Raw genomic sequence first — 71,655 nt, forward strand, 5'->3', positions numbered from 1 at the left:
CCATAACTGCTTTCCATTGTTCCGAATGTTCCTTGATGGGCTATCTTTTGTCCTGGGATCACTCCTGCTCGAATTTTGATGTGTCGGCCGGAAACGTTGATGGCTTGCCTCAGGGCGTGAATGTAACTGCATTGTTCAAAAAGCCCTGTCAGAAACACGGAGCCTGCCAAGCTGTCAGAGAATCCAATTTCAAATCTGCAGGCCCTTGGCCATGTGTCTGGCCGCAGCCATTTTGAAAGACCCTGGATTTTTTAAAACACAGTCACACCAGAGTTTCTTCAACAACTCCAATAAATCTTTGGCGGGGGAGCGGGGGGACATATGAAATTTTGCAAATCCCTTCAGTCCACATCCCATGAACGAATAATAAAAAAAAAATACCCATTCTCTCCTCTTTGGAAGTTGCTGTGTAAAAGCCAGAAATACACAAGAGTAAAATGAAAAAAAGACGTTCCAGCAACCGAACCAATTCATGGGACAACATGCAGCCAAGGGTAAACAAAAATATTTCAAAAAAACAATTTTTAAACTTGCCTTGCCCCTCAGGAGGTCTGCTTGTGCAGGGGAGTTCCCGAATATACGAGTGCACCCAGTTTCTCTGGGCGGAGTTTTGTTCAGGCCTGGCCTTGGTCAACTTAAACAGGGATTTAAATCTTTTAATGAGGTGGTGCATGCCAGTAGCTTAACTGCTTTTTTTTAGAAGTGAAATCAAATTAAGATGAGGAAAGACATTCTGTCTGGTCTCTCTAACTGTTCTATCTTTTTCTGTCGCTGGTTCTGTTTCACAGGTGTCAGTAATTAGAATGTCTACATTTTCTAACTGTCAACAAAAGACCGGTGAGATAATAAGAGGCTGTCAGTTGTTTCAAAATTCAACTTGTGGATTTTTTTTTGAAAAATGAACTAAAATTAGGATGAGCAAAGACACTTGTGTGTGTCTCAGCTTAATATACTTTCTGAAGTTTACAGAACACAAAGAATAACCTACAACAGATGTACAAACAGTACAGCATCATTTATTTTTCACATTCCCTCAGACGCACACACCCTCTCTGTTTAAAAAAAACACTCATTATAAATGTTACCTGAATAAATCTTTTGAAATTTATCCTCCAGCTTTTCTTTAAATAATTTTGAAAAACAACTGAGCAGAAACTGCTAGAATCTAAAGAAAGATATTCCATCAGTATAGCTGATTGAACAGAACTGATGCACCCTGGGAAATTAGGGACACAATACATGTTCAGAATCTGCATTCAGTTCGCAAAATCACAGCTGCAGGTAAAGATATTAAATCCAAGCCCAGACTTTTGACCTATTTATTACTCACAAGAGTTATCCTTGTGGCCCATCTGAGTGAGATTGCTGGCTTTCTTCCATTTGCCTACCCAGTGCCTGGTACAGATGGACTTTGACAGAGATCAGGGAACACACAGGCCGGGTAACCTGTCGGGAAGCAGTTGTGGGCAGGCACAGAATAACAATACATAGAATGAATTGGGCTTTTGCCTTATTCCTGGATGGACAGAAATTCTTCTGCTCTTCACCAGTGGATTGGCGGTGAAATACTCTGCCTTGTGAGGTACTCAGCTCAAACAAGCTTACAAGATCCTGGGTTTGATCAATGGTCTGTGATTACTCAGCAAATCACGGCTGGGATGTTAATTGAAGTGCTACAACTGGCCTCAGCACCTCATGGCGAAGGATGAGGAAAAATGAACCCAAGTTTCAGCTCCTGATTGCTGCCCAGTGGTTCCTGCTGGGAAGTGTGCATATGTGTGTGGAGGGTAATTGTCCATTGCCACTCATTCACTGGAAGAATTGCTACTTGGGTGAAATACTCGTGGGCAACACTTGTGCAAGACGTCACTGCTTCAAGAAAGGAACGAAGGTAGTGGGGGAAGAGATTAAAAAACAGAAACTGGATGGCTGTTAGTGTCATTGCAGTAATGCAATCTTGGGATTTAGCAAACAAACACGAGCGACTTTCTTTCACTTGAAACCAATGATTGTATTACTACTTTCATATTTCACTGATAGTTGGTCATTTTTTAAAAACGAGATGAACCCTCACAAAGGAAATGTTGAATGAAGTGGTTGGTGGAGTGCACTCAGCGCATTGTCATTAAAAGACTCTGACCTCATCGGCTGTTGGGAGTGACTGTGAGATCACAAGTAGCAAAGAGACTGGCAGAATGTGTCTCAATTATGACCTCGCATGTTCTGTGAGTTGCCGAGCAATGAAATGTTTTAGTGATCAGTTTTATTTACTGGCTTAATGCAAATGCATTTGAAAAATGATACGCTGTTTTTTCTTTTTGCAAGTCACTTCATTCAACTGTGTCGAAATGGGGTCCCCGTCACTCCCGGCTTGGTCCAGAGTTGGAATGCAAATACTTCCAGAAGATCGAGCTGAGATAAACCTTTCCTCTACCCATTGGTGGTGTCTGCCATATCCACTCAGCACAGTGTGCTTTGAGAACATTGATCGGATACACATCGAGGAATGGATCACAAGCCAGAACTTTCTTTTCACAACCTTAGGGTCTGTGTTACTGGTACTGTGTTTAATGCTTCTCAAGAAAAGATGGACTTCCCACCGAAGCAAGGTAAGTGCTGTTCTGTGCCCAATATTTGGTCGAGAGCCCGTGTGTGGAAGCTATTGTTCAAATGTTTAATATTTCTGCTAATAACGGTTCATGGAATGAAATGTGTCACAGTTACAAGAGCGAATTCCAATCTATTTTACACCAATTGTTCTCCTCCTCTCCTGAAGGTGATAGTTCATGCTGGGGGTTCAATTCAAGGGACACTGATATCCCTCTGGTACCTCCTCCAACGAGACAGTTTTCATTGATGAGCACAGTGAGTGTTGGAAGTCTATTCCACCAAGGAGTGCAACATGCCTCACCTACTACTGTGCTCATCTGACTGCTACACGTGTGCACTTTCCATCAGGGGTGACTGGAGAGCAATTAGTAGAAGGAACCATAGCTTGATTTTAGCACCTCTAAGGGGTATGGACAATCATAGAACTTCTCCTCAACTCAACAATTCAATCAACAAAGGCTGAACCTGGGACCTTCTGGTACGTATGATTCAGTGCAACATACATTCAGTCCATTTATTCACTGAGCCATCTGATGATCATGCATATCCCTTTGAAGGCTCGGATTACAGGTGGCAAAGCACATTGATGTAACTGTAACATGTGCCCAGATGTAGCAGGACACAGGTTAATGCTCACAATTCCACAAAATGAGGAGTTCTCAATCCCAGTGAAGTGCTGAGTGATGGCATTAATTGAAGGCTGAACACTTAATCTGAGTGAGGAATGGAAAGTCAGAGCAACAAGCAGTCTACATAGCAGGTGGCCAATTACAGGGCCATACTGGGAGAGATCTGGGAACAGATCTCTGGGTCAACCTTGACTAGACTGGTCAGAACAGTGTCTGCCACAGGGGAAGTGGAGAATAAAGCAGGACAGGAAAAATAACCTTTACAACATGGAGCAGAGAGAAGACAAACAAGAAGCACTCTCCATCCATTTCTAATAATTTCCTCAGCAAATAAATTAATCCTGTTTTTTTTATATTTTTCAACAGGACAGTCAGCGTTCCCATCGCTCAGATTCAGGCTCAGAGAACTTCATTTCCCCGGATGGATTTCACAATATAATCACAATCCTTTCCAGGATTGAGAAGATTCTTCTGGCGGTGCAGGAAATGGAGGAGAAGTTCCAAACGAGAAGGAGCAGCTTTGTCCATAAGAAGAATCGATTCTGACGTCATAGGCCGGCCTCCTCTTCGAATGCAGATTAGGCAGAAATGGCTCTTCCATATTAACGAACATGAGCGAACGTTCTCCGACCTGAATAACCCCTTCCTGCATTAGAGTAATGAGATAACATTTATATAGCTGACACATAACAGATGCAGCCATAAACAACGTGTGTTATTTGAAAGATATTTTACAATGTCATAGCTACCATAATTGAAACAAGTACTTAACTATTTTGTGGATGATAAGATAAAGTAATTGATAGTTGTTCGACAGTGGCAATGCTTATGGAGTGCCTGCCATCCGGAAAAAGACCTGTTTATTCCTACTCTCTGTTTCCTGTCTGTCAACCAACTCTCAATCTATGCCAGTACATTCCCCCCAATCCCATGTGCTTTAATTTAGCACACTAACCTCTTGTGTGGGACCTTATCAAAAGCCTTCTGAAAATCCAAATACACCATATCCACTGGTTCTCCCCGATCTATTCTACCAGTTACATCCTCAAAAAACTCCAGTGGATTTATTAAGCATGATTTCCCTTTCATCAACCCATGCTGACTTTACCCAATCCCGTTAATGCCCTCCAAGTATTCTGTTATCACATCTTTTATAATAGACTCTCGCATTTTCCCCACTACTGATGTTAGGATAACTGGTCTGTAATTCCCTGATTTTTCTCTCCCTCCTTTTTTAAATAGTGGGGTTACATTTGCCACCCTCCAATCTGTAGGAACTGTTCCAGAGTCTATAGAATTTTGGAAGATGATCACCAATGCATCCACTATTTCCAGGGCCACTTCCTTTAGTACTCTGGGATGTAGATTATCAGGCCCTGGGGATTTGTCAGCCTTTAGCCCCATTAATTTCCCCAGCACTATTTTTTTACTAATACTGGTTTCCTTCAGTTCCTCCCTCTCATTAGACCCTTGGTTCCCTAACATTTCTGGGAGGTTATTTGTGTCCTCCTTTGTGAAGACAGAATCAAAGTATGTGTTTAATTGTTCTGCCATTTCTTTGTTCCCCATTATAATTTCCCCCATTTCTGACTGTAATGGACCTACATTTGTCTTCACTAATAATTTTCTCTTGACATATTTATAGAAGCTTTTACAGTCAGTTTTTATGCTCCCTGCTAGTTTACTCTCATACTCTATTTTCCCCTCTTAATCAATCTCTTTGTCCTCCTTTGCTGAATTCTGAACTGCTCCCAATCCTCAGGCTTGATGCTTTTTCTGGAAATTTTATATGTCTCCTCTTTGGATCTAATACTATCCCTAATTTCTTTTGTAAGCCACGGTTGAGCCACTTTTCCTGTTTTATTATTGCACCAGACAGGAATGAATAATTGTTGTAATCCCTGCACGTGTCCTTTAAATATTAGCCATTGCCTATCCACTGTCATCCCTTTTAGTAAAGTTCCCCAATCTATCATAGACAACTCGCACCTCATACTTTTGTAATTTCCTTTATTTAGATTCAGGACCCTAGTTTTAGATTCAAAGACTTCACTCTCCATCTTAATGAGGACTTCTATCATGTTATGGTCGCTCTTCCCTAAGGGACCCCGCACAACAAGATTGTTAATTAATCCTTTCTCATTGCACAATACCCAGTCTAGGATCACCTGTTCTCTAGTTGGTTCCTCAACGTATTGGTCTAGAAAACCATCAGGTACACACTCCAGGACTTCCTCCCCCACAGTATTATTGCTAATTTGGTTTGACCAATCTATATGAGATGAAAGTCACCCATGATTATAATTGTACTCTTCTTGCATGCGTCTCTAATTTCCTGTTTAATGCCCTCCCCTACATCTCCACTACTGTTTGGGGGCCTATAGACAACCCCCACCAATGTTTTCTGCCCCTTGGTGTTTCTTAGCTCCACCCATACAGATTCCACATCGTGATTTTCCGAGCCAATATCCTTCCTCACTATTGCATTGATTTCCTCCTTTACTAACAACGCGACCCCACCTCCTTTCCCTTTTTGCCTGTCCTTCCTAAATATTGAATACCCCTGGATGTTCAGTTCCCATCCTTGGTCACCCTGCAGCCATGTCTCCGTAATCGCAACTATATCATAACCGTTAATATCTATCTGCGCTGTTAATTCATCTACCTTATTGTGAATGCTCCGCGCATTAAGACACAATGCCTTTCGAGTTGTCTTTTTAAGATTGCTGGTCATCTTAGTTTTATTTTGCACTATGGCGCTGTTTGTTTTTTGCCCTTGTTTTCTCTGCCTTCCACTATTGCTTCTTCCCTTTCTGTCTTTTGTTTCTATCCTTGTTTCCCCCTCCTCTGACTCCCTGCTCAGGTTCCCATCCCCCTGCCATTCTAGTTTAAACCTTCTCCAACAGAACCAGTAAACACCCCCGCGAGGACACCAGTGCCGGTCGTGCTCGGGTGTAACCCGTCCCGCTTGTACAGGTCCCACCTTCCCCAGAACCGGTCCCAATGTCCCAGGAATCTAAATCCCTCCTTCCTACACCATCTCTGCAGCCACGCATTCATCTGATCTATTCTCCTGTTCCTATACTCACTAGCACTTGGCACTGGTAGTAATCCTGAGATCACTACCTTTGAGGTCCTGCTTTTTAATTTATCTCCTAACTCCTTAAATTCACCTTGCAGGACCACATCCCTTTTTAACCTATTCGTTGGTACCGATATGGACCATGACTACTGGCTGTTCACCCTCCCCCTCCAGAATGTCCTGCAGCCGCCCTGTGACATCCTTGACCCTAGCACCAGGGAAGCAACATACCATCCTGGAGGCATGTTTGTGGCCGCAGAAACGCCTATCTGTTCCCCTTACAATTGAATCCCCTATCACTATAGCCCTGCCACTCTTCTTCCTCCCCTCCTGTGCAGCAGAGCCACCCGTGGTGCCCTGAACTTGGCTCTTGCTGCTTTCCCCTAATAAGCCATCTCCCCCAGCAGTATCCAAAGCGGTATGTCTGTTTGAGATTGCGATGGCCCCAGGGGACTCCTGCTCTACCTGCCTAGTCCTTTTACTCTGCTTGGCAGTCACCCATTTTCATTACCTGCGGTGTGACCACCTCACTGAACATGCTATCCACGATAATCTCAGCATCGCGGATGCTCCACAGTGAATCCACCCGCAGCTCCAGCTCCGAAATACGGTTAGCCAGTAGCTGCAGCTGGACACACTTCCTGCACACATGGTCGCCAGGGACACCGGTAGTGTCCATGACTCTTCCCACATAGTGCAGGAGGAGCATATCACGGGTGCGAGCTCTGCTGCCATGAACTTGCCTTAGATTTACATTACGTTCACCTCTCGGACGCTCTTCCCGCTCTCGAGACTCTCCTTTTACACTGCGCTCACCTCTCGGACTCTCCTTTTACACTGCGCTCACCTCTCGGGCTCTCCTTTTACACTGCGCTCACCTCTCGGACTCTCCTTTTACACTGCGCTCACCTCTCGGACTCTCCTTTTACACTGTGCTCACCTCTCGGACTCTCCTTTTACACTGCGCTCACCTCTCGGGCTCTCCTTTTGCACTGCGCTCACCTCTCGAGCTCTCCTTTTACACTGCGCTCACCTCTCGGACTCTCCTTTTACACTGCGCTCACCTCTCGGACTCTCCTTTTACACTGCGCTCACCTCTCGGGCTCTGCTTTTGCACTGTGCTCACCTCTCGGACTCTCCTTTTACACTGCGCTCACCTCTCGGGCTCTCGTTTTGCACTGTGCTCACCTCTCGGTCTCTCCTTTTACACTGCACTAATCTCTCGGGCTCTCCTTTTACACTGCGCTCACCTCTCGGGCTCTCCTTTTGCACTGTGCTCACCTCTCGGACTCTCCTTTTACACTGCGCTCACCTCTCGGGCTCTCCTTTTGCACTGTGCTCACCTCTCGGACTCTCCTTTTGCACTGTGCTCACCTCTCGGACTCTCCTTTTGCACTGCGCTCACCTCTCGGACTCTCCTTTTACACTATGCTCACCTCTCGGACCCTCCTTTTGCACTGCGCTTATCTCTCGGGCTTTCCTTTTACACCGCGCTCACCTCTCGGACTCTCCTTTTGCACTGCGCTTATCTCTCGGGCTCTCCTTTTACACTGCGCTCACCTTTCGGACTCTCCTCTCGCTCTCGAATGCTCTACGGAGAGCATTCCTATGCCTTCTTCACAACCTTATCTACCTGTACTGCCACCTTCAGGGACCTGTGCACATGCAGTCCAAGGTCTCTCACTTCCTTTACCCCTCTCAATATATTCCCGTTTACTTCATATTCCCTTTTACTGTTTGCCCTCCCTGAATGCATTACCTCACACTTCTCCGGGTTGAACTCCATGTAGGGGGTGGTGGTGTGTGTCAGCTTCCCCTCTGACTTCTGAGCGGTTCGAATCGCTCCCACTCCCTGGGTTCTAGACCTTGGACTTATTTGGGGGTTGTGACAAAGTGCAGCAGACAACTGGTTTTGGTGAAAGAAACTTTGACCTTTATTCAAGAGAGGAAATACAACACAACAATCTTAACACTCTAATAAAATGGGGAACACTTCAGTACACACGAGGGAAATTACAATAGAAAGATACCTCACCCCTCCCAATCCCACTTTACTAGCTAAGTTGGGCTCTAAAGGACCAGAGATAATGCTCACCAAACGAATCCTTGATAGTTGAGCTGGTTCGCGATTTCGCTGTGTGTGTTGGTTGGTGTCTGCCGTACCCCGGACGTGGTAGAGGACTTCAACTGCGTAGCTGGTCAGTCTTCGCGAGTCCGCTGATACTGTGGGGTGCGTCTTGGATCTATCGGGTGAGTACGCACTTTTCTTTGTAAAATGATAGAGTCTTTTGAGTAGAAAACTCACCCAGGAGTAAGTCAGGAATAGATTGTAGAGTGGAAACTTTGCGGATCTTCGGTTTTCTCCTGAGTTTTACTTTGGTCGCGGTGGCCCAATATTACCCGTTTGGTTGGTGGTAATATTCAGTTGGTTGTTTCGTAAGGCCCTTGTTGCCGCGAGGTGTCTGATGGTCACTGGGGCTGTTGCTCTGGTTTCTTCTTGTATGTCGGCCTGCTTCTAGAGCTGCTGAACTTCTCTGTTGAACATCTTTCTGTTGCCCCCTCGTCTTGTTGAACTGTTGTCCCCCGAGCTGTCGAACTCCTGGCTGAACTGAACTTCTTGAGAAAATGGGCCTTCAATTATACAAATTGAAGCCTCCTTATCTGCGCGCCAAATCTGACCCGGTTTATTGTAAGATTTTGGCTGGCTCGTTAAAAGTAACTTGTTTCTGAAATGTGTGAAGTGGTTTCGGGATGGTTTCATGAGTTGTTGAGCTCTTGCTTGATTGTAGTCATTGTGCTCTGGTTTTGAGTTTCCTGACTGGGCCTGAGATTTCTATGGAGTGGGCTGATTGGATTTGTTTTATGCATGTTTTGGATGGGTCCTGTAATTTAAGAACATAAGAAATAGGAGCAGGAGTAGGCCAATCGGCCCCTCGAGCCTGCTCCGCCATTCAATAAGATCATGGCTGATCTGATCCGAACCTCAAATCTAAATTCATGTCCACTTTCCTGTCTGCACCCCGTAACCCCTAATTCCCTTTACTTCTAGGAAACTGTCTATTTCTGTTTTAAATTTATTTAATGATGTAGCTTCCTGGGGCAGCAAATTCCACAGACCTACTACCCTCTGAGTGAAGAAGTTTCTCCTCATCTCAGTTTTGAAAGAGCAGCCCCTTATTCTAAGATTATGCCCCCTAGTTCTAGTTTCACCCATCCTTGGGAACATCCTTACCGCATCCACCCGATCAAGCCCCTTCACAATCTTATATGTTTCAATAAGATCGCCTCTCATTCTTCTGAACTCCAATGAGTAGAGTCCCAATCTACTCAACCTCTCCTCATATGTCCACCCCCTCATCCCCGGGATTAACCGTGTGAACCTTCTTTGTACTGCCTCGAGAGCAAGTATGTCTTTTCTTAAATACGGACACCAAAACTGTATGCAGTATTCCAGGTGCGGTCTCACCAATACCTCATATAACTGCAGCAATACCTCCCTGTTTTTATATTCTATCCCCCTAACAATAAAAGCCAACATTCTGTTGGCCTTCTTGATCACCTGCTGCACCTGCATACTAACTTTTTGATTTTCTTGCACTAGGACCCCCAGATCCCTTTGTACTGCAGTACTTTCCAGTTTCTCGCCATTAAGATAATAACTTGCTCTCTGATTTTTCCTCCCAAAGTGCACAACCTCACATTTTCCAATATTGTATTGCATCTGCCAAATCTCCGCCCACTCACCCAGCCTGTCTATATCCCCTTGTAGGTTTTTTATGTCCTCCTCACTCTCTACTTTCCCTCCCACCTTTGTATCATCTGCAAACTTTGATACGTTACACTCGGTCCCCTCCTCCAAATCGTTAATATAGATTGTAAAGAGTTGGGGACCCAGCACCGACCCCTGCGGAACACCACTGGCTACTGGTTGCCAGTCCGAGAATGAACCATTTATCCCAACTCTCTGCTTCCTGTTAGATAACCAATCCTCCACCCATGCCAGAATATTACCCCCAATCCAGTGATTCTTTATTTGGGTGGGGACTGCTCTTCCGTGGGTCTATTGTCTGAATGTAAATGTGTGGTAGGGGCTGAGTGAGGTCACACAGTTCCCCAGACAGTTTGATTAACTCTAATACTCAAACCGTCTATTACAGAGGTTGATCCCAACTCCTGTTGCAGCCTTTTTTTTTCCTTTACAAGCCCAAACATGCCTTTTTTTAAAATACCAAATCTTGGTTTTTGACCTTGAATAACCCTCTGTTAGGCCCAATATTTTATCACCCTGAACTGGTTGGAAAAGAGTCCAAAGTCCTTTTCTTTCGGGTTTTTCTCCGAGTTTTGGGGGATCTGTGAATTTTGAGAATCTTACAAACATGTGGGGAGTGTGGGGGCACTACAGTCCTTATAAAGGGAACTTGACAAGTTCCTGAGAGGACATTGCCAGTAACAGGGAGTTAGTGGTTAGTTTAGATTGTGATGTGTCGGGAGCAACATTGCTCTCCTGGAGCCTCAGGGAGTGGGAGAGCAATTGCCCAGAGGTTTTGTCCTGGATTGTCCACATTTCTTTGTCTGTTCCAGGAGACAGTGTTACTAAGGGGTGGGACGACACCGTGCAAGATTACACTGTCTACTGGATGGGGCGAGCTTGATGGGCCTGATAGACTATCAGTAGATAAAAACTATTTGTATGTTTGTTTGTGCAGATTGAGGATTGTCTCTGGGCCCTGCCTGGTGTGTGGCTCAGAGAATTCACCCAGTCAGTAGCTGAGCCCAGGGACAATCCCCAGTCTGCAACTCATCTCTTCCCCTTTCTGTTCCTTGCTATGACCTGTGCACAAATCAGAAAACACATCGTACGTTGGTTAATTTTCCTTCCACGTTTATTTCCAGACGTTAAACTTCTCTTATTTAATTTGTTGAAATAACGTGGGTCTTAAAACATACAAGAAATGACAGACTGGTCCAAGACGATTGCTTTTCCACTTCTCCTCTGGGGACACCATCTGAACACAGTGGCCTCGGAGCCTGGTCTCCAACGATCTCCAGTCCAGCTCTAAACCAGCAGCCACTCCCTGAACATTCGACGATGATTTGAAACTTGTTGGTGGCTTGTCCAGAGTTCCCACTTCTGTCTCGTTACAGCTTGAAGGAAAACTGTCCCAATCTTTTCTTTAGGTGCTAACTGTAAACGGGTCGAATGGGGGGAATGTGGACCTCATTCTCGAGAAGCACTGGCACAATTTCCTGGGGAAAATCTCTTAAGACATGTCCTCCCTTTTAAGACATTTTTTGGACGTCCTAACTTTGGAGAACATGCCCACGTGTTTTTCCCCTCCCTCCCCGGCTCCCATGCAGTGTTCACTTTTAGCACACTCCAGAACTCAGTTTGTTGACACCCAAAGGCAACCCAGAATGAGGAAAAGACACAAAACCAAACACTCCCTACAAGACCCAAGAGACAACCAGGTGGGTGGAAAATGCCGTGTTAGTTGGAGAATGAAGAGGACCTTACAAGGAAGCAGCTTACAAAGGATCAGCTTACAAGGGAGCTGATGGTCATTCAGGCATTCTTCACACTCTGCTGGGGACTAACCAAGTAGTACTGAGGACAAGGAGGATGGAGGTACTTGTAGGGGAACGGAGACTTAAGTGACCAGGACAGACATGATAAAGTGAACATTACCCATGAATGTCCCACTGCTGGTGTACCCTAATCTGATAGGCATTCCATCTCAACAGCCAGGCCATCAATCAGCTTCTGGCAGGATCCAGATCCAGATCCTGACACTTCAGCTGGATCCAGCACCGAGAGAAACATAGAAAATAGGAGCAGAAGTAGGCCATTCGGCCCTTCGAGCCTGCTCCACCATTCAATATGATCCTCTATCTCAATACCATATTCCTGCTCTCTCCCCATACCCCTTAATGCCTTTTGTGTCTAGAAATCTATCTATCTCCTTCTTAAATATATTCAGTGACTTGGCCTCCACAGCCTCCTGTGGTAGAGAATTCCACAGGTTCACCACCCTCTGAGTGAAGAAATTTCTCCTCATCTCAGTCCTAAATGTCCTACCCCGTATCCTGAGACTGTGACCCCTGGGTCTAGATGCCCAGCCAGGGGAAACGTCCTCCCTGCATCCAAACTATCCAGCCCTGTCAGAACTTTAAACGTTTCAATGAGACCCCTCTCATTCTTCTAAACTCTAGTGAATACAGGCCGAGTCGACCCAATCTCTCCTCATACGACAGTCCTGCCATCCCAGGAATCAGTCTGGTGAACCTTCGCTGCACTCCCTCTATGGCAAGTATATCCTTTGAGATAAGGAAACCAAAACTGCACACAATACTCCAGGTGTGGTCTCACTAAGGCCCTGTATAACTGCAGTAAGACATCCGTGCTCCTGTATTCAAATCCTCTTGCAGTAAAGGCCAACATACCATTTGCCCTCCTAACTGCTTGCTGCACCTGCATGTTTGCTTTCAGTGACTGTTGTACAAGGACACCCAGGTCCCTTTCAAATAATACTCTGCCTTTCTGTTTTTCGTTCCAAAGTGGATAACTTCACATTTATCCATGTTATACTGCATCTGCCATGTATTTGCCCATTCAGTCAACTTGTCTAAATCGCCTTGAAGCCTCTTTGCATCCTCCTCACAACTCACAATCCCACCTAGTTTTGTGTCGTCAGCAAACTTGGAAATATTACATTTGGTTCCCTCATCCAAATCATTGATATATATTGTGAATAGCTGGGGCCCAAGCACTGATCCCTGCGGTACCCCACTCGTCACCACCTGGCATCCTGAAAAAGATCCATTTATTCCTACTCTCTGTTCTCTGTCTGTTCACCAATTTTCAATCCATGCCAGTATATTACCCCCAATCCCATGTGCTTCAATTTTGCACACTAACCTCTTATGTGGGACTTTATCAAAGGCCTTCCGAAAATCCAAATAAACAACATCCACTGGTTCTCCCTTATCTATTCGATCAGTTACATCCTCAAAAAACTCTAGTAGGTTTCTCAAACACGATTTCCCTTTCATAAATCCATGTTGACTTTGTCTAATCCCGTTGATATTTTCTAAGTGTCCTGTTATCACATCCTTTATAATAGACTCCAGCATTTTCCCTACTACTGACGTGAGGCTAACCAGTCTGTAGCTCCCTGTTTTTTATCTCCCTTTTTTAAATTGTGGGGTTACATTTGCCACCCTCCAATCTGTAGGAACTGTTCCATAACCTATCGAATTTTGAAAGATCACAACCATTGCATCCATTATTTCCATGAAAACCTCTTTTAGTGCTCTGGGATGCAGATTATCAGGCCCTGGGGATTTATCGGCTTCAAGTTCCATTGATTTCTCCAGCACTTTTTTTACGAATAATAATTTCCTTTAATTCCTCCTTCTCACTCGACCCTTGGTTCCCGAGCATTTCTGGGAATCACACTCACTTTGACCTATTTGTCCTGGGAGCCGGATTCTGTTCCCTTGCAGGGTCCACCCTTCTCACCCTGAGTACCAGTTGGACAGTGTCCAGCAGTGTTTGGAGGATGTCGGAATGAAGCAGAAAGATTCCCTAAAAAAGTAGGGACGTCTTTAATCTTCAAATGACTTGGCGTTCTCCCATGGGCTCCTGAAGCCAGACTGGCAGCATTCAACACCGGGGTATCTGAAAAGCATGGTTTATGAGGCCAGTAAAGGGTTAACCAGAACCACCTTCTGCTGCAATTTTCTGTAGCATCCTGGAGATCAGGCAACCCTGAGCAACAGAATCTAGAAACAAAAGAACGAAAGACTGTCCTAGCCTCCACCTTGACTGTCTGAGGTCCTCGAGCAGATTAGTGATTGTCTGGTGATACGAGCAAGTCGATCGATCTGGTCACCCCCCAAGTCCTGAAGATATTCTGGACTACCTCAGTGTGGATCATCCACTCATCAGGATGGACTACAGAGCAGCTGAGTGTGCCGACTGTAGTGTTGTCCACGCCGGCCAAATGTGGCACCAAGAGTGTCACCCCATCGTTCAAGCACCAATGGGAAGCAACGTGTCATCTTGTCAGAAGGACCCAGGAGGGAGTCCCACCCTGTAGACAGACCGGACTACTGTCATATTGCCTGCCTGGTGACACCCTGACTTACCCCGCACCGAGTCCGAAAATGGATAATGTCCTGTTGTATCGTTCACTCCTCGAGCCTGTTGAAATGCCAAGTGAACCCATCCATGTCCACTGGCCGAGAAGCCCATTCACCCTGAATGTGACCTCCACCCATATGTCAGAGCATTAGCTGAAGACCCTGATGGCTGTTGCACCAACCCCTGGAGAACACTGTGCTCCCAGGACCACCAGCTCTAGTTCAGATGCCGTGACAAAGGAGACCTGTGGAAACATTACTGGCGGAGCAAGACTCAACTGGAGAAATATCCCCAACAGTTGAGCCTTCTGGATGACAATCACTCACTCACTCTCAGTGTGGATGGTAGAAGACCATATGTCACCTGCCAGTATGCCCAGTAGTAGATGGTTCCTCTGATGGTCAAACCAAACCACGTTGTGAAAAACATGGAGGCTCAAGCTGCTAACGCAGAGGATACTCACTACTGGTCTCCTGGACCCAAGCATCCAGAGTGATCCACTTCCACATGGAAGGACTGGAAATGGCCAGTCATCCAGATCTGTGGTGGGCCATCAAGGCAGGATCACTGCTTGGGGAGGTGGAGCTGGACAGGGTCTCGAAGGTTGCTTATTGCGAGCTCCCTGCGTTCCAGGTCCTAATCTGGAATGACAGGCTGGCATGGTACAAAGGACATTTCGGTCCAGCTGAAGCCTTGAAAAGGCTGCTGTCCCTGAAGGGGCCTATAAATGGGGTGTTGCCTAAGTGTCCCCCCCACCTTTGGTGCCAGTGGGGGAATGCCTGAAGGTTCTGCTGGAGATGCTTGTAGCCCTGCAACAGCTCCTCCACTTGCTCGCCAAAGAAGACCTCAGCATCAAACGGCAGCTGCAGTAGTTGCTGTACAGTTCCTGAAGGAACCCCAAGGTGCGCAGCCAAGCTAATTGGCGATACAAGATCCACTGGATGATGGACGCTGCTCCTACATTGAGGGCACCCACACAGCCTGCTGCTGCAGTGGATGCTCTCTGAAGGTGGTCCTCACTGTGTAGCAGGAATTGCTCCCCCAACTCACCTGAGAAACATTTGCCTGCCAATAAGTAAAGCCGGCCCCAGTGGATTTGGTGGCAGGGAAAATGGGATATGCGCCAAACCCTGCAGGAAGGTCCACCAGACCCACATGTCCCACCATTTGGATTGTGGTGGGTGGAACAGGACTCGTTTCCTGGGCGGTGACCTTCCTTCTGATGCTTTCACGACTAAAGTTCACCAGCTGGATCAGTGAACTGCAAGGTGTGAAGCAGGGTGGCGGAGGCACTATGGATGCTGTCTACCTTGGCCATAACCAACAGAAGGACAGGGACTACCAGAACCGACAGTTTCAGACTCTGGGTCACCCTTGTGTTGAATACATGAATAAGCCTCAGTGACTGGAGGTCGTGGTCTGACTCAGGCTCCCAACTGGGCTTCCGAAGGTGGGACGCCTCCGGGCAGCTTCCTCGGGCTAAACCGACAGGGAAGGTTGATAGTTAGCCCCTGGGAACAGGGATGAGGGCGGCTGTACCAGCAACGGGCTCATGAATACAAGTGTCGATCGAGTTAAACCATCGAGACATGAGCCCCTGCCACTCGGGGGAGGTGCCACTGAGGCACACGTAACCTCCCTGGGAGTGAGAGCCCTTGGAACCTGGCTGCCCCTCAGGAATTGTAGGGAGCGGCTGAAGGTGGTGGGGGGTGGGGGAGACACAGATCTGTAAAAAGTGAACGGAGACCTGGGACTGCCCTCACCAAAGTGGAACTCACCCGCAGCATAGGTGACCCTGAGCGGGGTCGAGTCCTCCGAGAGAGGTGCCCCCAAATGAGCTGGCGCCAACTGGAGACCAATGTCCCGGGGCTGGGTTGGTGTCACCAGAGGGCACGACGGATGCCTCTGGTGAAGGACTCACCAACAGTAGCTGGCGGCACTTGGGGGAACCAGCCTGATTCTGGCACCAGAAGGCACGGACACCTCAGAGCCAGCTGGTGCCAGAGGAGGACTCTTCCTCTTTATCCCGGGAGGCCTCGGTACAAGTTGGTACCGGGGCTTCACCCGATGGTGTGGACTGGGATGGCAGGGATTGGTTGGCGAGTGGCCTTAACCAGCCTGTCCCACTCTACACCATCGGGGCAACAACCGGAGCGTCCTCCCTCGAGACTTTCCTGTTCAGTCCCAAGGTGGAGCTCCAGCCGACATCGGTCGGAGATGACTGTGTGGACTGGGCCCTCTCCAGTGCCAGTGCAGTTAACTCCGAGCAGTGCCGAACTGAGCCTGGAGTTGGAGCAGGGTTGGTGCTTGATGCCGATGCAGGGACAAGATGGCTGGACGTGGAGGTCCAGCCCAGGGGAGTGGGGAGGAGGGGAGCAAATTAACAATACAAATAGATGTCAGAATAAGTCAAGGCAGAGCTGGTAGGGATAACAGGCTCGGTGACCTTAGTGTCCAAAGACTTCTCACTCTAAGTGATCAGTGCAAATTGTTGGCCAACCCTTCAATAACTCCTCAGATGGGCCTGCAGATGAGGCACAATCAATCGAGGAAGGGACTAAGGTTCTCTCTGGGCACTTTCTTTGCTTCAATCATCAGAATCAATGAACCAGCTCCTAACTTTTAGTTTCAGTTCCATACTCTTGACATCTATTTGTCTTGTTCATCCGGGGAGGTGAACAAAATAGACCAGGTTGGTCGATCCTTACATTTTGCTAAAACTGGGAGTCTGGGATGGGAAAGAAATGTGACAGAAGGGAGAGAGTGGGTTTAACACCATCTTCAGTCATTGGCTGCACGTTTAGATGGGTCTTTGGGGGTTGGTTTTTGGCCGTCAATTAAAAAGCAAATGAAAAGATGTGGAGTTGGCACTGAGAAATGGATGGGACACAGAGGGATGGCGTGAGGGGAATTTCAGTTGCACTGCTCCCTCCTTTGTGGTATCTCTAATGGCATTGATTCGATTCCGGTCAGGATACACTCTCACTTGTATTAGATCCACTTGTTCTTTGTGGTTTTGTTACAACTTTAGTCTGTGGGGAGTTTGATAAAAACACCCATTTCCTCTCACTCATCCTGACACCAACCGTGTACCTGTGGCAGGAGAAGAAATTACACATAAAATCACTGGATTGCAACAAGGACAACGACAGGCATTTTATAGCTGCCCACGTATAGTAAACCATTTAACCTGGAAATGCTTAATGCAGATGTTGGGTGCAGAACCTATCGACTTGTTTCTTTTCTTGTAACGTTTCTGGCCACAGATTCTGATGCCACCTGAGTATTAAAGGCAGAAGATTCCACCGGTTCTGGAGTTGGACAATTGACACCTTCTTCAGAATCAGAGAGAAGGTCCAGAATGGCTGCCATGCCTTCAGGTGAACCAGGATCACTGGCACAAGAGGAGCTTGTCTGACACTATCGGAGTGCTTTAGATGGCAGGACCTGAACCAGCTGACCTGGGAGGTCCTTGGCAAGGACCCAGAGATTGACAAGTCCAGACGACACCAGTAACACCTGGGTCAAGAGTATCTCCCCGACTCCTTCAGTCTCATTGTCTGAGGCCAAGCCCAAGCTCCAGATCTTTTTATATTTTTAATTAACAGAGTGTCAATGCACTGGGTTCAATTAAATAATAAACTGTTCCACATCAAAAACATTTCAGGAGCAGTATTTCCATTTTCTGTTTAAAACAGCCACTATCTCCCCCCTCCACCCCCAGAATGCAGTATTTTTTGTTTCAGATATTGCCTGCAGCTCAAAAGAATGGAAGGAATTGGTACAGTACCTATTTGCTGCAAGAGTTGCCTCTGAGAGTCTCTTGTGAAAGTTTTCCCACCTCACTCTCTGAGCTCTCTTCATATTCTCTGTGTCTTTCTCTCTTTTCTCTTTCTCTGTATCCACTCCCTGTCTCCAACTCTTCCTCTGTCAATGTCTTCTCTCCCTCTCCAAGACTTCTATTCTCTCCCACTCTGCTGGTTCGGTCTATTCTAATCACAATGAGGAAAATTAATTTTGGGTTTTGTAGCTCAGGATCATCGGTTGAGACTGCCGTACCTAGAATCATAGAAAGGTACAGCACAGAATGAGACCATTCGGCCCCTCATGTCTGTGCTGGCTCTTTGAAAGAGCTCCCCAATTAGTCCCACTGCAATGCTCTTTCCTCATAGTCCTGCAAATCTCTCCTTTACAAGTTTATATCCAATCCCCTTCCCTTGGGCCGGTGTCAGGAGCGGTGGGGCAGCGATGGGATTGTTTGCCTTCTACCAATGATGTTAAGTAGTTGTAAACATTTACAGCAACTGGAGTGAGGTCCAGTAAACATTGGTAACTGGTTCCCACCTTCCAGACTACCTATGAGCAATGCCATGGGAGATCTACCAATGGTAAGTTGTTGTCTACATTTACAGAACAGGGAGTGAGCACCAAACTCAAGGACTGGGAGCAGCCGGTCAGTGAGGGACAACAGGGAGGGAGGGACCTGAGAGTGGGGCTCAGTCACCAGCAGTAACCAGGCTCCAGGCCCCAGACTACCGAATGAGCAACGCCATGGAAGATCCTTTAGTGACATTACATTGAACTATTCCACCCGACTGTGCATCAATATTACTGGGTCTGTTAAACTGTCCATATTACTCGTTGTGACTTTCACAAATAATGATACAAGATAAACACGTTGAGACAAACCTTTCAATGACCACAACCTTCTGTCTAATTGATGATGTTTCCATGTGTTCTCTTCACAAAGTAAACCTGTTCAGATCCTCTACCCGACCCCATTCACTCCGAGATAGATCAGCCAGTTAGTCACAGTCAGTGCCGCTCCCTTTCCTTCACTTAAACTGGTTGTCCAGCCTCCTGCCTCAAATTGACCCAGTTTACAAACCTCTTGTGATGTCTGATCTCACTGTGATGCTCAGTGTGCGGGTGAGGCTCGCTCTGTGACCTCACGGTGTGACCCGTCCAGTTAAAGGGGCCTCACCTTTGATGAAATGGTGTTTGGCAAAAACCCTTGGTCTTCATTTCAATTACAATGACTTGATTCACTAGAATGCAATAACAGTAATAATCCATGTGGTTACGACCCAGAGAACAGGGTGCACGGGCAATGGGGAATGATGGAAACATAGAAACATAAAACATAGAAAATAGGAGCAAGAGTCGGACATTCGGCCCTTCGGGCCTGCTCCGCCATTCAAAATGATCATGGCTGATTGTCTAACTCAGTACCCTGTTCCCGCTTTTTCCCCATATCCTTTGATTCCTTTAGCATTAAGAAATATATCTATCTCCTTCTTGAATATATTTAATGACTTGGCCTCCACTGCCTTCTGTGGCAGAGAATTCCACAGGTTCACCACCCTCTGAGTGAAGAAATTTCTCCTCATCTCGGTTCCTGAGACTGTGACCCCTGGTTCTGGACTCCCCAGCAATCGGGAACATCCTCCCTGCATCTAGTCTTGTCTGGTCCTGTTAGAATTTTATATGTTTCAATGGGATCACCTCTCATTCTTCTAAACTCTCGTGAATATCGGCCTGGTCGACCCAATCTCTCCTCATACATCAGTTCTGCCATCCCAGGAATCAGTCTGGTAAACCTTCGTTGTACTCCCTCCATGGCAAGGACATCCTTCCTCAGATAAGGAGACCAAAACAGCACACAATATTCCAGATGTGGTCTCTCCAAGGCCCTGTATAACTGCAGTAAGACATCCCTGCTCCTGTACTCAAATCCTCTTGCAATGAAGGCCAACATACCATTCGCCTTCCTAACTGCTTGCTGCACCTGAATGCTCGCTTTCAGCGACTGGTGTACAAGGACACCCAGGTCTCATTGCACCTCCCCTTTTCTCAATCTATCACCATTCAGATAATAATCTGCCTTTCTGTTTTTACAACCAAAGTGGATAACCTCACATTTATCCACATTATAATGCATCTGCCATGTTCTTGCCCACTCACCCAACTTGTCTAAATCACATTGGAGCCTCTTTGCATCCTCCTCACAGCTCACATTCCACCCCAGCTTTGTGTCGTCTGCAAACTTGCAAATGTTACATTTAGTTCCCTCATCCAAATCATTGATATATATTGTGAATAGCTGGGGCCCAAGCACTGATCCCTGCGGTACCCCACTAGTCACTGCCTGCCACCCGGAAAAAGACCCGTTTATTCCTACTCTCTGTTTCCTGTCTGTCAACCAATTCTCAATCCATGCCAGTATATTCCCCCCAATCCCATGTGCTCTAATTTTGCACACTAACCTCTTGTGTGGGACCTTATCAAAAGCCTCTGAAAATCCAAAAACACCACATCCACTGGTTCTCCCCTATTCTACTAGTTACATCTTCAAAAAACTCCAGTAGATTTGTTAAGCATGATTTCCCTTTCATAAACCAATGCTGACTTTGTCCAATCCCGTTAATGCCCTCCAAGTGTTCCATTATGACATCTTTTATAATAGACTCGAGCATTTTCCCCACTACTGATGTTAGGATAACTGGTCTGTAATTCCGTTTTTTCTCTCCCTTCTTTTTTAAATAGTGGGGTTACATTTGCCACCCTCCAATCTGTAGGAACTGTTCCAGAGTCTATGGAGTTTTGGACGATGATCACCAATGTATCCACTATTTCCAGGGACACGTCCTTTGGTACTCTGGGATGTAGATTATCAGGCCCTGGGGATTTGTCAGCCTTTAGCCCCATTAATTTCCCTAGCACTATTTCTTTTACTAATACTGGTTTCCTTCAGTTCCTCCCTCTCACTGGACCCTTGGTTCCCTAACATTTCTGGGAGGTTATTTGTGTCCTCCTTTGTGAAGACAGAACCAAAGTATGTGTTCAATTGTTCTGCCATTTCTTTGTTCCCCATTATAATTTCCCCCATTTCTGACTGTAAGGGACCTACATTTGTCTTCACTAATCAGTTTCTCTTGACATATTTATGGAAGCTTTTACAGTCAGTTTTTATGCTCCCTGCTAGTTTACTCTCATACTCTATTTTCCCACTCTTAATCAATCTCTTTGTCCTCCTTTGCTGAATTCTGAACTGCTCCCAATCCTCAGGTTTGCCGCTTTTTCTGGCAATTTTATATGTCTCCTCTTTGGATCGAATCCCATCCCTGATTTCTTTTGTAAGCCACGGTTGAGCCACCTTTCCTGTTTTATTATTGCACCAACATCTGTTCCAAATGTTGTAGACAGTGAGGGGTGAATCTTCGCTGCGCTATCAGTGTGAGACGCAGAGTGAAGGCTCGGGGCTTCAATGGGTGGAGTTACACTGCTCCACAATTGTGGTCATCCTGGAGACCAGTGTCCTAAAGATGAACCTAGAATCAGAATTAGCAGAGATAAATGCCCTGTCTCTTAGCTAGTGAAAAATAACAAAAAAAGTGGGCGAGGGAACTAATTAAAACAAAATGCATAATAGTTATTATTCATATGTATCTGGGATTTTTCAAAAGAAATCTTTTTAAGGCAGATTTTTGTTTCCAATCCCCCCAGTTGTCCTTTGGTGAGTAGTAATGCTTTGTGATAGTGACAAAAGGATGTTAATAAGATACACCAGGGAGCACGGCAGAACAATGCTGTTGGCTGTTGAACCACTTGCACATGGTACCATGGAGGAGTGGATGTATTTTGTGCTCATGATGTCTTGCAACCCGACCTCGGTGCTGTGCCTTGGGGCAAGTACCAAGGGGAGTAAGATGGGTAAGATGGGAGACCAGTGGAACCCCCAAGGAATTTCATCCCCTCTGTATATCGAACTAAAAATCTTTCGTCTGCAGACACTTCCCGTCCAGAAATCTTACTTCCTATTTTCACCTTATTTGGTCACAATTTTATGTCAACTTTTCCTTATAAAATCCGATGTTCACATTTCCCATTCACTTTTCCCAAGTCAACTGGCACCTGTCACTCTGTTATTACAAGCTTGGGCCATGAGATGGCAGTATATTATCTTTTCCTCACAAATCACTCGGAATGCTTTCTGATAACAAATTACATCCAACATTTTCTTTCTCAGTAGTTTTTTTTTTATTCGTTCATGGGTTGTGGGCAAGGCCAGTATTTATTGCCCATCCCTAATTGCCCTTGAGAAGGTGGTGGTGAGCCGCCTTCTTGAACCGCTGCAGTCCGTGTGGTGAAGGTTCTCCCACAGTGCTGTTAGGAAGGGAAGTTGAAATTTCTAATGTCCAAATAAGGTTTTAAACAAAATAATTTTTTTTGAAAGGCATATTTTAAAATAACATGATTCAATTTATCCATTGCAGTCTTTTGTGCCTTTTGGTACCTTCATTAAAGTTTTCACTTTGAGGCCAAAGCCTTTCCCAAAAGTTGCAACCATGTTCGCTGAATTTAGATTGTGCAGATTGGAATGTAGATTCCGACTGAAGACTTTGGGCAGACCAAGGCCTCCAGCGGATAAGTCTCTGGGAACGTCTGGAGGTGGAGGAGGCGACTGCAAGGCCACCTCCTTCCATTTGGATATTTACCGCTGTGTCTTAGGGCCTATTGGCACCTTCCACACGGTGGACCCTGGAACCAGTGGTAAGTGTGTCAGAAACAGGAAAATCCATCTGGATCCCAGGCCTCACCCCACTGCTCCATTTGCATGTGGCAGGTGGAAAAGGAGCAGGCAGCATCAGTCCCAGTGGGGGGAGGGAATTCCTGCTTGGGCAGTGAGGTGGTGGAAGGCCCCTCGACCCTAATTGTTCAGTATTGTCCGCTGTGATCCCACCTGATTTTGGGCAGGCTCCTGGAGGAGAATTTCACCCAGGGTGTCTTTCCTGATCCTAATTTGACTTCATTTAAAACAAAACAAGTTAAATTTTGAAGTAAACCTCTAATTATTTTACCTGTGCTTTGTTGACAGTTAGAAAATGTAAACATTCTAATTGCTGATATCTGTGATATATGTAGAGAGCAGAAGACCAAAAGAGAGTCTTTCCTCATCCTAGGTCGATTTTATAAAAAAGTTGAATTTTGAAAGCAAAAAAAAAGCCTCTGAGAGGGAAATGTGTAGGAGTGGGTGAAGGGAGGAGGGAAAAATTGAAGCCTCTTGCCACCTGCCCTAGGGAGAAATGAGTGGGAATGAAATGGGAGTAGATGGAGGGTTAAGAGTGAGGTGAGTGACTGTGGAACAAGTAGAATGAGAGAATACAGAGTTTGAATGGGTACTTCAGAGAGGACGAGGTTATGATTGTGATCGGGTTATGGGTTGGTAGGAAGGCAGAAGAGAACTGAGAGAGAAGCAAAAAGAGCTCGGAAGAGAAAGATAGAAGCAAAGAGAGAGAAAGAGCAACACAAAGTCAATAGTGACAAGAGAAAGACCATGGGCTCGATTTTCAAATGGTGGTGGGATGGCAGCGGGGGAGGGGGGTCAATGGGCACGCGGCAAACCCGGATAATAAAATCTTATCGTCCCCCACACGATCGCGAGTTCATTGGTGGCTCTTAACGTGGCTTCCGGGTTTGCCGTCTGAAAGCTGCGCAGTGGGCGGACTGCACACCCGAATGACAGGCTGTCAGCTGGAGCGTCTCTATTTAAAGGGACATTGCTCCAATGGCTTTTTCTGGAGCAAAGACTAAAACGACACAATGTAGCAGCACAGGGGCACGGCTGCTCCAAGATTTAATGATGCCTCACTTCAGGTGCTCCTGGCTGGGGTGAGGAGGAGGAGGGAACTGTTTTACCCGGCCGATAGGAGGAAGTGCCCCTGCTTCTGCCACCAAGAAGGCCTGGCCTGAGGGAGCAGAGGAGGTCACCAGAAGCAGAAACATCGGCAGCACTTGGGTCCAGTTCAGGAAACGTTTCAATGACCTAACCAGGTCAGCAAAAGTGAGTCCACTCACTGATTCTCCTGCATTCCGTGTTCCACATCACCACCCCCCCAACTCATTCTGCACTGTCAGGACTATTCCATCACATCACTCCTCACACCCATTAAGGCTCATCTTCAACTTACCTTCACTTCCTGAGCACTTCCTCACCTCCCCAATGTGAGCCCACCACTGCCACTCACCCCAATCCTCATCCAATGGGATGTCTCTGCCTCATACTCACCCTCTGATGCACCTCTTTCACGGTCAGCCTCACCCAAAGCAATGCACCATCACTCACTCACTCACAGGTCTGTGCTTTCTCCCCTTTTAGGAGAAGAGAGCACAAAATGCACACAAGAGGGCGAGGACTGGAGGGGGGGCCACAACAAATAGTGGTCCTCATAGACAGGAGGCCCTGGAGATCAGCCGCACCCTCGAGTGCCTGTCCGTCGGGGACGGCGAGACTGGGAGCTCACAAACATCTGGTGACACAACTTTAACATTCATCACACACAAGATGAATTGATGTTAACAACGATTGGCATGTTGAACACCTCAGTAAGCTCATCGCAACTTGACACATCTGTGATGATGCTTAATATTGCCTTCTGTTCTCTCACAGGCCCTTCAACCACTGCAGTGACGGCAGAGGGCGATTCCTCAGAGGAGCTCCCGGCCTCTGAGGGTGCACCGTCACATCTTAGTGAGCCATCCACCAGTGCAGATACTCACACCTTGGCGAGTCCTTGTAGTCAGTTAGTTGGGTTGGCACCTGGTGAGTCACCACACACAAGTGAGCACGAGAGACACTGGTGGCAGAGGCAGCTGTGGAGAGTGCACGTCAGTGGGCGCACTACTCTCCAGGCTCTGCTCAGCTGGATGCAGATGCTGAATTCCGGGGGCCATCCTTTAGAAGGAGAATGATCGAGGGACAGCAGCACATTCACGAGGTACTGGAACAGGTGCCACGCACACTCTCCACAATAGTGCAGAGAATGGAGGAGTCCAACTCCTGCATGAGTGGAATGGTGGCACAGGTACGGGAGGGAATCTCTGAGATACTGTCACAGGGACCTGCGCACCTGTCTGAGACAGGGTCACAGGTAAGTACAGGAATGTCTGCGATGGAGAGAAGGCCAGCCTCCATTGAGCTTCAAGCACGGCTCACAAATGAGTCCATTCAGGCCCTGACAACGGCTGTTCGGACTCACAGTGAACAACATTCTGCTGCCCTTAAACAGGCTGACAGATACTTTAGAAGTGGCCTTCCAAGGCAACATACATGGCCTCCAAAGTGTTTTCCAGCAGGGTGGTAGGAGTGATGTGGGCCTGGCCCAGGAGAGGGTTGATGGCGAAAGGGGACATGGAAGCGGGGACGCCACTCAAAGCACCCCCACGTCTCACCCCCTCCCTCTCAACCAGTACCTGCAATGCTGCCTCCTCTCCAGGTGGCCGATTCAGCCCCTGCGCAGGTGCAGGTGGAGCAGTCTTTGGAGGGGCCCTCACGGGCTCCAAAACCCAGAGGGCGTAGGCCGAGAGCATCTAAACAGTCTGGACATGAACATGAGCAACCTGCCACTACCTCTGCTGCAGCCACAGGGGATGCACCACGGAGAAGTAGTAGGAAGAGGAAGGCGAAGGTTTTGTGATCACAAAGGGTTTGCACAAGGGGGCCTGTCGGACTGTCGTGTTTTTCATTTATATTTGATTTTTATTGAAGTCACATTAAATTATATCACTCTCACCACTACTGCCACGCCTTGCCCATTCTTGACTGGCTTTTGTGATCGGGCCCTTTCATGTGCTTCACCATGAACGGCGACACTTGATGCCACCCAGTGGGTCGCTTTACAATGGGCATATGTGTAGTTGCAGGATTTTTTTGTGCAGGGGCTGGGGGAGAGGGGGTGCTGGTGTTGGCGCTGGTCTTTCCAGGTGGTGTGAGGACTGGACTCTTCTCACTTTCTACTCTTACGAGAACCATTCACAAATGAGTGACTCCCTGGCTTCACGAGCATCCAGGTGAGCCACTGCTCTGCCCATGGGTTCATCGTCCTCCTCCTCCTCCTGCTCCTCCTCAATGTGGATGGTGGATGAGGGGATGGGGCCTCCTCAACAGGTGCCCCTCTCTGTAGCACCATGTTGTGCAGGGCACAACACAATACTATAATGTGACCCACTTCACTGGTGCGTATTGAAGCGCTCCCCCAGAACGATCGAGGCACCAAAATCACATCTTGAGCAGCCCTATCGCACGTTCAATTATAGACCTGGTGGCAAAGTGGCTGTTTTTATATCGACGCTGTTGCTCGCTGATGGGGTTCCTCAGAGGTGTCATGAGCCACTTGTGCAGGGGGTATCCCTTGTCCCGAGGAGCCAGCCCTTACGGGTGTTTGCTGCGTGGACGAGGGGTGGGATGTTGGATTCCCGGAGGATGAAGGAATCGTGGCAGCTGCCAGGGAATCTGGTGCACATGTGAAGGAATCTCCTGCGGTGGTCACAAACGAGCTGAGTGTTGATGGAGTGATAACCCTTTCTATTGATGAACAGTTGGGGTTCGTGTGGAGGTGATCAGATTGCTGAATGGGTGAAATCAATTGCACCCTGTACCCATGGGAAGCCAGCCACAGAGTGGAATCCCACTGCCCTCTCCGTCTGGCTGAGGTCGTCCATGGGGAAGTTGACACATTGTGAGGCCCTGCTAAACAAGCCGTCGGTGACCTGCTTGTGTGTGGACGACTGAGAGACCCCGGCGATGTCACCAGTGGCACCCTGGAATGACCTGGAGGCGAAGAAGTTGAGGGCAGTGGTGACTTTAACAGCAACAGGTAATGTGATGCCGCTCGGCCCAGCCGGGAGCAGCTCTGCATGAAGAAGGCTGCAGATGTCTGCGACCACCTGGTGACTCACTCTTGTAGGGGGTGGTGGTGTGTGTCAGCTTCACCTCTGACTTCTGAGCGGTCCGAATTGCTCCCACTCCCTGGGTTCTGGACCTTGGACTTATTTGGGGGTTGTGACAAAGTGCAGCAGACAACTGGTTTTGGTGCAAGAAACTTTGACCTTTATTCAAGAGAGCAAATACAACACAACAATCTTAACACTCTAATAAAATGGGGAACACTTCAGTACGTGAGAGGGAAATTACAGTAGAAAGATACCTCACCCCTCCCAATCCCACTGTACTAGCTAGGTTGGACTCTGAAGGACCAGAGATAATGCTCACCAAACGAATCTTTGACAGTAATTCACCCAGAGGTAAGTCAGAAATAGATTGTAGAGTGGAAACTTTGCGGATCTTCGGTTTCCTCCCGAGTTGGTTTTCTTTGGTTGCGGTGGCCCAATATTACCCGGTTGGTTGGTGGTAATATTCGGTTGATTGTTTCGTAAGGCCCTTGTTGCCGCGAGGTGTCTGATGGTCACTGGGACTGTTGCACCGGTTTCTTCTTGTGTGTGTTGGCCTGCTTCTAGAGCTGCTGACCTTCCCTGTCGAGCCCCTTGCCTTGTTGTTTGCTGGAAACTGCTTTCCTTCCAGAGACAGGCAGAACCAAGACAAGCAGCCCACCAGAGTCAGCAAGACAGAGAGAGAGAGCGAGATAGAGCGAGAGGTTTTGAGTTTCCACTTGTGTATCCCTCTCTTACAAAGGTCTTCGACACCTTAAAAAAAACACTTCATGTCTGTTTAAACAGTTCTTACAAAGTCCTTAAGAATCTTTGATGGTCCCTCATCATGTTGCAATTGCTTCTCCCGATGGGTCATTGTTAATTCCGAATTTTAGAGCTTCCTTTTGTGTCCAACGTCCCAGGTGTTGATGGTTTTGCTTTAAAACAAAGACATGACCCCACCAAGTCTGGAGCAGTTGCCTCTTCCAATGGGAGTGATTGTCGACCACCTGCTGTCGGTTTTGCATTAAAACAGAGACATGTCTGAAGCATTAATTCTCCCACCTTCCACTGTGTGGGTTGTGGATTTGTCTGGTGACCTCTCACCTATCCTTCCATCTTAGGATTTTAGTCAGGGGCCAAAGTTTTTCCATGCTCAGGGTAAAGGTGAATTTCTTGAGGGTTTTTCTCTGAGTTTTGGGGGAATCTGTGAATTTTGAGAATCTTACACCACAGATAAGGTTAACAATTGTTGTTACAAGAAGTTTAATCACCGAGACATTGACTCAAAAGTTCTTTCAAATACAACAAATGAAAAAAAAGTGTTCCAATCATAACAAGCTGTATAATAACAAAAAGTATAGACATGATTTTCACCCAAGGCTGCTGTCCCACATTATAGACGACCTCCCACCATTCATGATTCCCAAGGGGAGAGGTCCCCTTTTCAATCTCAGCATTACGTTGTTTCATGTGCACTGTCAGTCTATCAATATTAGGGGTTTTAAACTACAGAAGTAATCAAAGAAAGTGGTTTCCCTTCTTACTTCTCAGTCTCAATCTTCAACAGCCCCTCCCTCCTCCTCCTTTGTGGGATCCTGGGGGCCTTATCCAAGGTCCTCATCTTGTTAGCATCACAGACCGATCTCCAGCCATTTGCTCTTCTAATCGAAGTTTCATTTGGTTAATATTACACATCACGATAGAGACAAAGAAAATCATAATACATTGTACAGAAAACTACAGAAACTCGGCTCCCCCAAATACTACCATATTATCAAGAAATCTTGGACTTCAAAGATCCTCCAGCTCCCCTCTTTCCCATTATCCATCTTGTGGATAATTCAGGCTAAGTATTATTTCTCCCCGGCCCTCAGTTGTCCCAATTTCATTGTGAACTCAAAGAAACCCAACCCTGAATTCTGGAAATCCAAATTCTCTGTCCCTCTTTACTTTAATGTCAATCCCTCTGACAGGTACCAGTGTGTTTAACTCGATCCTGATTGTTTCATTAACTGCTCGGTTTATGGAATTTGTGTCAGTGCCTTGATTAAAAAAAGTTCAGATCAGTAGTGACCCAGGAGATGTCCTCACTCTCCTGAGCACATTAACCATTTCATGCAGTGATGTTGTCAACGTGACTGAGCGTGTCTGAGACCCGTTCTTCAGTGCATCTTCATCATGCATTCCACATACGAGTTGCCTCACACGCAACATATCACATTTACACACAGCGGTTTCCCAAAATCATCCCAAACGTGACATCAAATACAAACCATTCCTGCACTTTCAGTCTGTCTTATCAACAGATCGGGGGGTGTCTGGAGGTCTTTGCTTATCTCCCCCTGCACGGTCCCGATGTCTCGGGTAGTGGCCAGGTTATAAAATATTCTTCTCACTGTTCAGTTCAAGCAAGGACACAACCATCTCCAAGAGAAAGCTGTCAATGAACTATTCTTAACTGCCCTTCCCTGACTTTCACTGGATTGTGCATTGATCCCTGATTGATGTCCTTTGGGGGTTGTTCCCAGGTGATCTTTGTTTCTCACCGGTCACTCACACATCTTTTTCCCGACCCGCTGGTTTTGGTCATCACAAAATGTCCCATTATCACCCATGGTCACCTGGGACACTGATTGTAGACCCCAATTGGTGGGGCAATTTTCCTGTTTACACCTCACACACTCAGTCACTTCCTCGTGTCTAATGAAGTTAAACATCCCATAATATTACCATTTCATGTTGGTCATGAGCCCTGGAGGAACCTTACTGTCCAATAAACTAAAAATCATTACCCCATAAACCATAGATTAAAAGTTCCCAGTCTGGTCCAATCTATCAATACATTGACTTAGTTTAGGACAGATGTGTTACCCCCCTGGGCAGTCCCAGAAGCTCTCAGCGATGCCCAGGAGACCCCGGAGGTGGAATTAGTCTCTGGTGTTCGTGCAACACGGGCGATAGTGAATGGACAGCCCATTTTACACCCCGCACGATTTTCCTTTCCACTGAAGTCAGTGTAACTCGGGCTGTCGATTCACCATCGCTGTTTTGAGCTACGGCCAAAGAACAATTTCAACCCCAGCCTCAGATTTTCAGAGCAGCTCTTTAAAGGGCCCGTGACCTGTCACTACTATCATTCACGACTGAGATTAATACAGTCACACCTGTCACAACTATCATTCACTACTGAGATTAATACAGTCACACCTGTCACTATTATCATTCACTACTGAGATTAATACAGTCACACCTGTCACTACTATCATTCAATACTGAGATTAATAATCACACCTGTCACCACTATCATTAACCATTGAGATTAATACAGTCACACCTGTCACCACTATCATTCACTACTGAGATTAATACAGTCACACCTGTCACTACTATCATTCAATACTGAGATTAATAATCACACCTGTCACCACTATCATTAACCATTGAGATTAATACAGTCACACCTGTCACCACTATCATTCACTGCTGAGATGAATCGTCACACCTGACACGACTATCATTAACCATTGAGATTAATACAGTCACACCTGTCACTATTATCATTAACCACTGAGATTAATACAGTCACACCTGTCACTACTATCATTCACCACTGAGATTAATAGTCAGACCTGCCACTACTCTCATTCACCACTGAAATTAATACAGTCACACCTGCCACGACTATCATTCACGACTGAGGTTAATACAGTCACACCGGCCGTTACTGCGATTCATTACTGAGATTAATACAGTCACACCTGCCGTTACTACGATTCATTACTGAGATTAATACAGTCACACCGGCCGTTACTACGATTCATTACTGAGATTAATACAGTCACACCTGCCGTTACTACGATCCATTACTGAGATTAATACAGTCACACCTGCCGTTACTACGATTCATTACTGAGATTAATACAGTCACACCGGCCGTTACTACGATTCATTACTGAGATTAATCCCATGCCAATTATGGAACTAAAGTAAAATTATACAACTGAAGAAAGCAATCAATTGTAACACGATCGTGTCACACCTGGAAATGACATCATCAGAAGGGCAGACCTGGAAGTGACATCATCAGAGGGGCAGACCTGGAAGTGATGACATGGGGGGTGGGGGGGGAATACACCTGGAAGTGATGTTATCAGAAAGGCAGATGTGGAAGTGAAGTCATCAGAGGGGCAGACCTGGAAGTGACATCATCAGAGGGGCAAACCTGGAAGTGGCATCATCAGAGGGGCAAACTTGGAAGTGATGTCACCTCAGGATCCAGAAACATGAAGTGATGTCATCCAATTCTGAGATTAATTTAATAGTTTTAGGGATTTATTCCCACAATAAAATGCGGGAAACACGGGTTCAGTGAATGTGGTTTGAAATGTGTGTAAATGTCTCAGTGAGTCAGTGACCCGGTGAAATGACAGAGTCCCGGCCTCATAGTCCAACTGAACTCGGATCCTGATGTTAGACGGGGTCAGTGGGAGGTCAGTGAACTGGGAATAGTGAGCGGCTGTGAGAGAACCATAATGAAAATCCAAACACCAGGATTTCCTGCTAAGCCTAAGATCAGACTTGTCCCCCTCCCTCTCGACACTCCCACACACAATCCCTATTCCCCAGCATTTCCCATCAGTCTCTGTATCCCAGGAATGGGATCCTGAGGAGAAACTCTGGGAGCAGAGGACTTGAGGACGGTCTTTAAACCTCTCTGGGTGAGGTGGGTAGGGCTGTTTCCATTCAGTCCGTGTTACTGATCTCAGATCATCAGACAGAACCAAGTTCCAGTTTACTGTCTTTGGATCCAGGCTCATCGGTGACCTTTGCCCTAGAGAGGAGAGAAGAGATTGGTCAGACAGGGTTATTCCACTCAGATCAATGATTGACAGCTGCAGGGTGGGAGTGTCAGTATTTCCCAGACACTGTCAGCCCCATATTACCTCTTAGACTGGATTCATCCCATGTTAAATCAATGGCCTTCAATCAGAATCCCTGTTAAATAGCAGTGTGTGGGTCCCAGTGCTGCACACTCAGTGCAAACACTGCAGTGGAGACACACAGTAGCAGTCAGTTTAATCACACAAGCCCCTGGCACTGTGCTCACGTTCTCCCAGCCCCAATGGAGGGGATTCACCGGCACACAACACATCCCACAGACTCACAGTTCCAGCCCCACAATCTCAGCACCGGCTGTACTGGGAACACACAGCTCACAGGAGTGTGCCCTGGGCTCTCTCCCTCCTGTTACTGTTCCATCCTGAATACAGGAGTGTGCCCTGGGCTCTCTCCCTCCTGTTACTGTCCCATCCTGAATACAGGAGTGTGCCCTGGGCTCTCTCCCTCCTGTTACTGTTCCATCCTGAATACAGGAGTGTGTCCTGGGCTCTCTCCCTCCTGTTACTGTTCCATCCTGAATACAGGAGTGTGCCCTGGGCTCTCTCCCTCCTGTTACTGTCCCATCCTGAATACAGGAGTGTGCCCTGGGCTCTCTCCCTCCTGTTACTGTTCCATCCTGAATACAGGAGTGTGCCCTGGGCTCTCTCCCTCCTGTTACTGTCCCATCCTGCCCACAGCTTGATTAAAGCCTCCATCAGTTTACAAACAGGACCGCGGATTGACCTGATAATTCGGATGAATCTTATGTCCCTTCGGTTAGTCCCTGTTTACTGTGAGTTCCCCAGGACCCCCCTCCAGCCCTGAGTCTGAGACTCGGACCAATTCCGAGTTGTGGAGAGGAAAGAGGTGCAGGAACTCGACCCTCGAATCCTCTGAGCTAAACCCTGACTGAAGAAACACCAGAGAAAAACAAAGAGTTAAACAGAAATGAATCACTGCCCCCGTGATCCTTGTGTAAGATTATAAACAGACCTTGGGATATTCCCGCTCTTCCCGTGATCCCAGTCGACAGCTGGAGGACATTCCCTGGGACAGGGGCTGCCCCAGAGGAGCTGTGTGGGGGAGGAGTTACGTTCGATGGGCCCCTGTATTCGGTGGAAGCTGGCACTGTAAACAAAGCACACGGTGATTGGGAATTGTGACCCAGTGAGGTATAAAGACTCTGAGAAAAGGGCAGCAAATACTCGAAAACACTTGTTCTGTTGGACCCAGGAAGCCAATCGATGTGTGGGAACAAATTAAGTCCTGTTTTGTCATCTCATCCACTGATTGGCTCTTGCTTCTGTATCGTTTTGCTTCATGATAAATTCCACATACTATTTTTCACCCGTACAGAGAACAAAACAGACCGACTGTGTATTGTGTGGTGAACCAGACAGCACGGGTGTGACAGACCCTAACACAGTGAAACTGACGGGGCAGGTATTACAGTCGGTGAAACCGACAGGAAAACGGGGTGTGAATTACAGAGTGAAACAGATCAGTCAAGTATTAGAGAGTGGAACAGATAGGGCGGGTATTAAAGGGAATGGAATAGAGAGTCACAGTAATACAGAGAGTGAAACAGACAGGGCAGGGATGGGAACAATTCAATAAATAAATCCTTTTGATGCCAACTGTGGGAACAGTCAATGTTCCTGAAATCAGTCAGTATCGGGACTTCCATTGATTTCAATCTCTCTCTCTCTGTTTATATTTGTGTATTTATTGATTGTCTCCATATCTGTCTGTGTGACTCTCTGTGACGGGGCGTGTGTGTCTGTGTGAGTCTCTGTGACAGGGCGTGTGTGTCTGTGTGAGTCTCTGTGACAGGGCGTGTGTGTCTGTGTGAGTCTCTGTGACAGGGCATGTGTATCTGTGTGAGTCTCTGTGACGGGGCGTGTGTGTCTGTGTGAGTCTCTGTGACAGGGCGTGTGTGTCTGTGTGAGTCTCTGTGATGGGGCGTGTGTGTCTGTGTGAGTGTCTGTGACGGGGCGTGTGTGTCCGTGTGAGTCTCTGTGACTGGGCGTGTGTGTCTGTGTGAGTCTCTGTGACTGGGCGTGTGTGTCTGTGTGAGTCTCTGTGACAGGGCGTGTGTGTCTGTGTGAGTCTCTGTGACAGGGCATGTGTATCTGTGTGAGTCTCTGTGACGGGGCGTGTGTGTCTGTGTGAGTCTCTGTGACAGGGCGTGTGTGTCTGTGTGAGTCTCTGTGATGGGGCGTGTGTGTCTGTGTGAGTGTCTGTGACGGGGCGTGTGTGTCCGTGTGAGTCTCTGTGTCGCGGCGTGTGTGTCTGTGTGAGTGTCTGTGACGGGGCGTGTGTGTCTGTGTGAGTCTCTGTGACGGGGCGTGTGTGTCCGTGTGAGTCTCTGTGACGCGGCGTGTGTGTCCGTGTGAGTCTCTGTGACGCGGCGTGTGTGTCCGTGTGAGTCTCTGTGACAGGGCGTGTGTGTCTGTGTGAGTCTCTGTGACAGGGCGTGTGTGTCTGTGTGAGTCTCTGTGACAGGGCGTGTGTGTCTGTGTGAGTCTCTGTGACAGGGCGTGTGTGTCTGTGTGAGTCTCTGTGACAGGGCGTGTGTGTCTGTGTGAGTCTCTGTGACGCGGCGTGTGTGTCTGTGTGAGTGTCTGTGACGGGGCTTGTGTGTCTGTGTGAGTCTCTGTGACAGGGCGTGTGTGTCTGTGTGAGTCTCTGTGACAGGGCGTGTGTGTCTGTGTGAGTCTCTGTGACAGGGCGTGTGTGTCTGTGTGAGTCTCTGTGACGGGGCGTGTGTGTCTGTGTGAGTCTCTGTGACAGGGCGTGTGTGTCCGTGTGAGTCTCTGTGACAGGGCGTGTGTGTCCGTGTGAGTCTCTGTGACGCGGCGTGTGTGTCCGTGTGAGTCTCTGTGACGGGGCGTGTGTGTCTGTGGGAGTCTCTGTGACAGGGCGTGTGTGTCTGTGCGAGTCTCTGTGACAGGGCGTGTGTGTCTGTGTGAGTCTCTGTGACAGGGCGTGTGTGTCTGTGTGAGTCTCTGTGACGGGGCGTGTGTGTCTGTGTGAGTCTCTGTGACGGGGCGTGTGTGTCTGTGTCTTTGTAAGTTACTGAATTATTTTGGATATTCCCAGCTGTCTGAACACAACTAACCCGACCTGCTCTCAGTCCCTTATATTGGAGAAAAGCTGCACGTTCTTACCAATGATTCCCAGTATGTCTGAGTGATACTTTCCCGATCCATTCAGCCTCTTCTGGATAAGTTGAGATATATTGGACAGGTTCAGGGTGAGCGCTGGAACATCTGGGTCTGTGACTCTCTGAGTCTCAGTCACTCTGGAATGAAAGAGGAGAGAATGTTTTTATCAGTGGGGACATTTCAGATCAGAAACCCAAAGGGGAACGAGTGATCAGTGCAACAACCTGCACCCCTTCGAATGCTCGTACTGAGACCCCGCAGCAACCCATCCTGAAAATGGCAGAATCCCGGGATTTGCAGTCTCCCTGCATTCACACTGATCTCCACACGTGCAGTGGGATCCTGGTTTGCTGCCACTTCAGCTCAGTTTGTGATTTTCAAAGCCGTCTGTGTTCAGTCCAGTTTCTCTGTCCTGGAGCCCTCATCTTTCCATTATTAATAATTATTATTATCCCGAGGGTCTCCAGTCTGTGCTCCCCCCTCTCTGCAGGATCACACTCTCCACAATCATGTGAAGTGAGGAGAGGAGAAGGAACAGCCTCCCAGGGACCTGGGATCGGTGGGATTCCCTCACAGAGGCCATGATTTTAATCTGCCTGTGGGATGGCAGCGGGGGGTCAAGGGGCCCGCGGGAAACCCGAAAAATTAATCCCCACCTTTCCCCACACGATCGCGACTTAATCGATGGCCCTTAACGTTGGTTGTGGGTTTGCCGTCTGAAAGCTGCGCACCCACATGACCTGCTGTCAGTTGGAGTGTCCGTATTTAAAGGGCCATTGATGCAATGACTTTTGCTGCACAAAGGGACAACCAGGCAGAATGGAGCAGCAGAGGGACAAGGCAGCTCCACGATTTAGTGACTCCTCACTTGAGGTGCTGCTGGCCGGGGAGAGGAGGAGGAGGGAAATATTTTACCCGGCTGACAGGAGGAAGTGGCCTGCCTCTGCCACCAAGATGGCCTGGCTCGAGGTGGCTGAGGAGGTGACCAGCAGGAGCAACATCTCCCGCACTTGGGTGCAGTTCAGGAAGCGTTTCAATGACCTAACCAGGTCAGCAAAAGTGAGTACACTCACTGATTCTCCTGCAATCCGTGGTGCACATCACTCCCCCACCCTCACCCCCTCTCACTCTGCACTGCCATCACATCACTCCTCACACCCACTTCAGGCTCATCCTCAACTTACCTTCACTTCCTCAGCACTTCCTCACCTCCCCATTAGTCCCCCCACCACTACCACTCACCCCAATCCTCATCCAATGTGATGTCTCTGTCTGATACTCACCCTCTGATGCACCTCTTTCACGGTCAGCCTCACCCAAAGCAATGCATTCATTGGCTGACCACTTCACCCTCACTCACTCACACGTCTGTACTTTCTCCCCTCGTGGGAGAAGAGAGCTCAAAATACATGGGAGAGGGTGAGGACTGGAGGGGGGGCCACAACTAATAGTGTTCCTCACAGAGGTGGAGGAGGAGGCCCTGCAGATCAGACGCACCCTCGAGTGCCTGTCCATCGGGGACGGCGAGACTGGCACCCCACAAACATCTGGTGACACAACTTTAACATTCATCACACACAACATGAATTGATGTTAACAACGATTGGCATGTTGAACACCTCAGTATGCTCATCGCAACATGACACATCTGTGATGATGCTTAATATTGCCTTCTGTTCTCTCACAGGCCCTTCAGCGACCGAAGTGATGGCAGAGGGCGATTCCTCAGAGGAGCTCCCGGCCTCTGAGGGTGCACCGTCACATCTTAGTGAGCCATCCACCAGCACAGATACTCACACCTCGATGGGTCCTCGTAGTGAGTTCGTTGGGTTGGCACCTGGTGAGTAACCACACACAAGTGAGCACGAGCAGGCACTGGTCGCAGAGGCAGCTGTGGAGAGTCCACGTCGGTGGGAGCACTCCTCTCCAGGCTCTGCTCAGCTGGACGCAGATGCTGAACCCTGGGGACCATCATTTAAAAAGAGAATGATCGAGGGACAGCAGCACATTTACGAGGTACTGGAACAGGTGCCACGCACACTCTCCACAATAGCGGAGAGGATGGAGGAGTCCAACTCCTGCATTAGTGGAATGGTGGCACAGATACAGGAGGGAATCTCTGAGATAGTGTCACAGGTACGTGCGGGAATATCTGAGATAGTGGCACAGGTACGTGTGGGAATATCTGAGATAGTGGCACAGGTACGTGCGGGAATATCTGAGACAGTGGCACAGGTAAGTGTGGGAACGTCTGCGATGGAGGGAAGGCGAGCCTCCATTGAGCTTCAAGCACGGCTCACAAATGAGTCCATTCAGGCCCTGACAATGGGCTTTCGGACTCTGGATGCCAACATGTCTGCCACCTTAAACAGGCAGACAGAAACTTTAGAAGTGGCCTTACCAGGCATCACACATGTCCTCCAAACTGTTGTCAGCAGGGTGGTAGGAGTGATGTGGCCCTGACCCAGGAGAGGGATGTTGGCAAAAGGGGACATGGAAGTGGGGACACCACTCAAAGCGTTCCCATGTCTCACCCTTTGCCCCCCTCTCAACCGGTACCCACAATGCTGCCTCCTCTCCAGGTGGCCGAATCTGCCCCTGCACCGGTGCAGGTGGAGCAGTCTTTGGAGGGGCCCTCATGGGCTCCAAAACCCAGAGAGCGTCGGCCGAGAGCATCTTAACAGTCAGGGTATGAATCTGAGCAACCTGCCACTACCTCTGTTACAGCCACAGGGGATGCACCAGGTAGAAGTGGGAGGAAGAGGAAGGCGAAGGTTTTGTGATCACCGGGGGTTTGCACAAGAGTGTCTGACAGACTGTCAGGTTTATCATTTATATTTGGTTTTTGTTAAATTCACATTAAATGTTATCATTCTCACCACTACTGCCACATCTTGCCCATTCTTGAGTCCCTTTTGTGATCGGGCCTTTTCATGTGCTTCATCATGAACGGTGAGACTTGATGCCACCCAGTGGGTGTGTTTACAGTGGGTGTATGTGTGGTTGTTGGACTGTTTTGTGTGGGCCGGGGGTGCTGGTGTTGGTGGTGCTCGTTCCAGGTGGTCTGAGGACTGGACTATCCTCACTTTGCAGATGTCCTTATGAGAATCGGTCAAATATCAGTGACTCCTTGGCCTCACGAGCAGCCAGGTGAGTCGCTGCTCTGACGATGGGCTGCCCACCCTCCTCATCCTCGTCCTCCTGCTCCTCCTCCTCAATGTTGATGGCTGGGGCCTCATCCACTGGTAATCCTCTCTGTTGCGCGATGTTGTGCAGGACACAACAGACGACTATAATTCTCCCCACTCTCGCTGGTGCGGATTGAAGCTCTCCCTCAGATCGACCCAGGCACCTGAAGCCCATCACATCGCATGTTCAATGACAGACCTGGTGGTGATGTGACTGTCGTTGCACTGACTCTGTGCCTCGCTGATGGGGTTTCTCACAGGTATCATGAGCCACGACTGCAGGAGGTTTCCCTTGTCTCCGAGGAGCCAGCCCTTAAGTCTGTTTGGTGCGTGGAAGAGGGCCGGGATGTTGGATTCCCGCAGAATGAAGGAATCGTGGCAGCTGCCAGGGAATCTGGTGCACACGTGAAGAAATCTTTTCTGGTGATCACAAACGGGCTGCGTGTTGAGGGAGTGATATCCCTTTCTGTTGGTGAACAGTCCTGGCTCGTGTGGAGGTGCTCGGATTTCTACGTGTGTGCAATCAATTGCACCCTGTACCCGTGGGAAGCCAGCACAGTGAGTGGAAACCCACTGCCCTCTCCGTCTGGCTGAGATCGTCCATGGGGAAGTTGACATAGTGAGACACCCTGCAAAACAAACCATCGATGACCTGTCTTATACACTTGGGGGCAGACGAATGAGAGACCCCGATGATGTCACCGGTGGCACCCTGGAAGGATCTGGAGGTGAAGGAGTTAAGGGCAGTGGTGACTTTAACTGCGACGGGCAATGCGATGCCACCAGGCCCAGCCGGGAGCAGCTCTGCATGAAGGAGGCTGCAGATGTCTGCGACCACCTGGTGACTCACTCTCAGCCTCCGTATGCACTGCTCCTCAGAGAGGTCCAGGAAGCTCAGCCTCGGTCTGTAGACCCTCTCACGAGGGTAGTGCCTCCTGCGATGTCAGGCCCTCTGTTGTTCCTCTCTCTGCTCTTGTGCGGGTCCCTGTGACGTACCTCTGTCTTGTGGAGCTGCAAGTGGTGGATCTGCAGGCCGTGCCTGGCGAGGATGGTGATGTGCCTCCTCCTCGGATATACTGGTGAATGCAGCCATCGTGTCCCCCATCCTGATGTTACCAGTTTGAGGGGGTCCAAAATGTAGGTAAATATGTGTAAACAGACCAATTCTGAGTGTGAACCAAGAATTCTCAGACTAAACACAAAGAACTCCCAGCCAATAGTTTGTCTGAGAGAACTGAGTGCCCTGCTGCAATAACTCACCTTTTATCCCCATCTGTCAAACAGGGATTTCAATGGCCAAATGGCTGCCGGCTGCAACTCACCTCCGTTTCCATGGCGTGCTTCACACAGCACAGGAAACACGTTGAGGCAGCGTTGATATCGTTTCCCTGCATCAATAAAATGGAAATCACAATTCCAAGGACTTTAACTCCGTTAATTGTGGGTTTAAATATCGTCCCGTCCCAGCTTCCTGAACCCCGCGCACCCAGGTGGCTCTGGGTCGGACGTGTTTTTCAGCGGGTTGGAGCCGGGATTCCTTCCCGCTCCGGAAATCCCCGATTTTGTTTGCCTCCCGCCCCCAACCCACCCGGACCTCGGAGATAAAATCATGGCCCGAGGGTCCAATCACAGTGACATTACTGGGAAATCTCAGCACTGACTCATTTCTCTGTTAGTGGATAGAATGAGCCAATCACAACACATTTTACTGTCACTCTGACACTGGGACCTGCCCCTCTCCTCATTTCTCCATGGGCTGGTTGATGGAACAAGCCAATCACACAGCACTTACTGACCCAATGGAATAAAGCTCTCACTGACACACATGGAGCCTTTCGGAAGCCTCGGTTAGATACAGGTCACTGCAGGTTTCTCTCTCTCTCACTTCCTGTCTAACAGGTTCCTGAGAAGCTCGACACACCGATGGAACAGCCCAGGTCACTCAATAACAACAACAACTGCCTGGAAGGATGGGAGAGGCAGAAACCCTCATCACATTTAAAAAGTACTTGGACATGCACTTGAAGTGTCGTAACCGACAGGGCTACGGACCAAGAGCTGGAAAGTGGGATTAGGCTGGATGGCTCTTTTTCAGCCGGCATGGACACAATGGGCCGAATGGCCTCCTTCTGTGCCATCAATTTCTATCATTCTATGATTGTATGATTCTCAGGGGCTGGAGGAGGTTACAGAGACAGGGAGGGGCGAGGCCAAGGAGGGATTTAAAACAAGGATGAGAATTTTAAATTCCAGGCGTTGCTGGACCGGCAGTCAATGTCGGTCAGTGAGCAGAGGGTGATGGGTGAACGGGACTTGGTGCGAGTTAGGATACGGGCAGCAGAGTTTTGGATCAGCTGAAGGTCATGGCGGGTGGAAGATGGGAGGCCGGACAGGAGAGAATTGGAAAAGTCGAGTCTGGAGGTAACAATAGCATGGATGAGGGTTTCAGCAGCAGATGCTGAGACAGGTGATATTATGGGGTGGAAGTAGGAGGTCTTGGTGATGGAGAGGAAATGGGGTCGGAGGCTCAGCTCAGGGTCAAATAGAACGCCGAGGTTGGGAACAGTCTGGTTCAGACTCAGACAGTGGTCAGGGAGGGGGATGGAGTCGGTGACTAGGGAACGGAGTTTGTGGTGGGGACCGAAGACAATGGCTTCGAACTTCCCAATATTTAATTGGAGGAAATTTCACCTCATCCAATCCTGGATGTCGGACAAGCAGCGTAACAAATCAGATGCTGTGGAGGGGTCGAGAGAGGTGGTGGTGAGGTAGAGCTGGGGGTCGTCAGTGTACATGTGGAATCTCCCATTTCCCACAGGCTGCCTGAGCCAATAACCCCTCAAACCACAGTTAAACATCACTCAATATTCCCACCATTTGAAAGCACCTTATCTGGGAAGGTTTCCAAGCGGTGATTCTACTTTCACTCTTCTCCCAGATACAGGGGAAGGTTCCCTATCAGCAGCAGGTACTGTATGACTGAGAGGAACTTACCTGGAAAGGAGCTGCTTCGAGTTCTGTGAATAAAGAGAGGAGATCAAATCAGTCAACGAACAAATCAACACCCAATGGAACCAAAGAGTGAATTTGGGATTGAGAGTAAAGAGTTCAGTGTATAACAGTAGGTGCGGCCAGTCACAGGAATGGGAAATAATCCCACATTTCACTGCACTCCATCCTGGGGCAGCACCAACACTCCGAGGGCAGGACTGATGGGGCAGCACCAACGCTCCGAGGGCAGGGCTGAGGGGGCAGCACCAACACTCCGAGGGCAGGGCTGAGGGGGCAGCGCCAACACTCCGAGGGCAGGGCTGAGGGGGCAGCGCAAACACTCCGAGGGCAGGGCTGAGGGGGCAGCGCAAACACTCCGAGGGCAGGGCTGAGGGGGCAGCGCAAACACTCCGAGGGCAGGGCTGAGGGGGCAGCGCCAACACTCCGAGGGCAGGGCTGAGGGGGCAGCGCCAACACTCCGAGGGCAGGGCTGAGGGGGCAGCGCAAACACTCCAAGGGCAGGGCTGAGGGGGCAGCGCAAACACTCCGAGGGCAGGGCTGAGGGGGCAGCGCCAACACTCCGAGGGCAGGGCTGAGGGGGCAGCGCCAACACTCCGAGGGCAGGGCTGTGGGGGCAGCGCCAGCACTCCGAGGGCAGGGCTGAGGGGGCAGCGCCAACACTCCGAGGGCAGGGCTGAGGGGGCAGCGCCAACACTCCGAGGGCAGGGCTGAGGGGGCAGCGCCAACACTCCGAGGGCAGGGCTGAGGGGGCAGCGCCAACACTCCGAGGGCAGGGCTGAGGGGGCAGCGCCAACACTCCCAGGGCAGGGCTGAGGAGGCAGCGCCAACACTCCGAGGGCAGGGCTGAGGGGGCAGCGCCAACACTCCGAGGGCAGGGCTGAGGAGGCAGCGCCAACACTCCGAGGGCAGGGCTGAGGGGGCAGCGCAAACACTCCAAGGGCAGGGCTGAGGGGGCAGCGCAAACACTCCGAGGGCAGGGCTGAGGGGGCAGTGCCAACACTCCGAGGGCAGGGCTGAGGGGGCAGCGCCAACACTCCGAGGGCAGGGCTGAGGGGGCAGCGCCAACATTCCCAGGGCAGGGCTGAGGGGGCAGTGCCAACACTCCGAGGGCAGGGCCGAGGGGGCAGCGCCAACACTCCGAGGGCAGGGCTGAGGGGGCAGCGCCAATGCTGGGCCCAACCAACAATCTTCAAACAATTCAGCCCACTCACCAGCCTCACAGAAACACCCCATTCCCCAGACATAGCCCTGTTTATATTGAAGATGTACCTGAATAAAGGAGAGATGGTCCCTCTGTACCAGTCTCTGGCTTTCTCCATCTATTAATGTAATCTGTTCCATCCTCTTGTTTAATGCTTCAGAACAGCTTCTAATCTGAGAGAGAGCTCGGAGCCCCTCCTCATCGATCAGTTTCAGTGCGTATTCTTCATCTTCTTCCAGCTGTCTCCTCCATTCAGAGAAGCTCTTCGATAGCTTTCCTTTCAGCTCATTGATTCGTGTCTGAAACACAAACCAACTCTCATTACAAACGGCCCTTCCACACAGCTCTTACCCTGAGCACACGGCACTTTCCAGGGACGGGACAGTTTGTTTCGATCACTACTCGATCACCCGTTAGAGATGGACAAGCAGTGGGGGAGGGTCTCCTGGGGGAGAAAACAGAGTTTAACGAGTGTTGCCTTGAGCCTTGAGTTTAATAGAAAGAGCACTGTATTTAGACTGTCTATGGCACTGCCACCTGGTCCATCCACACCTGGAGTGATGGGTCCAGTTTTGGTGCCCACACCTGGTGAAGGAGATTGAGACTCTGGAGAGGACGGTGGCCAGAATGACACGTAGTCTGACGGATTTTAGTTCTGAGGATCGGCTCCAAGAGGGAGGGTGATTCAGAGAAAGGCAGTCCGAGAGGGACATGATTGAGGTTTTTAAAATGATTGAGGGATTATTGGACTCACTCGTTGGGTGAGGTACTTGAGATGGATCGGGATGGTTGGACTAGAGGGCCTGTGTATAAAATCCATAGGCACAGAGTTAGGTTAGACCCCAGAGTCCTCGATCTCTGGAACAGACTCTCTGAACATGTGGGGGGTATGGAGTCACTCCCACCCTTTAGAAGGGAGCTGGGGAGGAATTTCCCAGAGTTTGTCCTGAATTGTCTGCAGGTGTTTTTTCTCTCTTCTGTTTGCCTTTCCCAAGTGAGTCCATGGTTCGGGGTGGATCAGTGGTGTGTGTGATTGAACCCTGTCTGCATGGGGCAGGCTCGCTGGGACTAATGGTCTTTTCTTCCTCTTCCTTTCTATGTTCATCTGACACAGGCTTCAGGGCAAGTCTCCAACTCCCAGCCTCTGACTGTGTCTGTTTCAGGAAATCCAGTGCCCAAGTGATGTAATAATATTCCCTGGGAGGTGCAGGGAGAGTTAAGCAGCTCCCCCTCACATCAAACACATGGGGAACTCAGTGTAATCAGTGACTCGGCCCCAACACAACCAGCCTGGTTTGGAAGGCCTGTTTCTGATGTGCTCATTGACTCAGTGGGGAGAGAAACCCTTTCTAAATCCAGTCCCACTTTACCCACCTTTATTTCAGCTTCTGATCTCTCAAAGTCTCGCTGTTTGCTGGAACAATTCTGTTGGACTCCCCGAAGACTCCCGATTTCTCTCTCCAATTCTTCCTGTAAAAGTCATTCGAAAGTGTTTAAAAGGGATTCAAACTGGAATGTAAAAGGGAAATGATTCCGTTCCAGGAGTGACCCCACTGGGTGTGGATAGAAAGTGGTTTGGGGGATTCTCAGTGTCTGGGCCCTGAGCAGAAATATTCCCTTCTGTGACTCTCAGTAAAGAGGCGCTCCCTGCCCTGTATAAACTGAGGAACCACACACACACCGGCTTCTTTTCACACTGACTCACCGTGTGCTGCATTTTCACACGGACTCAGCTCCTCCATTTCCAGGAATCAGCCGAGGGGAAAGGGAGACAGACTCAGTCACACCAGCATTTCTCAAACACCAATTCCCTCTTGTTGTGAGAAACAGTTTCTCCCCCCAGCCCCTGAGTCACCCCCCGTGGGTGTCCCTCACTCCCCCCACCAGTGATGGTCCTCTCCCTGCTGGTCAGATGGCAGAATACCCCAGTGTTACACAGGGCTACAACATGCTCTGCTCCACAGCCCTGTGCCATGGAGTGCCAGTTCTCACTGGTGCCCACACAGTGAATTACTGAGCTCGACAGGAAAACTCTCCCTCACTGTATTTAATATCAGGAATTGTGTCACTCACCTTAATTGCAGCTTGTGCCTGATCCAGGCTCAGCAGTGTGTGGGATTTATGTTTCCCTATTATTATACAGGAAACACACACACACTCTGCATCATCTTTACAGTAGAATTCAAGAACCTTCTTATGGTCAACGCACTGCCTGTCTGTAAGATCAGCCACAGGTTCGATTAGGGTGTGATCTTTGTAGGCCTCTTTCAGTAAATGTGGTTTTAAATGAAGGGAGCAAAAGGAAGCCAAACAAAAAAGACACGTCTTGACAGCTGGGGATGGATTCTCGATGCACGCATCACACACGACACGGGCTGAATCAGCAGGAGGCTGTGACTGGTTGTATTTTTCCACAATATTACAAAGCGTGAAGTTTCTCTTCAGACTGGGCCTGGGGTTGAATTTCTGGCGACACTGAGGACACTCAAACCCTTCTGGGCCTGGTGTCTGGGCCCAAACTCCCTCAATACATTTCAAACAGAAACTGTGCTGACAGGACAACACCACCGGGTCCTGGTACACCTGGAGACACACAGCACAGGTTAATTCATCCTCTAAAGCTCCGGGCTCCATTCCTCCAGCTCCTGAAGCAGCTTTCACACAGAACAAGAGAGAGCGACGAACCAGAGCAGGAAGTGAAATTCTTATAAACACTCGGCGCAGGGAGTGACGGTGTTAATTTCATTTCCTGATTGACTCTGTCTGAAGATTAACCCTTTCAGGCCTGCAGCAGCAGTTCAGAAACAAAATCAGAAACACAAGATTACAATTTTACAATCTGGAGCCAGAATACAGCAAACTGGGCTCAGTAAACACAAACCGAAAACTAATCAGCTCAGACCAGACCCAAAATGGTTAAAGAAACAAATTAAAACTGATATAAAGAGGAAAAAATAACCTTTACAAATCCTTTAGAGAGGAAGGTGAAGGAGATCTCTGGGAGGAATAGAAAAATATGCAGAAAAAGTTAAAGGGTTCATCAGAGGGGCAAAGAGAGATCATAAACTCCATCTTCTCATAATGAAGTCCACGTGTTTATTATAATCTTTCCTCTCTCTCCCCCCCCCCCCCAATTTTTAATGATTAATTTCCACCCTCTTCCTCCTCAGAAGGCAATAACCCAAAGTCTAGTTCCAGCCCAACAGGCAGTGTTTGCCTCCAGTAACTCACCCTCACGTGGCCAGCATTCATGACAGCTTGGACATCGAGTACTGGCAGGATATTTGACCGTGGAGAGCATCACAGCTCAGCCCAAGTCTGTTTTTTATTTCTCTCTCTCACTCGTGCTCTGTCTCTCATCGGAACAGGAGTTGGCCCTTCAGCCCCTCGAGCCTGTTCCGCCATTCAATCGGATCATGACTGATCTGTATCCTAACTCCATTTACCCACCTTGGCTACATGTCCCTTAATACCCTCGGTGAGCAAAAATCTATCGATCTCAGATTTTAAATTGTGAATTGAGCTCGCACCGACTGCTTTTAGTGGGAGAGAGTTCCACACTTCACCACCCTTTGCCTGAAGAAGTGTTTACTAACTTCTCACCCATGCTCTCTCTCGCCCGTGCTCTCTCTCCTGCCCTTGCTGTCTTTCTCTTGCCCATCGCTCTCTCTCGGCCGTGCTCTCTCTCTCTCTCCCTCTCCTGTGCTCTCTACCTCACCCGTGCTCTCTTTCTCTCTCTCCTGTGCTCTCTACCTCACCCGTGCTCTCTTTCTCTCTCCTGTGCTCTCTACCTCACCCGTGCTCTCTTTCTCTCTCCTGTGCTCTCTACCTCACCAGTGCTCTCTCTCTCTATCCCGCCCGTGCTCTCTCTCTCACCAATGCTCTCTCTCTCGCCCGCGCTCTGTCTCGCTCACGCTCTCCCTATCTCGCCTGCGCTCTCTCTCTCGCCTGCGCTCTCTCTCACCAATGCTCTCTCTCGCCCGCGCTCTCTCTGTCTCTCACCCACGCTCTGTCTCGCGCACGCTCTATGTCACCCATTCTCTCTCTCGCCTGCGCTCTCTCTCTCTCGTCTGTGCTCTTTCTCACCCGTGCTCTCTCCCTCTTTCGCCTGTGCTTTCTCTCTCCCGCGTGCTCTCTCTCTCTCTCACCCGTGCTCTCTCCCTCTCGCCCATGCTCTCTCTCTGCCCCGTGCTCTCTCTCTCTCTCTCACCCATGCTCTCTCCCTCTCGCCTATGCTCTCTCACTCACCGTGTTCCCTCTCTCACCCGTGCTCTCTCCCTCTCGCCCATGCTCTCTCACTCACCGTGCTCTCTCTCTCTCACCCGTGCTCTCTCCCTCTCGCCCATGCTCTCTCACTCACCGTGATCTCTCTCTCTCGCCCGCCCGATTTCATTTGGCGGGGAGATGGAGTTTGTGCACTGAGTATTTTTAAACTACATCTTCTCATAATGAAGTCCATGTGTTTATTATAATCTTTCCTCTCTCCCACCACCCCCCCACAATTTTTAATGGCTAATTTCCACCCTCTTCCTCCTCAGAAGGCAATAACCCAAAGTCTAGTTCCAGCCCAACAGGCAGTGTTTGCCTCCAGTACCTCACCCTCACGTGGCCAGCATTCATATGTAAACTTGGACATCGAGTACTGACAGGATATTTGACCGTGGAGAGCATCACAGCTCAGCCCGAGCCTGTTTTTTATTTCTCTCTCTCGCTCGTGCTCTCTCTCTCAAAGGAACGGGAGGAGGCCATTCAGCCCCTCGAGCCTGTTCCGCCATTCAATCAGATCATGGCTGATCTGTATCCTAACTCCATTTACCCACCTTGGCAACATATCCCTTAATTATTAATTGAGTGAGTATCTCCTGCTTTTAGTGGGAGAGAGTTCCACACTTCCACCACCCTTTGTGTGAAGAAGTGTTTCCTAACTTCTCTCCTGAATGGCCTGGCTCTGATTTTCAGGTTATGTCCCCTTGTCCTCGACTTCCCCACCAGCGGAAAAAGTTTCTATTTACCCGATCAAATCCTTTCAAAATCCTAAATCAAATCACCCCTCAACCTTCAATATTCCAGGGAATTCAAGCCTAGTTTATGTAATCTCTCCTCATCATCTAACCCGTGGTATGTTTTGAAGTGCAGTCAATGTTGTGAGCTGGAAACACAGCAGCCAATTTGTGCACAGCAAGATCCCACAAACAGCAATGTGATAATGAGCAGATAATGTGTTTTGCTGGTGTTGATTGAGGGATAAATAGTATTCAGTCCTGCACTGGAGTGTCAGCCTAGATTTAGTGCTCCAGTCCCTGGAGTGGGACTTGAACCATCACATTGTGACTCCCGAGGCGAGAGTGCTCACACTGAGCCCCGGCTCACACCCACATTCATTACTGAGGGAAACACTTCAACAGATTCAGTTTGTGCTGTTTTATTTATGATCCTTTGTACAAAATGTGGTTCTAAATCCTGTGAGACGGTTGTTTAATAAAAGGTGGTGTTGGTGAAAGTGCCTTTGGTTTGCTGCATGAGTCCTGTGTGTAATGACAGTCCCTGGACTATAATACTGGGCCAGGATTGGGGTTTGTTATGTGAGGAAAGAGAATGGGATTTCTCTCCTAATCCTTTCTCCCTGAAGACAAGGTGGACAGAGGCTGGGGTTTGGTTCCCGAGGCCCCGGCAGTCCGACCCCACCTCATCCAAATGAGCGCTGATGGATGAGCCTCGACGGGGAGTGGAGACAGGAGACTTGAGCAGGATGTCTGGGGGAGGGGGGCGAGGCATCATTGCCGGCCTCGGGGAACATCCAGACAGGCCTGGTTTCCGGCAGGAGTCCCTGGATAATGAGAGTGATCAGGAGCAAGGCCCGGGATCATTTCTCCCGCTCCCCTCCCCTCCCCTCCTCACACCAAAAGCCCAAAACCTCAAGGGAACTGATCAGAAGCCCGGGATCAAATCTGGGCCATTCGCGGTCTATTCGGGTCACTGCCCCAGTGAGCGGGGGATTGACCGCGCTCCATGTCGGGGGATCTGATCAGAAGCCGATTACAATTTACTCACAATCAACGGCATTGACTCTCAGCTCACAACTCGCAGCGCGGGCCCGCCCCGCGCGCTCCCGCTCACCGCCCCGCGCGCTCCCGCTCACCCCGCCCCCGCGCGCTCCCGCCCCCCGCGCGCTCCCGCTCACCCCGCCCCGCCCCCGCGCGCTCCCGCTCACCGCCCGCCCCCGCGCGCTCCCGCTCCCCGCCCCGCGCGCTCCCGCTCACCCCCCGCCCCGCGCGCTCCCGCTCACCCCGCCCCCGCGCGCTCCCGCTCTCCCCTCCCCCCGCGCGCTCCCGCTCACCCCGCCCCCCGCGCGCTCCCGCTCTCCCCTCCCCCCGCGCGCTCCCGCTCCCCGCCCCGCGCGCCCCCGCTCACCCCGCCCCCGCGCTCACCGCCCCGCGCGCTCCCGCTCACCCCGCCCCCGCGCGCTCCCGCTCCCGCTCACCGCCCCGCGCGCTCCCGCTCCCCCCGCGCGCTCCCGCTCCCGCTCACCGCCCCGCCCGCTCCCGCTCCCCGCGCGCCGCCATCGAGCAGCGGACTGTGATCAGGGGGAGAGCGGGAATATTCCCAGGTTTGTTTATAATCTTAAACCGGGATCAGGAATTTCTATTTAACCCTTTATTTGTTGATTTGACCCTTTATTTGATGATTTGACCCTTTATTTGATGATTTGACCCTTTATTTGTTGATTTAACCCTTTATTTGATGATTTGACCCTTTATTTGATGATTTAACCCTTTATTTGATGATTTGACCCTTTATTTGATGATTTGACCCTTTATTTGTTGATTTAACCCTTTATTTGATGATTTGACCCTTTATTTGTTGATTTAACCCTTTATTTGATGATTTGACCCTTTATTTGTTGATTTGACCCTTTATTTGATTATTTAACCCTTTATTTGATGATTTGACCCTTTATTTGATGATTTGACCCTTTATTTGTTGATTTAACCCTTTATTTGATGATTTGACCCTTTATTTGATGATTTGACCCTTTATTTGATGATTTGACCCTTTATTTGATGATTTGACCCTTTATTTGTTGATTTAACCCTTTATTTGATGATTTGACCCTTTATTTGTTGATTTAACCCTTTATTTGATGATTTGACCCTTTATTTGATGATTTGACCCTTTATTTGATGATTTAACCCTTTATTTGTTGATTTGACCCTTTATTTGATCATTTGACCCTTTATTTGATGATTTGACCCTTTTTTTGTTGATTTGACCCTTTATTTGTTGATTTGACCCTTTATTTGATGATTTGACCCTTTATTTGATCATTTGACCCTTTATTTGTTGATTTGACCCTTTATTTGATCATTTGACCCTTTATTTGATGATTTGACCCTTTATTTGTTGATTTGACCCTTTATTTGTTGATTTGACCCTTTATTTGTTGATTTGACCCTTTATTTGATCATTTGACCCTTTTTTTGTTGATTTGACCCTTTATTTGATCATTTGACCCTTTATTTGATGATTTGACCCTTTATTTGATGATTTAACCCTTTATTTGTTGATTTGACCCTTTATTTGATCATTTGACCCTTTTTTTGTTGATTTGACCCTTTATTTGATCATTTGACCATTTATTTGATGATTTGACCCTTTATTTGATGATTTAACCCTTTATTTGTTGATTTGACCCTTTATTTGATTATTTGACCCTTTTTTGTTGATTTCACCCTTTATTTGATTATTTGACCCTTTTTTTGATGATTTGACCCTTTATTTGATGATTTCACCCTTTATTTGATTATTTGACCCTTTTTTGTTGATTTCACCCTTTATTTGATTATTTGACCCTTTTTTGTTGATTTCACCCTTTATTTGATTATTTGACCCTTTTTTTGATGATTTGACCCTTTATTTGATGATTTGACCCTTTATTTGATGATTTGACCCTTTATTTGATGATTTGACCCTTTATTTCCCAGTGCTGTTTCTTCAGTCCGGGTTCAGTGCGAGGGATTCGAGGGTCGAGTTCCTGCTCCTGTTCCCTCCTCACAGCTCGGAATTGGTCCAAGTCTCAGACCCGGGTCCGGAGGGAGTGTTGGTGAATTCAGAGTGAACAGGGAGCAACAGTTTAATGTTCAGAAGGGAGATCAGATTCCCCTCAATTCCCCACTGAATCCTCCCTCCTGTGAGCTGTGTGTTCCCAGTACAGCCGGTGCTGAGATTGTGGGGCTGGAACTGTGAGTCTGTGGGATGTGTTGTGTGCCGGTGAATCCCCTCCATTGGGGCTGGGAGAACGTGAGCACAGTGTCTGTGTGAATATTACTGTCTCTTTAAAAAGCCCGTGTGAATATTACTGTCTCTTTAAAAAGCCTGTGTGAATATTACTGTCTCTTTAAAAAGCCAGTGGGCATATTACTGTCTCTTTAAAAAGCCCGTGTGAATATTACTGTCTCTTTAAAAAGCCCGTGTGAATATTACTGTCTCTTTAAAAAGCCCGTGTGAATATTACTGTCTCTTTAAAAAGCCTGTGTGAATATTACTGTCTCTTTAAAAAGCCCGTGTGAATATTACTGTCTCTTTAAAAAGCCCGTGTGAATATTACTGTCTCTTTAAAAATGATGTGGAGATGCCGGTGATGGACTGGGGTGGACAAATGTAAGGAATCTGACAACAACAGGGGAGAGTGCAACATTTTTATTTGAAAATCACAAGCTTTCGGAGGCTTTCTCCTTCGTCAGGTGAGTGAAGGAGAAAGCCTCCGAAAGCTTGTGATTTTCAAATAAAACTGTTGGACTTTTACCTGGTGTTGTAAGATTCCGTACATTTGTCTCTTTAAAAAGCCTGTGTGAATATTACTGTCTCTTTAAAAAGCCCGTGTGAATATTACTGTCTCTTTAAAAAGCCCCTGTGAATATTACTGTCTCTTTAAAAAGCCCATGTGAATATTACTGTCTCTTTAAAAAGCCTGTGTGAATATTACTGTCTCTTTAAAAAGCCCGTGTGAATATTACTGTCTCTTTAAAAAGCCCGTGTGAATATTACTGTCTCTTTAAAAAGCCCCAGTGAATATTACTGTCTCTTTAAAAAGCCCCTGTGAATATTACTGTCTCTTTAAAAAGCCCCTGTGAATATTACTGTCTCTTTAAAAAGCCCCTGTGAATATTACTGTCTCTTTAAAAAGCCCCTGTGAATATTACTGTCTCTTTAAAAAGCCCCTGTGAATATTACTGTCTCTTTAAAAAGCCCGTGTGAATATTACTGTCTCTTTAAAAAGCCCGTGTGAATATTACTGTCTCTTTAAAAAGCCCGTGTGAATATTACTGTCTCCTTAAAAAGCCTGTGTGAATATTACTGTCTCTTTAAAAAGCCCCTGTGAATATTACTGTCTCTTTAAAAAGCCCGTGTGAATATTACTGTCTCTTTAAAAAGTCCCTGTGAATATTACTGTCTCTTTAAAAAGCCCGTGTGAATGTTACTGTCTCTTTAAAAAGCCCGTGTGAATATTACTGTCTCTTTAAAAAGCCTGTGTGAATATTACTGTCTCCTTAAAAAGCCTGTGTGAATATTACTGTCTCTTTAAAAAGCCCGTGTGAATATTACTGTCTCTTTAAAAAGCCTGTGTGAATATTACTGTCTCTTTAAAAAGCCCGTGTGAATATTACTGTCTCTTTAAAAAGCCTGTGTGAATATTACTGTCTCCTTAAAAAGCCTGTGTGAATATTACTGTCTCTTTAAAAAGCCCGTGTGAATATTACTGTCTCTTTAAAAAGCCTGTGTGAATATTACTGTCTCCTTAAAAAGCCTGTGTGAATATTACTGTCTCTTTAAAAAGCCCGTGTGAATATTGCTGCCTCTTTAAAAAGCCTGTGTGAATATTACTGTCTCTTTAAAAAGCCCGTGTGAATATTACTGTCTCCTTAAAAAGCCTGTGTGAATATTACTGTCTCTTTTAAAAGCCCGTGTGAATATTACTGTCTCTTTAAAAAGCCCGTGTGAATATTACTGTCTCCTTAAAAAGCCTGTGTGAATATTACTGTCTCCTTAAAAAGCCCCTGTGAATATTACTGTCTCTTGAAAAAGCCCACTTGAATCGAAAAGCAAGTTGTGATGAGGACACAAAGTGTCTGCAAAGGGATATTGAGGTTAAGGGAATGGGCAAAAAATTGGCAGATGGATTATAATGTGGGAAAATGTGAAGTCATCCACTTTGGGAGGAAAAATAAAAAAGCAAAATATTATTTGAATGGAGAAATACCACAAAATGCTGCAGTACAGAGGGATCTGGGTGTTCTCGTACATGAAACACAAAAACTCAACATACAGGTGCAGAGGGAATCCGGAAGGCAAACGGAATATTGGCCTTCATTTCTAAGGGGATGGAGTATAAAAGCAGGGAAGTCATGCTACAACTGTACAGGGTGCTGGTGAGACCACACCTGGAGTGCTGCGTACAGTTCTGGTGCCCTTATTTAAGGAAGGACATACTTGCATTGGAGGCAGTTCAGAGAAGGTTCACTCGGTTGATTCCGGGTATGGCAGGGTTGTCTTTTGAGGAAAGATTGAACAGGTTGGGTCTATACTCACATTGTAGTTTAGAAGAATGAGAGGAGATCTTATTGAAACATATAGGATTCTGAGGGGACTCGATAGGGTAGATGCTGAGAGGATGTTACCCCTCATGGGGGAATCTAAAACGAGGGGGCATAGTCTTAGAATAAAGGGGTTGCCTGTTTAAGATGGAAATGAAGACGAATTTCTTCTCTCAGAGGGTTGTGAATCTTTGAAACTCTTTACCCCAAAAAGCTGTGGAGGCTGAGTCATTGAATACATTCAAGGCTGAGTTAGACAAACTTTTGATTAGCAAGGGAGTCAAAGGATATGGGGAAAGGGCGGGAAAGTGGAGTTGAGGTAAAAATCAGATCAGCCTTGATCTCATTAAATGGCGGAGCAAGCTCGAGGGTCCGAATGGCCTCCTCCTGCTCCTATCTCTCATGGTCTTATGGATTTCTGAGATTGGTTTGGAGACTCTTAAACAGGGTGATTATTTGATGCAGTGAAACCACTCACCTGCCCAAGTAAACACATTGAAATGCCTCCCTCTCCTCTTGTTCCACACGGTGGAGATCATTCTTGTCTGGGTATCCAGCTGTATATTTTTTCCAGATAGTCCTTGACACAATGTGTCAGGAATGCTCACTAATATTTCACCTTAAATTCCTTATGTGTGTGTGTACACTGTTTCTCAGTTTTAAATTTAAGAAATGTTGACAAAATGGCCTCTGTACTTTGAATAAAACAAATTGCTGACAATACGCAGCAGAACTGACTCAGGATCCCACCCAAACCATTGATCCTCAGATGCTGACTGACCTGTGCAGAGCTCAGTTGGTACCATGTTCCATTCTGTGACGAGAGAGTTGTGCGACTTGCTGGGGCTCGGAGTTTGAGCTCATAGAATTACAGAATGGTAACAGCACAGAAGCAGGCCATTCGTCCCATCGAGCCCGTGCCTGCTCTTTGTATGAGCAATCCAGTTAGTCCCATTCCCCCGCTTTTTCCCCATTGCCCTGCAAATTGTTCCCTCCCCCGGCACTCTCTCTCCCTCCGTTCCCTCCCCCGACTCTCTCTCTCCATTCCCTCCCCCGACACTCTCTCTCCGTTCCCTCCCCCGACACTCTCTCTCCGTTCCCTCCCCCGACACTCTCTCTCCGTTCCCTCCCCCGACACTCTCTCTCTCCCTCTCTCCATTCCCTCCCCCTACACTCTCTCCCTCTCTCCATTCCCTCCCCCGACACTCTCTCTCTCCATTCCCTCCCCCTACACTCTCTCTCTCTCTCCATTCCCTCCCCCTACACTCTCTCTATTCCCTCCCCCTACTCTCTCTCTATTCCCTCCCCCTACTCTCTCTCTATTCCCTCCCCCTACTCTCTCTCTATTCCCTCCCACTACACTCTCTCTCTCCATTCCCTCCCCCTACACTCTCTCTCTCCATTCCCTCCCCCCACACTCTCTCTCTCCATTCCCTCCCGACACTCTCTCTCTCTCTCCATTCCCTTGCCCTACACTCTCTCTCTCTCCATTCCCTCCACCTGCTCTCTCTCTGTCTCTCTATTCCCTCCCCCTACACTCTCTCTCTCTCTCTCCATTCCCTCCCCCTACACTCTCTCTCTCCATTCCCACCCCCAACACTCTCTCTCTCTCTCTCCATTCCCTCCCCCTACACTCTCTCTCTCCATTCCCTCCCCCGACACTCTCTCTCTCTCCATTCCCTCCCCCTACACTCTCTCTCTCCATTCCCACCCCCAACACTCTCTCTCTCTCTCTCCATTCCCTCCCCCTACACTCTCTCTCTCTCTCTCCATTCCCTCCCCCTACACTCTCTCTCTCCATTCCCTCCCCCGACACACTCTCTCTCTCCATTCCCACCCCCAACACTCTCTCTCCCTCTCTCCATTCCCACCCCCAACACTCTCTCTCTCTCTCTCCATTCCCTCCCCCTACACTCTCTCTCTCCATTCCCTCCCCCGACACTCTCTCTCTCTCCATTCCCTCCCCCGACACTCTCTCACTCTCTCTCTCCATTCCCTCCCCCTACACTCTCTCACTCTCTCTCCGTTCCCTCCCCCGACACTCTCTCACTCTCTCTCCGTTCCCTCCCCCGACACTCGCTCTCTCTCTCTCCGTTCCCTCCCCCTGCACTCTCACTCTCTCTCCATTCCCTCCCCCTACACTCCCTCTCTCTCCATTCCCTCCCCCTACACTCTCTCTCTCTCCATTCCCTCCCCCTACACTCCCTCTCTCTTCCTTCCCTCCCCCTACACTCTCTCTCTCCATTCCCTCCCCCGACACTCTCTCTTCATTCCCTCCCCCAACACTCTCTCTCTCTCTCCATTCCCTCCCCCGACACTCTCTCTCTCCATTCCCTCCCCCTGCACTCTCTCTCTCCATTCCCTACCCCGACATTCTCTCTCTCTCTCTCCATTCCCTCCTCCTACACTCTCTCCATTCCCTCCCTCTCCATTCACTCCCCCGACACTCTCTCCCTCTCTCCATTCCCTCCCCCTACACTCTCTCTCTCCATTCCCTCGCCCTACACTCTCTCTCTCTCCATTCCCTCCCCCGACACTCTCTCTCTCCATTCCCTCCCCCTACACTCTCTCTCTCTTCATTCCCTCGCCTACACTCTCTCTCTCTTCATTCCCTCCCCCTACACCCTCTCTCTCTCTCCATTCCCTCCCCATGCACTCTCTCTCTCTCCATTCACTCCCCCGACACTCTCTCTCTCTCCATTCCCTCCCCCGACACTCTCTCCATTCCCTCCCCCGACACTCTCTCCCTCCATTCCCGCCCCCGACACTCTCTCTCTCCATTCCCTCCCCCTACACTCTCTCTCTCCATTCCCTCCCCCTACACTCTCTCTCTCCATTCCCTCCCCCGACACTCTCTCTCTTTCCATTCCCTCCTCCGACACACTCTCTCTCTCCATTCCCTCCCTCCCCATTCCCTCCCCCTACACTCTCTCCCTCTCTCCATTCCCTCCCCCGACACTCTCTCCCTCTCTCCATTCCCTCCCCCGACACTCTCTCCATTCCCTCCCCCGACACTCTCTCTCTCTCCATTCCCTCCCCCTACACTCTCTCTCTCTCCATTCCCTCCCCCTACACTCTCTCTCTCTCCATTCCCTCCCCCTACACTCTCTCTCTCCATTCCCTCCCCCTACTCTCTCTCTCTCCATTCCCTCCCCCTACACTCTCTCTCTCTCTCCATTCCCTCCCCCTACACTCTCTCTCTCTCCATTCCCTCCCCTACACTCTCTCTCTCCATTCCCTCCCCCTGCACTCTCTCTCTCTCCATTCCCTCCCCCTACACTCTCTCTCCATTCCCTCCCCCTGCACTCTCTCTCTCTCTCCATTCCCTCCCCCGACACTCTCTCCATTCCCTTCCCCTGCACTCTCTCTCTCTCCATTCCCTCCCCCTACACTCTCTCTCTCTCTATTCCCTCCCCCGACACTCTCTCCCTCTCTCCATTCCCTCCCCCTACACTCTCTCCCTCTCTCCATTCCCTCCCCCTACACTCTCTCCCTCTCTCCATTCCCTCCCCCGACACACTCTCTCCATTCCCTCCCCCAACACTCTCTCTCTCCATTCCCTCCCCCGACACTCTCTCTCTCTCCATTCCCTCCCCCTACACTCTCTCTCTCTCTCCATTCCCTCCCCCTACACAATCTCTCTCTCTCCATTCCCTCCCCCTACACTCTCTCTCCATTCCCTCCCCCTACTCTCTCTCTCCATTCCCTCCCCCTACTCTCTCTCTCCATTCCCTCCCCCTACTCTCTCTCTCTCCATTCCCTCCCCCTACACTCTCTCTCTCTCTCCATTCCCTCCCCTACACTCTCTCTCTCCATTCCCTCCCCCTGCACTCTCTCTCCATTCTCTCCCCCGACACTCTCTCTCTCTCTCCATTCCCTCCCCCTGCACTCTCTCTCCATTCCCTCCCCCGACACTCTCCTTTTCCATTCCCTCCCCCTACACTCTCTCCATTCCCTCCCCCTACACTCTCTCTCCATTCCCTCCCCCTACACTCTCTCTCTCCATTCCCTCCCCCTACACTCTCTCTCTCTCTCCATTCCCTCCCCCTGCACTCTCTCTCTCCATTCCCTCCCCCTACACTCTCTCTCTCTCCATTCCCTCCCCCCACACTCTCTCTCTCCATTCCCTCCCCCGACACTCTCTCTCTCTCCATTCCCTCTCCCTACACTCTCTCTCTCCATTCCCTCCCCCGACACTCTCTCTCTCTCCATTCCCTCCCCGACACTCTCTCTCTCTCTCCATTCCCTCCCCCTACACTCTCTCTCTCCATTCCCTCCCCCGACACTCTCTCTCTCTCTCCATTCCCTCCCCCTACACTCTCTCTCTCTCCATTCCCTCCCCCTACACTCTCTCTCTCCATTTCCTCCCCTACATTCTCTCTCTCCATTCCCTCCCCCTACACTCTCTCTCTCCATTCCCTCCCCCTACACTCTCTCTCTCTCCATTCCCTCCCCCTGGACACTCTCTCTCTCCATTCCCTCCCCCTACACTCTCTCTCTCTCTCTCCATTCCCTCCCCTTACACTCTCTCTCTCCATTCCCTCCCCCTGCACTCTCTCTCTCTCCATTCCCTCCCCCGACACTCTCTCTCTCTCCATTCCCTCCCCCTACACTCTCACTCTCTCTCCATTCCCTCCCCCTACACTCTCTCTCTCTCTCCATTCCCTCCACATACACTCTCTCTCTCTCTCCATTCCCTCCCCCTGCACTCTCTCTCTCTCTCCATTCCCTCCCCCGACACTCTCTCTCTCTCTCTCCATTCCCTCCCGCTACACTCTCTCTCTCTCTCCATTCCCTCCCCCAACACTCTCTCTCTCCATTCCCTCCCCCGACACTCTCTCTCTCTCCATTCCCTCCCCCTACACTCTCTCTCTCTCTCCATTCCCTCCCCCTACACAATCTCTCTCTCTCCATTCCCTCCCCCTACACTCTCTCTCCATTCCCTCCCCCTACTCTCTCTCTCCATTCCCTCCCCCTACTCTCTCTCTCCATTCCCTCCCCCTACTCTCTCTCTCTCCATTCCCTCCCCCTACACTCTCTCTCTCTCTCCATTCCCTCCCCTACACTCTCTCTCTCCATTCCCTCCCCCTGCACTCTCTCTCCATTCTCTCCCCCGACACTCTCTCTCTCTCTCCATTCCCTCCCCCTGCACTCTCTCTCCATTCCCTCCCCCGACACTCTCCTTTTCCATTCCCTCCCCCTACACTCTCTCCATTCCCTCCCCCTACACTCTCTCTCCATTCCCTCCCCCTACACTCTCTCTCTCCATTCCCTCCCCCTACACTCTCTCTCCATTCCCTCCCCCTGCACTCTCTCTCTCCATTCCCTCCCCCTACACTCTCTCTCTCTCCATTCCCTCCCCCCACACTCTCTCTCTCCATTCCCTCCCCCGACACTCTCTCTCTCTCCATTCCCTCTCCCTACACACTCTCTCTCCATTCCCTCCCCCGACACTCTCTCTCTCTCCATTCCCTCCCCGACACTCTCTCTCTCTCTCCATTCCCTCCCCCTACACTCTCTCTCTCCATTCCCTCCCCCGACACTCTCTCTCTCTCTCCATTCCCTCCCCCTACACTCTCTCTCTCTCCATTCCCTCCCCCTACACTCTCTCTCTCCATTTCCTCCCCTACATTCTCTCTCTCCATTCCCTCCCCCTACACTCTCTCTCTCTCCATTCCCTCCCCCTACACTCTCTCTCTCTCCATTCCCTCCCCCTGGACACTCTCTCTCTCCATTCCCTCCCCCTACACTCTCTCTCTCTCTCTCCATTCCCTCCCCTTACACTCTCTCTCTCCATTCCCTCCCCCTGCACTCTCTCTCTCTCCATTCCCTCCCCCGACACTCTCTCTCTCTCCATTCCCTCCCCCTACACTCTCACTCTCTCTCCATTCCCTCCCCCTACACTCTCTCTCTCTCTCCATTCCCTCCACATACACTCTCTCTCTCTCTCCATTCCCTCCCCCTGCACTCTCTCTCTCTCTCCATTCCCTCCCCCGACACTCTCTCTCTCTCTCCATTCCCTCCCGCTACACTCTCTCTCTCTCTCCATTCCCTCCCCCTCCACTCTCTCTCTCCATTCCCTCCCCCAACACTCTCTCTCTCTCTCTCTCCATTCCCTCCCCCTGCACTCTCTCTCTCTCTCTCTCCATTCCCTCCCCCTCCACTCTCTCTCTCCATTCCCTCCCCCAACACTCTCTCTCTCTCTCTCTCCATTCCCTCCCCCTGCACTCTCTCTCTCTCTCTCTCTCCATTCCCTCCCCCTACACTCTCTCTCTCTCTCTCTCTCTCCATTCCCTCCCCCTACACTCTCTCTCTCTCTCTCTCTCCATTCCCTCCCCCTACACTCTCTCTCTCTCCATTCCCTCCCCCTACACTCTCTCTCTCTCTCTCCATTCCCTCCCCCTACACACTCTCCCTCTCTCCATTCCCTCCCCCTACACTCTCTCTCCATTCCCTCCCCCAACACTCTCTCTCTCTCTCCATTCCCTCCCCCTACACTCTCTCTCTCTCTCCATTCCCTCCCCCTACACTCTCCCTCTCTCCATTCCCTCCCCCTACACTCTCTCTCCATTCCCTCCCCCAACACTCTCTCTCTCTCTCCATTCCCTCCCCCTACACTCTCTCTCTCTCTTCATTCCCTCCCCCGACACTCTCTCTCTCTTCATTCCCTCCACCTACACACTCTCTCTCTCTCTCTCTCTCCATTCCGTCCCCCTACACTCTCTCTCTCTCCATTCACTCCCCCTACACTCTCTCTCTCTCCATTCCCTCCCCCAACACTCTCTCTCTCCATTCCCGCCCCCTGCACTCTCTCTCTCCATTCCCTCCCCCGACACTCTCTCTCTCCATTCCCTCCCCCGACACTCTCTCTCTCTCTCTCTCCATTCCCTACCCCGACACTCTCTCTCTCTCTCTCTCCATTCCCTCCTCCTACACTCTCTCCATTCCCTCCCTCTTCATTCCCTCCCCCAACACTCTCTCTCTCTTCATTCCCTCCCCCTACACTCTCTCTCTCTCTCTCCATTCCCTCCCTCTCCATTCCCTCCCCCTACACTCTCTCTTCATTCCCTCCCCCGACACTCTCTCTCTCCATTCCCTCCCCCGACACTCTCTCTCTCCATTCCCTCCCCCGACACTCTCTCTCTCCATTCCCGCCCCCTGCACTCTCTCTCTCCATTCCCTCCCCCGACACTCTCTCTCTCCATTCCCGCCCCCTGCACTCTCTCTCTCCATTCCCGCCCCCTGCACTCTCTCTCTCCATTCCCTCCCCCGACACTCTCTCTCTCCATTCCCTCCCCCGACACTCTCTCTCTCCATTCCCTCCCCCGACACTCTCTCTCTCCATTCCCTCCCCCTACACTCTCTCTCTCCATTCCCGCCCCCTGCACTCTCTCTCTCCATTCCCGCCCCCTGCACTCTCTCTCTCCATTCCCTCCCCCTACACTCTCTCTCTCCATTCCCTCCCACTGCACACTCCCTCTCTCCATTCCCTACCCCGACACACTCTCTCTCTCTCTCTCCATTCCCTCCTCCTGCACTCTCTCCATTCCCTCCCTCTCCATTCCCTCCCCCGACACTCTCTCCCTCTCTCCATTCCCTCCCCCTACACTCTCTCTCCATTCCCTCCCCCTACACTCTCTCTCTCTCCATTCCCTCCCCCGACACTCTCTCTCTCTCTCCATTCCCTCCCCCTACACTCTCTCTCTCTCTTCATTCCCTCCCCTACACTCTCTCTCTCTTCATTCCCTCCCCTACACTCTCTCTCTCTTCATTCCCTCCCCCTACACCCTCTCTCTCTCTCCATTCCCTCCCCATGCACTCTCTCTCTCTCCATTCACTCCCCCGACACTCTCTCTCTCTCCATTCACTCCCCCGACACTCTCTCCATTCCCTCCCCCGACACTCTCTCCATTCCCTCCCCCTACACTCTCTCTCTCTCCATTCCCTCCCCCTACACTCTCTCTCCATTCCCTGCGCCGACACTCTCTCTCTTTCCATTCCCTCCCCCTACTCTCTCTCTCTCCATTCCCTCCCCCTACACTCTCTCTCTCTCCATTCCCTCCCCTACACTCTCTCTCTCCATTCCCTCCCCCTGCACAATCTCTCTCTCTCCATTCCCTCCCCCTACTCTCTCTCTCCATTCCCTCCCCCTACTCTCTCTCTCTCCATTCCCTCCCCCTACACAATCTCTCTCTCTCCATTCCCTCCCCCTACTCTCTCTCTCCATTCCCTCCCCCTACTCTCTCTCTCTCCATTCCCTCCCCCTACACTCTCTCTCTCTCCATTCCCTCCCCTACACTCTCTCTCTCCATTCCCTCCCCCTGCACTCTCTCTCTCTCCATTCCCTCCCCCTACACTCTCTCTCTCTCCATTCCCTCCCCCTACACTCTCTCTCTCCATTCCCTCCCCCTACACTCTCTCCCTCTCTCCATTCCCTCCCCCTACACTCTCACCCTCTCTCCATTCCCTCCCCCTACACTCTCTCTCTCCATTCCCTCCCCCGACACTCTCTCTCTCTCCATTCCCTCCCCCTACACTCTCTCTCTCTCCATTCCCTCCCCCTACACAATCTCTCTCTCTCCATTCCCTCCCCCTACACAATCTCTCTCTCTCCATTCCCTCCCCCTACTCTCTCTCTCCATTCCCTCCCGCGACACTCTCTCTCTCTCTCTCCATTCCCTCCCCCAACACTCTCTCTCTCTCTCCATTCCCTCCCCCTACACTCTCTCCCTCTCTCCATTCCCTCCCCCTACACTCTCACCCTCTCTCCATTCCCTCCCCCTACACTCTCTCTCTCCATTCCCTCCCCCGACACTCTCTCTCTCTCCATTCCCTCCCCCTACACTCTCTCTCTCTCCATTCCCTCCCCCTACACAATCTCTCTCTCTCCATTCCCTCCCCCTACACAATCTCTCTCTCTCCATTCCCTCCCCCTACTCTCTCTCTCCATTCCCTCCCGCGACACTCTCTCTCTCTCTCCATTCCCTCCCCCAACACTCTCTCTCTCTCTCCATTCCCTCCCCCTGCACTCTCTCTCTCTCTCTCTCCATTCCCTCCCCCGACACTCTCTCTCTCTCCATTCCCTCCCGCTACACTCTCTCTCTCTCTCCATTCCCTCCCCCTCCACTCTCTCTCTCTCCATTCCCTCCCCCTCCACTCTCTCTCCATTCCCTCCCCCAACACTCTCTCTCTCTCTCTCTCCATTCCCTCCCCCAACACTCTCTCTCTCTCTCTCTCTCCATTCCCTCCCCCGACACTCTCTCTCTCTCTCCATTCCCTCCCCCTACACTCTCTCTCTCTCTCCATTCCCTCCCCCTACACTCTCTCTCTCTCTCTCTCCATTCCCTCCCCCGACACTCTCTCTCTCTCTCCATTCCCTCCCCCTACACTCTCTCTCTCTCTCCATTCCCTCCCCCTACACTCTCTCTCTCCATTCCCTCCCCCTACACTCTCTCTCTCTCTCCATTCCCTCCCCCTACACTCTCTCTCTCTCTCTCCATTCCCTCCCCCTACACTCTCTCTCTCTCTCTCTCCATTCCCTCCCCCTACACTCTCTCTCTCTCTCTCCATTCCCTCCCCCTACACTCTCTCTCTCTCTCCATTCCCTCCCCCTACACTCTCTCTCTCTCTCTCTCCATTCCCTCCCCCTACACTCTCTCTCTCTCTCTCCATTCCCTCCCCCTACACTCTCTCTCTCTCTCTCCATTCCCTCCCCCTACACTCTCTCTCTCTCTCTCCATTCCCTCCCCCTACACTCTCTCTCTCTCTCTCTCCATTCCCTCCCCCTACACTCTCTCTCTCTCTCCATTCCCTCCCCCTACACTCTCTCTCTCTCTCTCCATTCCCTCCCCCAACACTCTCTCTCTCTCTCTCCATTCCCTCCCCCTACACTCTCTCTCTCTCTCCATTCCCTCCCCCGACACTCTCTCTCTCTCTCTCTCTCCATTCCCTCCCCCTACACTCTCTCTCTCTCTCCATTCCCTCCCCCTACACTCTCTCTCTCTCTCTCCATTCCCTCCCCCGACACTCTCTCTCTCTCCATTCCCTCCCCCTACACTCTCTCTCTCTCTCTCCATTCCCTCCCCCTACACTCTCTCTCTCTCTCTCTCCATTCCCTCCCCCTACACTCTCTCTCTCTCTCTCCATTCCCTCCCCCTACACTCTCTCTCTCTATTCCCTCCCCCTACACTCTCTCTCTCCATTCCCTCCCCCTACACTCTCTCTCTCTCCATTCCCTCCCCCTACACTCTCTCTCTCTCCATTCCCTCCCCCTACACTCTCTCTCTCTCCATTCCCTCCCCCTACACTCTCTCTCTCCATTCCCTCCCCCTACACTCTCTCTCTCTCCATTCCCTCCCCCTACACTCTCTCTCTCTCTCTCTCCATTCCCTCCCCCTACACTCTCTCTCTCTCCATTCCCTCCCCCTACACTCTCTCTCTCTCCATTCCCTCCCCCTACACACTCTCTCTCTCCGTTCCCTCCCCCTACACTCTCTCTCTCTCTCTCTCCATTCCCTCCCCCTACACACTCTCTCTCTCCGTTCCCTCCCCCTACACTCTCTCTCTCTCTCCATTCCCTCCCCCTACACTCTCTCTCTCTCTCCATTCCCTCCCCCTACACTCTCTCTCTCTCCATTCCCTCCCCCTACACTCTCTCTCTCTCCATTCCCTCCCCCTACACTCTCTCTCTCTCCCCATTCCCTCCCCCTACACTCTCTCTCTCTCCATTCCCTCCCCCTACACTCTCTCTCTCTCCATTCCCTCCCCCTACACTCTCTCTCTCTCTCCATTCCCTCCCCCTACACTCTCTCTCTCTCCATTCCCTCCCCCTACACTCTCTCTCTCTCTCCATTCCCTCCCCCTACACTCTCTCTCTCTCTCCATTCCCTCCCCCTACACTCTCTCTCTCTCCATTCCCTCCCCCTACACTCTCTCTCTCTCTCCATTCCCTCCCCCTACACTCTCCCTCTCTCCATTCCCTCCCCCTACACTCTCACCCTCTCTCCATTCCCTCCCCCTACACTCTCTCTCCATTCCCTCCCCCAACACTCTCTCTCTCCATTCCCTCCCCCTACACTCTCTCTCTCTCCATTCCCTCCCCCGACACTCTCTCTCTCTCTCCATTCCCTCCCCCTGCACTCTCTCTCTCTCTCCATTCCCTCCCCCTACACTCTCTCTCTCTCTCTCTCCATTCCCTCCCCCTACACAATCTCTCTCTCTCCATTCCCTCCCCCTACACAATCTCTCTCTCTCCATTCCCTCCCCCTACTCTCTCTCTCCATTCCCTCCCCCTACTCTCTCTCTCTCCATTCCCTCCCCCTACACACTCTCTCTCTCCATTCCCTCCCCCTGCACTCTCTCTCTCTCCATTCCCTCCCCCTACACACTCTCTCTCTCCATTCCCTCCCCCTGCACTCTCTCTCCATTCCCTCCCCCTACTCTCTCTCTCCATTCCCTCCCCCTACTCTCTCTCTCTCCATTCCCTCCCCCTACACACTCTCTCTCTCCATTCCCTCCCCCTGCACTCTCTCTCCATTCCCTCCCCCGACACTCTCCTTTTCCATTCCCTCCCCCTACACTCTCTCTCTCTCCATTCCCTTCCCCTGCACTCTCTCTCTCCATTCCCTCCCCCTACACTCTCTCTCTCTCTCCATTCCCTCCCCCTACACTCTCTCTCTCTCTCTCTCTCCATTCCCTCCCCCTACACTCTCTCTCTCCATTCCCTCCCCCTACACTCTCTCTCTCTCCATTCCCTCCCCCTACACTCTCTCTCTCTCCATTCCCTCCCCCTACACTCTCTCTCTCTCCATTCCCTCCCCGACACTCTCTCTCTCTCTCCATTCCCTCCCCCTACACTCTCTCTCTCCATTCCCTCCCCCGACACTCTCTCTCTCTCCATTCCCTCCCCCTACACTCTCTCTCTCTCCATTCCCTCCCCCTACACTCTCTCTCTCTCCATTCCCTCCCCCTACACTCTCTCTCTCTCCATTCCCTCCCCCTGGACACTCTCTCTCTCCATTCCCTCCCCCGACACTCTCTCTCTCTCTCTCCATTCCCTTCCCTTACACTCTCTCTCTCCATTCCCTTCCCTTACACTCTCTCTCTCCATTCCCTCCCCCTGCACTCTCTCTCTCTCCATTCCCTCCCCCGACACTCTCTCTCTCTCCATTCCCTCCCCCTACACTCTCACTCTCTCTCCATTCCCTCCCCCTGCACTCTCTCTCTCTCTCCATTCCCTCCACCTACACTCTCTCTCTCTGTCCATTCCCTCCCCCTGCACTCTCTCTCTCCATTCCCTCCCCCGACACTCTCTCTCTCTCCATTCCCTCCCGCGACACTCTCTCTCTCTCTCCATTCCCTCCCCCGACACTCTCTCTCTCTCTCTCCATTCCCTCCCCCAACACTCTCTCTCTCTCTCCATTCCCTCCCCCTACACTCTCTCTCTCTCTCCATTCCCTCCCCCTGCACTCTCTCTCTCTCTCTCCATTCCCTCCCCCGACACTCTCTCTCTCTCCATTCCCTCCCGCTACACTCTCTCTCTCTCTCCATTCCCTCCCCCTCCACTCTCTCTCTCTCCATTCCCTCCCCCTCCACTCTCTCTCCATTCCCTCCCCCAACACTCTCTCTCTCTCTCTCTCCATTCCCTCCCCCAACACTCTCTCTCTCTCTCTCTCCATTCCCTCCCCCGACACTCTCTCTCTCTCTCTCCATTCCCTCCCCCTACACTCTCTCTCTCTCTCCATTCCCTCCCCCTACACTCTCTCTCTCTCTCTCCATTCCCTCCCCCTACACTCTCTCTCTCCATTCCCTCCCCCTACACTCTCTCTCTCTCTCCATTCCCTCCCCCTACACTCTCTCTCTCCATTCCCTCCCCCTACACTCTCTCTCTCTCTCTCCATTCCCTCCCCCTACACTCTCTCTCTCTCTCTCCATTCCCTCCCCCTACACTCTCTCTCTCTCTCTCTCTCCATTCCCTCCCCCTACACTCTCTCTCTCTCTCCATTCCCTCCCCCTACACTCTCTCTCTCTCTCCATTCCCTCCCCCTACACTCTCTCTCACTCTCTCTCTCCATTCCCTCCCCCTACACTCTCTCTCTCTCTCTCCATTCCCTCCCCCTACACTCTCTCTCTCTCTCTCTCTCCATTCCCTCCCCCTACACTCTCTCTCTCTCTCTCTCCATTCCCTCCCCCTACACTCTCTCTCTCTCTCCATTCCCTCCCCCTACACTCTCTCTCTCTCTCTCCATTCCCTCCCCCTACACTCTCTCTCTCTCTCCATTCCCTCCCCCTACACTCTCTCTCTCTCTCTCCATTCCCTCCCCCTACACTCTCTCTCTCTCTCTCCATTCCCTCACCCAACACTCTCTCTCTCTCTCCATTCCCTCCCCCTACACTCTCTCTCTCTCTCTCCATTCCCTCCCCCGACACTCTCTGTCTCTCTCCATTCCCTCCCCCTACACTCTCTCTCTCTCTCTCTCCATTCCCTCCCCCTACACTCTCTCTCTCTCTCTCCATTCCCTCCCCCTACACTCTCTCTCTCTCTCTCCATTCCCTCCCCCTACACTCTCTCTCTCTATTCCCTCCCCCTACACTCTCTCTCTCCATTCCCTCCCCCTACACGCTCTCTCTCTCCATTCCCTCCCCCTACACTCTCTCTCTCTCCATTCCCTCCCCCTACACTCTCTCTCTCTCCATTCCCTCCCCCTACACTCTCTCTCTCCATTCCCTCCCCCTACACTCTCTCTCTCCATTCCCTCCCCCTACACTCTCTCTCTCTCTCTCTCCATTCCCTCCCCCTACACTCTCTCTCTCTCTCCATTCCCTCCCCCTGCACTCTCTCTCTCTCCATTCCCTCCCCCTACACTCTATCTCTCTCCATTCCCTCCCCCTACACACTCTCTCTCTCCGTTCCCTCCCCCTACACTCTCTCTCTCTCTCTCCATTCCCTCCCCCTACACACTCTCTCTCTCCGTTCCCTCCCCCTACACTCTCTCTCTCTCTCCATTCCCTCCCCCTACACACTCTCTCTCTCCATTCCCTCCCCCTACACTCTCTCTCTCTCCATTCCCTCCCCCTACACTCTCTCTCTCTCCATTCCCTCTCCCTACACTCTCTCTCTCTCTCCATTCCCTCCCCCTACACTCTCTCTCTCTCTCTCTCCATTCCCTCCCCCTACACTCTCTCTCTCTCTCTCTCCATTCCCTCCCCCTACACTCTCTCTCTCTCCATTCCCTCCCCCTACTCTCGCTCTCTCCATTCCCTCCCCCTACACTCTCTCTCTCTCTCTCCATTCCCTCCCCCTACACTCTCTCTCTCTCTCCATTCCCTCCCCCTACACACTCTCTCTCTCTCTCCATTCCCTCCCCCTACACACTCTCTCTCTCTCTCCATTCCCTCCCCCTACACTCTCTCTCTCTCCATTCCCTCCCCCTACACTCTCTCTCTCTCCATTCCCTCCCCCTACACTCTCTCTCTCTCCATTCCCTCCCCCTACACTCTCTCTCTCCATTCCCTCCCCCTACACTCTCTCTCTCTCTCCATTCCCTCCCCCTACACTCTCTCTCTCTCCATTCCCTCCCCCTACACTCTCTCTCTCCATTCCCTCCCCCTACACTCTCTCTCTCTCCATTCCCTCCCCCTACACTCTCTCTCTCTCCATTCCCTCCCCCTACACTCTCTCTCTCTCCATTCCCTCCCCCTACACTCTCTCTCTCTCTCCATTCCCTCCCCCTACACTCTCTCTCTCTCCATTCCCTCCCCCTACACTCTCTCTCTCTCCATTCCCTCCCCCTACACTCTCTCTCTCTCCATTCCCTCCCACTACACTCTCTCTCTCTCCATTCCCTCCCCCTACACTCTCTCTCTCTCTCCATTCCCTCCCCCTACACTCTCTCTCTCTCCATTCCCTCCCCCTACACTCTCTCTCTCCATTCTCTCCCCCTGCACACTCTCTCTCTCCATTCCCTCCCCCTACACTCTCTCTCTCTCCATTCCCTCCCCCTACACTCTCTCTCTCTCCATTCCCTCCCCCTACACTCTCTCTCTCTCTCTCTCCATTCCCTCCCCCTACACTCTCTCTCTCTCCATTCCCTCCCCCTACACTCTCTCTCTCTCCATTCCCTCCCCCTGCACTCTCTCTCTCTCCATTCCCTCCCCCTGCACTCTCTCTCCATTCCCTCCCCCTACACTCTCTCTCTCTCTCTCTCCATTCCCTCCCCCTACACTCTCTCTCTCTCCATTCCCTCCCCCGACACTCTCTCTCTCCATTCCCTCCCCCTACACTCTCTCTCTCTCCATTCCCTCCCCCGACATTCTCTCTCTCTCCATTCCCTCCCCCTACACTCTCTCTCTCTCTCCATTCCCTCCCCCTACACTCTCTCTCTCTCTCTCCATTCCCTCCCCCTACACTCTCTCTCTCTCCATTCCCTCCCCCTACACTCTCTCTCTCTCCATTCCCTCCCCCTACACTCTCTCTCTCTCTCCATTCCCTCCCCCTGCACTCTCTCTCTCTCTCCATTCCCTCCCCCTACACTCTCTCTCTCCCCATTCCCTCCCCCTACACTCTCTCTCTCCATTCCCTCCCCCTACACTCTCTCTCTCTCCATTCCCTCCCCCTACTCTCTCTCTCTCTCCATTCCCTCCCCCGACATTCTCTCTCTCTCCATTCCCTCCCCCTACACTCTCTCTCTCTCTCCATTCCCTCCCCCTACACTCTCTCTCTCTCTCTCCATTCCCTCCCCCTACACTCTCTCTCTCTCTCCATTCCCTCCCCCTACACTCTCTCTCTCTCTCTCCATTCCCTCCCCCTACACTCTCTCTCTCTCTCTCTCCATTCCCTCCCCCTACACTCTCTCTCTCTCCATTCCCTCCCCCTACTCTCGCTCTCTCCATTCCCTCCCCCTACTCTCGCTCTCTCTCTCTCCATTCCTCCCCCTACACTCTCTCTCTCTCTCCATTCCCTCCCCCTACACACTCTCTCTCTCCATTCCCTCCCCCTACACACTCTCTCTCTCTCTCCATTCCCTCCCCCTACACTCTCTCTCTCTCCATTCCCTCCCCCGACACTCTCTCTCTCTCCATTCCCTCCCTCCACACTCTCTCTCTCTCTCCATTCCCTCCCCCTACACTCTCTCTCTCTCCATTCCCTCCCCCGACACTCTCTCTCTCTCTCCATTCCCTCCCCCTACACTCTCTCTCTCTCCATTCCCTCCCCCTACACTCTCTCTCTCCATTCCCTCCCCCTACACTCTCTCTCTCTCCATTCCCTCCCCCTACACTCTCTCTCTCCATTCTCTCCCCCTGCACACTCTCTCTCTCCATTCCCTCCCCCTACACTCTCTCTCTCTCCATTCCCTCCCCCTACACTCTCTCTCTCTCCATTCCCTCCCCCTACACTCTCTCTCTCTCTCTCCATTCCCTCCCCCTACACTCTCTCTCTCCATTCCCTCCCCCTACACTCTCTCTCTCTCCATTCCCTCCCCCTACACTCTCTCTCTCTCTCCATTCCCTCCCCCTGCACTCTCTCTCCATTCCCTCCCCCTACACTCTCTCTCTCTCTCTCTCCATTCCCTCCCCCTACACTCTCTCTCTCTCCATTCCCTCCCCCTACACTCTCTCTCTCCATTCCCTCCCCCTACACTCTCTCTCTCCATTCCCTCCCCCTACATTCTCTCTCTCTCCATTCCCTCCCCCTACTCTCTCTCTCTCCATTCCCTCCCCTACACTCACTCTCTCTCCATTCCCTCCCCCTACACTCTCTCTCTCTCTCCATTCCTCCCCCTACACTCTCTCTCTCTCCATTCCCATCCCCTACACTCTCTCTCTCTCTCCATTCCCTCCCCCTGCACTCTCTCTCCATTCCCTCCCCCTACACTCTCTCTCTCTCTCTCTCTCCATTCCCTCCCCCTACACTCTCTCTCTCTCCATTCCCTCCCCCTACACTCTCTCTCTCCATTCCCTCCCCCTACACTCTCTCTCTCTCCATTCCCTCCCCCTACATTCTCTCTCTCTCCATTCCCTCCACCTACACTCTCTCTCTCCATTCCCTCCCCTACACTCTCTCTCTCTCTCCATTCCCTCCCCTACACTCTCTCTCTCTCCATTCCCTCCCCCTACACTCTCTCTCTCTCCATTCCCTCCCCCTACACTCTCTCTCTCTCTCCATTCCCTCCCCCATACACTCTCTCTCTCTCTCCATTCCCTCCCCCTACACTCTCTCTCTCCCCATTCCCTCCCCTACACTCTCTCTCTCTCTCCATTCCCTCCCCCTACACCTCTCTCTCTCTCCATTCCTCCCCCCTACACTCTCTCTCTCTCCATTCCCTCCCCCCTACTCTCTCTCTCTCCATTCCCTCCCGCTACATTCTCTCTCTCTCCATTCCCTCCCCCTACACTCTCTCTCTCTCTCCATTCCCTCCCCTACACTCTCTCTCTCTCTCCATTCCCTCCCCCTACACTCTCTCTCTCTCCATTCCCTCCCCTACACTCTCTCTCTCTCCATTCCCTCCCCCTACACTCTCTCTCTCTCCATTCCCTCCCCCTACACTCTCTCTCTCCATTCCCTCCCCCTACACTCTCTCTCTTCTCATTCCCTCCCCCTACACTCTCTCTCTCTCTCCATTCCCTCCCCCTACACACTCTCTCTCTCTCTCCATTCCCTCCCCCTACACTCTCTCTCTCTCCATTCCCTCCCCCTACACTCTCTCTCTCTCCATTCCCTCTCCCTACACTCCTCTCTCTCCATTCCCTCCCCCTACACTCTCTCTCTCTCCATTCCCTCCCCTACACTCTCTCTCTCTCTCCATTCCCTCCCCCTACACTCTCTCTCTCCCCATTCCCTCCCCCTACACACTCTCTCTCTCTCCATTCCCTCCCCCTACTCTCTCTCTCTCTCCATTCCCTCCCCTACTCTCTCTCCATCCCTCCCCCTACACTCTCTCTCTCTCCATTCCCTCCCCCCTACACTCTCTCTCTCTCCATTCCCTCCCCCTACACTCTCTCTCTCTCTCTCCATTCCCTCCCCCTACACTCTCTCTCTCTCCATTCCCTCCCCCTACACTCTCTCTCTCTCTCCCATTCCCTCCCCTACACTCTCTCTCTCTCCATTCCCTCCCCCTACACTCTCTCTCTCTCCATTCCCTCCCCCTACACTCTCTCTCTCTACATTCCCTCCCCCTACACTCTCTCTCTCTCTCCATTCCCTCCCCCTACACTCTCTCTCCTCTCCATTCCCTCCCCCTACAACCTCTCTCTCTCTCTCCATTCCCTCCCCCTACACTCTCTCTCTCTCTCCATTCCCTCCCCCTACACTCTGTCTCTCTCTCTCCATTCCTCCCCTACACTCTCTCTCTCTCTCCATTCCCTCCCCCTACACTCTCTCTCTCTCTCCATTCCCTCCCCCTACACTCTCTCTCTCTCCATTCCCTCCCCTACACTCTCTCTC

The 71,655-nt window shown here is 50.3% G+C and overlaps 1 protein-coding gene across 1 annotated transcript; it reads right to left on the bottom strand.

The window, feature by feature from the left end:
* Nucleotides 1-27,330: 27,330 nt before the first annotated feature.
* LOC137319803 (E3 ubiquitin/ISG15 ligase TRIM25-like) lies at nt 27,331-48,738 on the bottom strand. Its single transcript, XM_067981735.1, has 9 exons — nt 48,673-48,738; nt 44,695-45,406; nt 43,996-44,091; nt 42,690-42,920; nt 39,731-39,796; nt 38,608-38,828; nt 35,224-35,372; nt 33,047-33,181; nt 27,331-32,006 (listed from the first exon to the last, which is right to left on the bottom strand). Exons 2-9 carry the CDS (start codon nt 45,253-45,255, stop codon nt 31,486-31,488), a joined length of 1,980 nt encoding a protein of 659 aa, XP_067837836.1. The 5' UTR covers nt 45,256-45,406; nt 48,673-48,738; the 3' UTR covers nt 27,331-31,485.
* Between the last annotated feature and the right edge of the window lie 22,917 nt (nt 48,739-71,655).

Source organism: Heptranchias perlo, unplaced genomic scaffold, assembly GCF_035084215.1.
Source record: "Heptranchias perlo isolate sHepPer1 unplaced genomic scaffold, sHepPer1.hap1 HAP1_SCAFFOLD_897, whole genome shotgun sequence".
Classification (NCBI taxonomy): domain Eukaryota; kingdom Metazoa; phylum Chordata; class Chondrichthyes; order Hexanchiformes; family Hexanchidae; genus Heptranchias; species Heptranchias perlo.

Excerpts from the sequence above, each read along its gene's own strand:
- LOC137319803 (XM_067981735.1), bottom strand. The coding sequence starts at position 45,255 with ATGGAGCCCGGAGCTTTAGAGGATGAATTAACCTGTGCTGTGTGTCTC. Across the intron at positions 35,373-38,607 it reads GACAGTCACATCACCACCAG|CCTCTTTCATTCCAGAGTGA; the intron begins GTCTGTCATTGA and ends AAAACATTCTCT. Across the intron at positions 33,182-35,223 it reads AGACATACTGGGAATCATTG|TGCCAGCTTCCACCGAATAC; the intron begins GTAAGAACGTGC and ends CTTTGTTTACAG.